General features: G+C 40.9%; 7 protein-coding genes and 1 pseudogene across 15 annotated transcripts; 5 read left to right on the top strand and 3 right to left on the bottom strand.

The window, feature by feature from the left end:
• Positions 1–3,655: 3,655 nt before the first annotated feature.
• Positions 3,656–4,743, top strand: LOC149751644 (zinc finger BED domain-containing protein RICESLEEPER 2-like). The gene is made up of 2 exons (XM_089926399.1): positions 3,656–4,661; positions 4,724–4,743. Exons 1-2 carry the CDS (start codon positions 3,656–3,658, stop codon positions 4,741–4,743), a joined length of 1,026 nt encoding a protein of 341 aa, XP_089782525.1.
• Positions 4,744–12,478: 7,735 nt separating this feature from the next.
• Positions 12,479–26,571, top strand: LOC103722382 (sodium/hydrogen exchanger 6-like). 6 transcript variants are annotated; one of them, XR_016397781.1, is made up of 23 exons: positions 12,482–12,947; positions 14,078–14,129; positions 14,236–14,295; positions 14,413–14,437; positions 14,525–14,610; positions 14,701–14,812; positions 15,830–15,892; positions 16,013–16,032; positions 16,110–16,207; positions 18,463–18,491; positions 19,564–19,595; positions 19,710–19,757; positions 19,854–19,914; positions 19,992–20,089; positions 20,205–20,280; positions 20,384–20,403; positions 21,287–21,384; positions 21,509–21,618; positions 23,904–24,045; positions 24,136–24,219; positions 24,831–24,954; positions 25,048–25,124; positions 26,171–26,571. XR_016397781.1 is itself a non-coding variant. In XM_039116846.3 (22 exons), the coding sequence occupies exons 1-22, from the start codon at positions 12,743–12,745 to the stop codon at positions 26,221–26,223; spliced, it is 1,605 nt and encodes a 534-aa protein (XP_038972774.3). In that variant the 5' UTR covers positions 12,485–12,742; the 3' UTR covers positions 26,224–26,571. The 6 variants fall into 6 exon arrangements, 2 of the variants coding, with proteins under 2 accessions (XP_088563285.2, XP_038972774.3); XR_015971283.2 differs by having other exon boundaries at positions 12,483–12,947; positions 24,857–24,954; XR_016397782.1 differs by lacking the exon at positions 23,904–24,045 and having other exon boundaries at positions 12,481–12,947.
• Positions 26,255–42,503, top strand: LOC103722383 (uncharacterized). The gene is made up of 7 exons (XM_039116845.3): positions 26,255–26,394; positions 27,247–28,950; positions 29,434–29,553; positions 40,964–41,080; positions 41,181–41,270; positions 41,646–41,753; positions 42,043–42,503. The coding sequence occupies exons 2-7, from the start codon at positions 27,631–27,633 to the stop codon at positions 42,124–42,126; spliced, it is 1,839 nt and encodes a 612-aa protein (XP_038972773.3). The 5' UTR covers positions 26,255–26,394; positions 27,247–27,630; the 3' UTR covers positions 42,127–42,503.
• On the bottom strand, positions 31,412–34,754 carry LOC148702699 (uncharacterized). The gene is made up of 4 exons (XM_088702913.2): positions 33,012–34,754; positions 32,794–32,927; positions 32,630–32,705; positions 31,412–32,537 (listed from the first exon to the last, which is right to left on the bottom strand). The coding sequence occupies exons 1-4, from the start codon at positions 34,750–34,752 to the stop codon at positions 31,513–31,515; spliced, it is 2,976 nt and encodes a 991-aa protein (XP_088559039.2). The 5' UTR covers positions 34,753–34,754; the 3' UTR covers positions 31,412–31,512.
• LOC148699612 (uncharacterized) lies at positions 36,234–39,583 on the top strand. The gene is made up of 4 exons (XM_089926064.1): positions 36,234–37,983; positions 38,068–38,201; positions 38,290–38,365; positions 38,458–39,583. The coding sequence occupies exons 1-4, from the start codon at positions 36,234–36,236 to the stop codon at positions 38,691–38,693; spliced, it is 2,196 nt and encodes a 731-aa protein (XP_089782190.1). The 3' UTR covers positions 38,694–39,583.
• Positions 42,504–45,883: 3,380 nt separating the features above from the next.
• LOC103722381 (heat shock protein 81-1-like) lies at positions 45,884–50,941 on the top strand. Its single transcript, XM_008812921.6, has 3 exons — positions 45,884–46,342; positions 46,433–46,855; positions 49,069–50,941. The coding sequence occupies exons 1-3, from the start codon at positions 46,217–46,219 to the stop codon at positions 50,620–50,622; spliced, it is 2,103 nt and encodes a 700-aa protein (XP_008811143.3). The 5' UTR covers positions 45,884–46,216; the 3' UTR covers positions 50,623–50,941.
• A 2,579-nt stretch (positions 50,942–53,520) lies between these two features.
• Positions 53,521–56,016, bottom strand: LOC103722380 (aspartyl protease family protein At5g10770-like). The gene is made up of 2 exons (XM_008812919.6): positions 55,796–56,016; positions 53,521–54,916 (listed from the first exon to the last, which is right to left on the bottom strand). Exons 1-2 carry the CDS (start codon positions 55,956–55,958, stop codon positions 53,682–53,684), a joined length of 1,398 nt encoding a protein of 465 aa, XP_008811141.3. The 5' UTR covers positions 55,959–56,016; the 3' UTR covers positions 53,521–53,681.
• Positions 56,017–63,201: 7,185 nt separating this feature from the next.
• Positions 63,202–67,899, bottom strand: LOC103722392 (pentatricopeptide repeat-containing protein At2g29760, chloroplastic pseudogene; annotated as a pseudogene). 3 transcript variants are annotated; one of them, XR_016397779.1, is made up of 3 exons: positions 64,664–67,899; positions 64,482–64,537; positions 63,202–63,863 (listed from the first exon to the last, which is right to left on the bottom strand). The product of XR_016397779.1 is annotated as a pentatricopeptide repeat-containing protein At2g29760, chloroplastic pseudogene, transcript variant X3 (transcript). The 3 variants fall into 3 exon arrangements; XR_016397778.1 differs by having other exon boundaries at positions 64,482–67,899; XR_015971275.2 differs by lacking the exon at positions 63,202–63,863 and adding an exon at positions 63,875–64,334 and having other exon boundaries at positions 64,482–67,899.
• Positions 67,900–69,355: the final 1,456 nt, after the last annotated feature.

The following is a 69,355-nucleotide window of genomic DNA, read 5'->3' as shown; positions in this document are numbered from 1 at the left end:
GTGAGCTTGCCCAATAAGCTTTATTTTAGCGAATCATTCTTTTCTATCGTCAGTCATTTCGTACCACTCAAAATAGTTATCCATGGCTGCTCTCCAATCAAGGTACACACTCGGCTCTAATTGACTAGCAAATGTGGAGGCATCTACTCGTACGGTACGAAGTAGTTGCTCATCAAGATCGCGCTGGTGATCAGGAGGAGGTTGGTTCCTAGGGGGATGGGAAAAAGCTACAGGTGGTGTGGTCAAACCAAGCTCGGGATAAGCTGCAATTGGGGTTGACGGTTCAGGAGTCCTAGGGTGTTGTACTAGAGCACGGATCTCTCGTTTGAATTCGTCTTGATCAGCTCGTAATGCAGCTAATTGTCCCAAAATATCTTATAGAACTCTGGGGTCCATGGTGGATAAAGGGGTCTGAGAGTCAGTGAGGAGGTACTCTCTATCACTACGGGTTGGCATGCAGGGACTACTCTTGTTGGTGATATGATATGCAATGCTACTAATGAACCCTAACTTACCAAATGCAATGCATGACAACCTACTAATGCAATATACTATGAATTCGGAAATCAACAAATTTTCACAAAGATAACTTAAAATTAAATATTACTAATTTGTACTTTGGTTATTTCAGAGTTAAAGTAGAAAATTAATCACTATAAGAAATTAGGTTGCAAGCACGTATTACAGTCGTTCTAATCCTAAAGTAATCTGATCGACGGATGTTGAGAATTATCCTGTTGCTAAAGTATGCTAATTTAATATTTAGATTTAAATGGTGGGTAGGATGGGTGTGGTAGTAAATGTTCTAGGTTTTGCAGTTTGACAGGAAAGTAATTTTTCAAAATAGGACCGTCATGCAAGAGAACTAGAACATAATTAGATAAACAAGCCCAAAAGAAAGAACAACCTGTTACCTGTGGTGGATACAATCAACCGGAAGTTCCGTTGTAGAGTCTCGAGCACGAAGTTGGCGCCGAGCGAAGCTAGTTGGAGCTGTGGTCCTGGATCTGCAGCACAAGGGGCTCCTGGGCTTCTGGAATGGACTGAAAAATCGCTGGATCGGGCCTGAGACAGGACCTGCAGCTGCTTGGGCCTGGGCCGCGCTCAAATGATGGCGGGCCTGGGTCAATACAGGAGCAAGAGCGACTGGGGTGGGCGACGCACTGCTTCCGTGGGTGGTACCTGCGGGCCCGTGGTTTGTGTGGGACGAACCGGGAGGAAAGAAAAAAAAAATGGCTGCAGTGGGAAGGATGGGGGGCCAAGGGGAAAATCAGAGTGGGAGAGAAGTGTGAGACGTCGGGGAATGGCGGCCGAAGTCGGGGAGGTAGATGGAGGAGGTTGTTGCAGCGGCGACGGTGGCGTAGTGGCGGCGAAGGGAGGGCGGAGCGCGAGGGTGGAAGCTTCGGCGGCGTTGATGGCGAAGGCCAAAGCCGGTGGCCGCAGTCAAGGAGGCGCTGCGGTCGGCCGGAGCGGCGGAGCAGAGGAAGCGGGAGGCGGGTGGCGGCGGAGCTGCTGTGACGGCGGAGGCGGAGCTGCTGCGACGGCGGAGGCGGAGCTCGAGGGAAGAAGTAAGAGGGGTTGGGCGGCGCGGTGGAGGCAGACACCGAAGAAAGAAGGGGATGGTGGCTTCGGCCGGTGGAGCGGAAGCGGCGAAGGGTGGGCGGCGCGTGGCGGCGGCACGGGTGGAGCGGCGCTCAAGGGCGGCGGCGCGGCGTGCGGCCGGAGAAGACGAATAGAGGTAGGTTTTTTTTTTCTTTTTTTTCCTTTTTTTCTTTTTTTTTTAAAACTCAGACTCGTTAGGATTCGGGTTAACGGGTTTGACTCGATCCAATACCCTTTACGGACCCGTCACGTGCGGGTCATGTGAAACTTTTTTTTTTGAAGCGGAACCGGGCTAACGGGTTGTGGGTTAACGGGCTCGGTACTTACTCGCTAGGGCTTTCTTCAACCTCCCTATGGTTACGGGAGGGCGTGCCGATAATCGTGGCGGCGGCTGCTGGCGGACGGAGGGCGCGGTAGCAGCTGCGAGCTTGCGGCGACCGACGGCGATTGACTGCGGGGCTCCATGGCGGCGGCCCCCTCTGCGGACACGACGCAGGCGGCCGATCTCAGGCTTCCGCGGGCGGCAATAGGGTGCCCGATGGTGGCGGAGCGCTCGAGGCGCGCGGCGACACTTCGGAGGGGGCGGCGCTCGGCTTGGCGGTGGCGTGATGCAGCGGCGGTGGAGCGTGGGAGTGGTGGCCGCGGGCTTGGCGGCCGGCGGGACGGGGCCGACGAACAGGGGTCTTCCCCTCTTTTTTTTGTCTCTGATGAGAACCGAGAGGGAGGGAGGGACCTTCTCTCTTTTTTTTTGTGTGCGTGTGTTCTTCTGGTGAGCACCGAGGGGAAGAGACAGAGATGATGTCTCGGGTGGGATTTTGGTGGAGTGAATGAATAGGGCCAGTGGACCGTAGGAGGTTGAGGAAGAAAATGCTCGATCGTGGCTTTGGCAACGGGGGCAAAGCCAGGGCTCTGATACCTAGGGCTGTTAATGAGCCGAGCTGCTCGGGCTCGGCTCGGGCTCGGCTCGGTAAAAGCCCGGCTCGGGCTCGGCTCGTTAGTCAAACGAGCCCGAGCCCGAGCCTAATATGAGGCTCGTTTACATCCGAGCTCGAGCCCGAGCTCGAGCCCGAGCAGCTCACGAGCCCAAACGAGCTTGGGCCTTTAGCTATTTGCTGAATGCTGATTGATTAGTCTCCCATGGCTATGGGCCCACCCGGCCAGCCCACTCTCCAGCCGGACCAGCCCCCACCGTCCATCGACCCAGATCGGGATCACCACCACTCACCAGATCCAGATGCTCATCAGCTCATGCGATTTCCTAGTCTCCTCCTGAGTCCTGTCTCCCTCTCGGCCGCCTCTCCCACTCGACAGTCGACTCCCAAGTCCCAGCCCTCCCCCGATTTCGGCCTCTCCCACTCGACTCCCAGCCCTCCCAGCCCTTCCGGCCTTCCCCTTCCGGCGACGACCGCCTTCCGGCGACGATCCCCTTCCGGCCTTCCCCTTCCGGTCGGCCTTCCCCTTCGAAGGCTTGAAGCTGAAGCCCCAGCCCCGCCGCGCTCCGCCTCCCTTCGCCCGCACGCCGCGCCGCCGAACCCCTCCGGCCCTCCTTCTCCTCCGAACCCCTCCGGCCCTCCTTCTCCTCCGAACCCCTCACCCCTTCCATCATCTGGACGACTGGACGGCTGGACCTCGACGAGACGACGACTCAATCAGTCGATCCCTCGACTTGCTCCTCCCGGATCTTCCCCGACTCTGAGTCTCCGACTTGCTGAGTTGCTGTAGCGCTGACCCCCGACCGGCGACCGGCCGACCCCGACTTGCTGGTGAGTTTCCTCTTCTCCCCTCCGAGTCTTTGCTCCTCAGTTCTCAGTCCTCAGTCCTCAACTCCTCAACCGTTCTGTTTCACTGTTTGATTTTATCTATTATTATTTCTTTATGAAAATTTGTTTGGGAGGAGGGCTGAATGTTATGCTTTCAAGTGTTTAAATGAATTGGCGTCTAGATTTGTTTGGTTTTGTTTTAGCCTTGAATAGGCTTTGTATAATTGTATGGCAGTATGGCATGCTTATGTACTAAATATGTAATTTGATTGGTTGTTTATATTTTTCAAGAAATGTCAGATGGCCAACATGAATTCGATCAACATGCCTCTACAGCTTATAGTGCAAATGAACTTGTTGAATTGGAAAATATTATTGATAAAGATGATGCAATGGATGAAATGGAAAAAATGGGTACAGGACAATCTTCGGATGACCCAAATAGGAGGAAGAGATCTGAGGTGTGGACTGAATTTGATATCGTAACAGTAGATGGCAACACAAAGGCAAAATGCAATTATTGCAGTGCTAAATTGGCATGGAAGAAGGGGGGTGCCACAACTCATCTCAAAAGACATTTAAATGCTTGCATGCCTCGAAAACTTTCTAAGTCTAGCGAAGACAAAGAGTTAAAACAAAGCTTATTGTCGTTTGATGTTACTCAAGGTCATGCAATGCTAGCAACTTACAAGTATGACAAAGACAAGATAAGAGAGATTCTTGCAAAGATGTTTATAGTGCATGAGTATCCTTTTAGGATGGTGGAACATCAGTTTTTTGTTTTATTCTGCAAAGCTCTTAACCCAAAATTTGAGCTAATAAAGCGGGTTACTTTGAGAAATGACTGCATGAAAATGTTTGCAATTGAGAAGCAAAAGTTGAGGTCAATGTTAAGAAATGTTGATAGAATTAGCATAACGACTGATCTATGGACCTCAAATCAAACAATAGGGTACATTTGTATCACTGGATATTTCTTAGATTCTGAATGGAAGTTGCAAAAGAGAATTTTAAATTTTTGTAGCTTGGCACCTCCCCACACGGGAATTGCTATTGCTGATTGTATTCTTCAGTGTCTAACTGAATGGGAGATTGAAGATAAGGTTTCCACTATTACGTTAGACAATGCATCTTCGAATGACACAGCAGTTAAAGTCTTGAGGGATAATTTTGCAATCAAAGGAAAGCTTTACTTCAGTGGAAAAATATTTCATGTTCGCTGTTGTGCACATGTTTTGAACCTAATGGTACAAGATGGTTTAGCAGAAATACGGGATGTAATTGAGAATATCCGCGAAAGTGTGAAATATCTGAAGATGTCTCCTTCACGACTTCATAAGTTTACTGAAATTGTTAAACAGTTGAAGTTGTCAACCTCTAAAATTCTTCAACTTGATGTGCCTACTCGATGGAACTCAACATATGAAATGCTAGAGTCGGCATTGGAGTTCAAATCGGTGTTTCCAATGTACAAGGAAAGAGACTCCAACTATAAATGGTTACCATCCGAGGAGGACTGGATACGAGCTACAGAGGTTTCAAAATTTTTGGAAATTTTTAATGAAGTCACAGAAGTGTTCTCAGGACGTCAATATCCAACTTCAAATTTGTTCCTTAATGAAATTTGGAGAGTGAAGGAGAAATTAAATGATATGTCCTTTGATACTAGAGATTTTGTGGTGCGCATGACTCGAAGAATGAATGAAAAATTTGAGAAGTATTGGGGAGACTGTAACTTACTAATGGCAATTGGAGCAGTTTTGGATCCTCGCTATAAAATGCAGCTCATTGTATTTTGTTTTCCACAAATTTATGGTGAGGATGTTTTTCAACGCCATATTGATGATGTTCATGAAGCTTTAGATATGCTCTACAAGGAATATATATCTTCAGATGGACAAATAGATGTTGATGCTAGCAATATCCCAAGTATCTCCTCCAAACTGCAAAAAAAAAGAAGGACTAATCATCGGTTTCATATGTGGGCTCAACAACATAGGAATGCTATTCCTTCAAACAAAACTGAGTTGGACATGTATCTAGAAGAAGATATTTTCAAGCCTAGTGATGAAGACTATGACAAGTTTGATGCTTTAAATTGGTGGAAAGCCAACACTTTAAAATTTCGCTATCTATCAAAAATGGCTCGGGACATACTATCCATTCCTATTACTACTGTTGCTTCAGAGGCTGCATTTAGTGCTGGAGGTAGAGTGCTTGATCAATATCGTAGCTCTTTGAAGCCTGAGACTGTACAAGCTTTGATTTGTACTGGAGATTGGTTGCGTCAAGAGCTTGGATTGGAGCAGTCTTCAAATGTAAGTATCATTTATAGTATTTAATATATCTTTTAGTAGTTAGTTTTTCAATTTATAATTTCTGGTTTCTTGTTTAATTTGCAGGTTGATGAAGAGTTTACGCAATGGAATACAGAGACTGGCCTAAACTAGACTACTCGAGAACTTGAGATTTATTATGTTTATTGTGCTTCTTGAACTCTTTTGTAGAACTTGATTTGTATCGGAAGTTTTTTAGTTTGTTGGGGTTTCACTTAGACCATTTAAATTCTCTTTGGTTATCATTGCCTTTGTGCTTGGATGTGGTTAATTCTTTTCTTTTTTGTTTGTGACCGAGCTTGCTGTCATTGCTTTTTTTTGTCTGTGACCATTTCAACAATTGCCTGCCCACTAGATGGATCAGCAGAAACAAGTTCAACCGCCTATGAGCATGAGGTACCTTATTGTTATTCTTCTACTCAAGGTAATGCTTCATTTGTCGTTGTTATCCTTACAATATCATATAAATTTACAGTTGTGGTCTGATATGAAGTGTCAGAATTCCTGGAGTTCCAGAGACAAAGATGATACTTGGTCAGACTCAGCCATATCATTGCTGTAAGATGTACATGACACTAAAGTTCTTGAACAGTCTGTGTATTCATGATTGTTATCACTGTATCTTCTTTTCTTTTGGCAGGTCAACCTGGACAATAATAGCTGGTCGTGGCGATAAAGACTCAAGACCATCATTGTCTGGGTCCAGTCTCTGTTGTTTTCTGTTTCATGGCTGCCATAGTCTCAGTTGCGCTTGCATTTGCAGTTGTACCCAGGCAAGTGATGCCATGGACGGGTTTGCTGCTAATGTACGAGTGGGCATTTACTTCTTTTTTCATAATATTTGGAAGTTATCTGCGCTTGTTTTACCATAGGGGAAAGGCAACATCAAATCAAGCAGGAACTATTTTCACATGTGTAGACTCCTCTGTCTATGTCATCTATGACTCAGGCAAAGGTTTTTTAAGATTCAAATTTGCTGTATCAGCTTATACATATCTTCATTAGCCTTTTCAGATGGTAATTGAGCTTTACTTATGATGCAGGTCATCAATGCCATACATCTAACTGCTAGTTTCCAGTATGCATCCGCTTCAAGGGCAAACAGTGTGAATATAATCCACCTGGTATATAAGAATAAGAAAACATATAAGCAGAGAGCACTTAACTGGCAACAAAGAATAAAAGTCAGAAAACATATTACCAGTATGCAGAGACAGATGTTGTAATTTAGGCGAAACACATCTTTGATATCTTATTCATATGAAAAATTCCAAATTTCCAAGGTCTTGGTAGGAGGCCTGATTTAATTTTGATTTGTATTTATATGATTTGCCATTTCGAAACATGTAAATTAGTTCCCTTTCTTTTTTTTAAGGAAACAAGCCCGAGCCCGAGCCCGATTACGAGCCTGGGCCCGAGCCCGAGCCCGAGCTCGGGCTCGTTCTGGAGCTCGTAATTGAAACGAGCTTTACGAGCTCAAGCCCGAGCTTTTGCTTTGCCAAGCAAGCCCGAGCTCGAGCTCAATACAAAGCTCGTTAACGAGCCCGAGCCCGAGCCCGAGCCCGAGCTATTGTGAAACGAGCCGAGCCGAGCTCTTCCAGGCTTGGGCTCGGCTCGGCTCGTTAACAGCCCTACTGATACCAAGTTGATGCCGAACCAGATCCGGGAAGGATGGTTGCGGTGGTGATGATGTACTTTCGATGAGATGAAAGAGGAAATGAAGAAGGAGAAGAGGAGGAAGAAGGAGAGAAGAAGGAGAAGGGAGGAGGAAGAAAGGAGAGGAAAACGTGGAGGAAAGAAATTCTTAATTTTTCATTAACCCTAATCAACATAAAAGTCTCATATAAATAGGGCCCAATAAGAACAATTAAAATAAAACCCCTTACACAAAATAATTTCCAATAAGCCCAAACTGCACAAATAAAGTCCAACAATAATAAAATTGCAAGCAAGCCCAGAAATAAAAGAAAATATAAAATGCAAATAAAATTGGAGACTAAACGACAGGGTGGTCAGCTCTGATGTCCCCATCAGAGTCCCACCAAGCATGCCAAAAAAAAAAAACTTATTAGCTTCGATCATCAAGAGGGGAAAGATAAATGTGCCAGAATGGTTCACTAGTGGGACAAATTTTGTAACTAGACTGTGGTAGATGCATGAGCAGCATTGAATTAGCCGAAAATATGATGGTCAAAGGATGATGGTGAAGTAGCATAGGTCCAAGTGCTTTGACCTTTAAGAACTTCTACTAATGTCATGCCACTCATTTAAAAGAAGGATATGATAGGATAGAGGTAGTCAGAGCTATAATCAAAGTATTCTACTACTGCTTATACAAGTAAATTCAAATTCTACTGGTAATCTAAGAGCAAAAATTTTAAAGATAAGTAAAGATAAGTAAAAAATAAAGATAAACCAATTCAGTGGTGGGTTGAAAGGTCCCTTTCTTAAAAATATAACCTGATATTTATAAGCAACTTCCCGTAAATGATAAGATGAGTGCCCTTACTTATCTTAGACACTTGTTATTATGTGCCACATGGCCTACTATTGCCATATATGATAGGTAGTGCTGCGCTTCATCTCACATCATGGGTAGTGAGAAGATAGATGTAACTACCGCACTCCCCTATATCATGGGTAGTGGGAAGATAGGTATAACTACTTCACTCCTTTTATGTATGAGTAATGGTAAGATAGGTGTAACTACCATCTTTGGACTTTGTTCTATTAGAGTCACATCATAGACTGATAGCTCTCGCTTTCTTAGATTTACACCACATTCATGCAATTTGTACCCTTGGTATTCCAGCTTGCACCTCTTTTAGTATTTTGGTCTTTAGATCACAATCGGTTTGGATGTGATGTAAATAATGCCTCTACATCCCATCAGTTGACAGTCTGGATGATGATGGGATGTATTTGACTCCTCACACATCATGAGTAAAAGGAAGATAAGATAGGTGTAACTATTCCACTTCTCCCATGTATAAGTAATGGTAAGATTGGTGTAACTACCATCCTTGAACTTCACTTCACTAAAACTATATCATAGACTAATAGCTCTTGCGTTTTTAGATTTACACTACATACATTCGATCTGCACCTTTGGTTTTTCAGCTTGCACCTCTCTTAATATTTCGGTCTTTGGATTATGATTTATCAGCATGCGATGTAAACAATGCCTCTACATCTTATCAGTCAACGGTTACGATGATGATGGGACGTATCTAACACCCTATCCATTAGTCTAATTTTTGTAATTGAATGTTATCCAACTTGGTTGAATTGAAAAGCATGAAGGATTTAGTAGAGGTAAAATCTATCGTCATGTTTACTTCCAAATTTGTGGATATGGCGGATACAATTAATTTGGAGGGAAAGACGCCTAATAATACGGTTGATACCTCCGAAATTATAGATTTGGCATGCACAACTGCTGATGAAAAAGAGATGGTTGCACCAACCCTTAAAACAAGGGTAGGCTATATAGCAAGCAAGCTAGTTGAACTATTGTCCTCCATCCGTTGCTATAGGGAGATGTCCGGCTCTAGTACATGGGTCCAAACTTGAGGCTATTCCACTAATATTTCTTCTAATAGCCATCTACAAATCATGATGGCTGAAGCCTGTCTCAAACTTGAATATCGGCCTAATATTGATCGAAGCATTATTGGTTACCTATTCAGTTTGATCTGCTCCTATATTCACCTATAAGATATTTTCTCATTGTCTTGGTCTATAGATTCCAAGGGTTCCATGAGATAAGGTTTGATCTCTTTCTTTCAACAAGTAGAAACTTGAAAGTCATGTTTCTTACAAACCCTAACAATTTCATGATGTAATAAATGATGAGCCGATTTATCTTCCATAAAGATAGAATCGACTGATTCCACCATAATGTGCACCAAAATATATTACAGCTTATAATGTCAACTTTTTATAATAGAAACAAGTCTCTTAACCTATTCCGCCATTGAAACCTCCATCAGTCTCCTTAGCATAGTGTCCACTTTACTCGCAACTGCTTTATTAACCTCCTTCCATAGTGGCAAGATGGTAGCTATACAAATATTCTACTTGGTATGCCAAAAAAAACTTGTTTGCTAACAAGTCCCACCAAACATGCTAAAAGAAACTTGTTGGTGCTGGCTCTTGCTTTGATCATTTTGGAGGGAGAAGATGGGCATGCTAAAAAACTAGCTCATTAGAGAAGAGTGATGACAATCTCATGACTAGGCTATGGCAGATATACAGGCATGCCATCCACATTAAATTAGCTGAAAATAGGATGATCAAAGAATGAAAATAAAAGTAGCATGAGCCCGGATGTCTTGGCCTTCAACAACACACTGCCTATTTGAATGAAGAATATAGCAAGATAGGAGGTAGTTGGAGCTATAATCAACGCATTTTACGGCTATTTCTATAGGTAAATTAGAGTCCTACTAGTAAAATAAGAGCAAGAATTTAAAAGTAAATAAAAATAATACAAAGATAAGCATAAGTGATTTCATTGATGGGTCGAAAGGTTCCATTCTCAACATTACAATGTAATATTTATAGGTGGTTTTTTGATAAATAGTAAAATAGATGATATTGCTCATATTAGAAGCTTGTCCTTGCTATTATGTGCCACATGGCCCACTATTGTCATATATGATAGATAGTGCTACCCATCTTCTCATGTCATCATAGGTAATAGAAAGATAGGTGTAACTATCTTACTCTTCCTACATTATGGATAGTGGAAAGATAGGCATAATTACCTTACTTCTTCGATGTTATGTGTAGTGGTAAGATGGCTATAACTATCATCCTTAGACTCCGCTCCACTAAGGCCTTGTGATAGGCTGATAGCTCTCGCTTCTTTGAGCCTACACTTGCTCATTTGACTTACATTTTTAGTGCATCAACTTGTACCTTCCTTGGTGTATTGGCCTTTAGATTATAATATGTTTGTAGGTAGTATAAATAGTAGGCTTGTCATCAAAATGAGCCCGAGTTATTCTCGAATATATTAGTTTATTTATAGCATTGTTTTTAGGATCAACTAGAAGATTGTATAATAAATCTCATGGAAAACAAAACTTCATTTTTGTTTTCTACTGCATAATGCCAACTCTTGTAATGTGCCTATACATGAGATAACCCTAACCGTCCACTCATTTCCCCACCCTGTCATTATCTCATCCACATTTTCTGCATAATATTTTTGCTAATCCTATCTAGGTAATTTTATAAAACATGGCTTTCAACCACAAGGTTGAAGATTCAAGTCCTTCTTATATTTTTTATCATTTTATTTGAATATTTTTATTTTAAATTTTTAGAAATAAAAATCATATCTCACTATGCCTATTGTACTTAATTAAAAAAACATATGCATCATCCATGCCGCACTCTACTTTCTATTGATGGATGGAATGGAGAAGAAGATAGGCTTGCAAATTGTTGTAGAGGGAGTTATTACGTTCACATGTTTTGTTTCTTGACCTAGCATAATGTCACATGACGATGCTTTACACACCTAGAGAAGAGCTCCAAAATGGGCCTCCCATCACTATAGAATGTTGAGGAATATGGCTAAGTGGATCATTTATGAAACAATTTTAACAGTAGAGTTGATATGTCATGCCGTTCGCATTAGAATTATTTTTCTGGGAGTTTGGAACTGCACCTAGTAACATGGCAATGCTTTGCACGCCTATAGGAGAGCTCCAAAACGAACTTCACATCATTAAAGGATGTGGAGGAATACTTGTGAGTGGATCATTTATGAAACATTTTTATTGAGAGATGCAAGAACCCACAATTGGATATCAAATCATTGAAGGCAAAGAACCAAACATTTAAGGCAAAAACTAGTTAGCTATTGGTTGAAAAATAATAACTACCTTTCTCCTTTTTTGTCCTAGCATCCTCAAAGAAAGAGAACCATAGAGTGCCGTGTAACATTTGATCATCATTATCACGAAATGGACAACTATCAACAGTGACAATTTTGTTTGATAGCCATCCATCTCTTGATGATGGTAATAAAGTACTGAATAGTATTTTGTGGTGCAATATCTATGTACCATAGAGTACCTATACCTCAAAGAGAGAAAAAAATTATTATTATTATTATTTTTACATCCAATGACCAAGCTCTGCTAGAGCTAAAGAACAATAGCGTGAAAACAGAATAACATGATGATTCGAGACCATGCCATGGACTCCGTCATTCGAACTCTTATCACATGCATCACCATCATCATACATCATTGCAACATAAAAGCATATCGCATGAATTAGCATGGATCATTCCGAGGTCAAAGCTAATGAAACCAGACACTTTTGTGGCGCTTTCGGCTGCCATAAAAATTTCTCTCCTAAGATGTCCTATCCTAGGATATGTAATACAATAGGAAAGTTAAAAATATAGAGAAGAATAAACAATACAAATCAAGGATATCATGGAACATATCCCTTCTGACCCATTCGGTATTCTTACCTTCCCATTTCTGATTTCTGAAACATCTCTCCATCCCCCGCCCATTGAAATCCATATGGATCGTAGCTGGTCGCACCTACGGTGACCATAAGAGCAGATAAAAGCGGCGTGAGACCGTAATTTGCGCGAAAGCCGGTGTCCAAACGGCGATCCGGCCACGGAAGTGGCATTGGAGGACCAACTAACTAACTTCTCCCAGTAGATGCTAACCACGTGGATCAGGATTCAGGAAATATCAAACCCTCTAGAAGGCCGCATATAATTTCCTATGCGAAGTCAAATAAACCGCCCGTTGCATCCGTGGACTCATCTCGTCAGCTCCTTCAAGACTTCCCGCCCGGGCGAAAGTAACGAGCGAATACGCGACCGCATATAACCACCAGCACGGGAGCTAGCCATTTTCCGCGGATCGCCTCGGTTGACGATTTTAAACGTCTCTCGCCCAGGCTTTAGGAGAAGAAGAAGAAGACTAAAGAAGAAAGCCAAAGGGTTAGAGAGAGAGAGAGAGAGAGAGAGGGTTGGGTTTCGCCGGCCGACGATCACCGGCGATGCTGGAGCTGAACACGACGAGGCAACCGGGTGGGCCGCCTCCGCCTCTCCCGGCGCCGACGCCGCCGGGGACGGAGCAGCAGGCGGAGGGGGCAGGGATCCTGCTGCAGATCTCGATGCTGGTGCTGGCGTTCGTCCTTGGCCATGTTCTCCGCCGCCACAAGATTTACTACCTCCCGGAGGCCAGCGCCTCCCTTCTCATCGGTAACCCAACCTTCCCCTTCTCTCTATTTGATCGATTCTTAGACGAATAGAGTGGTGGATATATAGATTGTTAGGTTTTAATCCATCTTGATGCTGTTTTTTAGGTTGGTTTTCTATAATATTGGTTGCTCGATTGATGGTTTCCTACTTAAATGAGGAGGGTGACGTTCTTTATTGGACGATTGCGGCTTGAATATGATGGCGGAATAGTTGGTTGTGGATGAAATAAATTTCAAGCACATTTTGGTTTCTTGCTTTTCTAGATGGTTTGAAGCAAAACCATAAAAATATTCCAATCTAGAGAGATGAATATAATTGAAACGGAGAGGTGAAGGAATGAGCTAGGGATGACTGGAAATGGTCTTAAGGAACAAAACTACCCATCAAATTATTTGAGTACTGGATGGAGCGAACTCAGTCTATATTACAAAACAGAGAGCGATGGAATCATTAGAAGTTGATCAGTCGCAGCCAAGAGACTCGAAATGAACAACCCAGAGGACATAAAGTTCAATATAAACTGTGAATGACCAGTAATGTTAAGTAATTATGGCTTGGAATAGTCTTGCCATACGAAACATGCCTAAATGACGTGAAATATAATCTTCATCCGAAGTATGCTAACAAATAAGCCCAAAGTAAAGAAACATATGGAAGCAATGAGTGAATCAGCTTTATGAAAGAAAATCGTACAGCAAACTGAATACAAAAAGTAGTAAAAAAAGCCTTCACACAACCCGAAGGGATTAATATAGTATGAGAAAATGCACAACAAAAATCTGAAGAGGCTCAAGTAAATAGAGATACTTTAATTTATGTGAAGATTTAGGAAGAGGGCGAAATTTAAGTTAACATGAAAGGGAGTTTTGAGAAGGGATTTCGGAGAGCTTGAAGTAATAGTGGAGGTAGTCTTTAATAGAAATGTTTGGAGAAGTAATTGTGATTCCTATATGCATGAGTTGCACACTTATTCAATGTATGCACGATGTTTCTTGTTGAAGGCCTTCTGATCTGCATCCCCATACAAATGGATGTTCTCAAAGGAAAGCAAACATGCAGCTTTTCTATTCAAATGTGAAAGTGGTTTGGTGGCAAAACAGACTCATTAATTTTATTCTGGATTATGACAGGTTTAATTGTTGGAGGACTGGCTAACATATCAAATAAAGAAACCAGCATTCGGTTTGTATTTTGTTTGTTCTTTTGTTATTGTTTCCTAAATACTGAACCTGGCAAATAGAGTGTCCGTTATCATGATACTAAACAATATATTTTGTTTTTTCCACAGGGGGTGGTTCAATTTCCATGAGGAATTCTTCTTCCTATTCCTGCTACCTCCAATTATATTATATCCTAACATTATCATTCAAATCTTTATATGGAGGATTTTGTTTTATATTTTTAAACATAATTAAAAACACATTTGAAGCCTTAAATTGTTTATTTTTGCCTTGACTTATTCTACTCAGTCAGGTTTTAGCTTAGCACCGGTAAGTGTTGAAAAAGCTGCTCTATACTATAGATGCTGGTCTTGCAAATAATTTTGTCTGATTTATCCACTGTATTTGCCTTGACAGAAACCTTTCTTTTCAAATTTTGGAGCTATCATCACATTTGCTCTTTTGGGAACTTTAATTGCCTCAATTGTTACAGGTGTTTTAGTGTAAGAATTTCTATTTAACCATAACAATCTTTTTGGTAAGTTAAGCTTTCGTGTTGGGGAACCTTTATTGTATTATCTTGTCTTGTGCAGATACCTTGGTGGGTTAACATATCTCATGTATAGACTACCTCTGGGCGAAAGCCTAATGTTTGGTGCTCTTATATCAGCAACTGATCCTGTCACCGTGCTATCTATATTTCAGGTGTCTCTGTGCTTTCATTTTTAGCATTTTCTGTCCTGTTAATTTCATGGCTTTAGCTATTTTCCTTCAAGGAAAAATCCTGGCATCAGTTTTCTGGAGGCCATGATTGTTGACTTGTTTGATTTCAGCCTTTAAGGCTTCTCAAGATTGATTCTTGTTGCCTTGCCTAAAGGCCTTGAATCTTGACAATGATGAAGTCAGATCAGAAAAGAACTATTAGAATATGCCTACATTTCTTATGCTCTGTTCCACATTGCAACACCAATATAATCACATATAGATTGCTACTTGGGAATTTGGCTTTAAGTCCTTTCTTCACCATTTATTTTCATAACTCTTAAGTTAAGACATTTTTCAGATAATCACCAAAGATATGATGCTTAAATTGGCTTGGCAAGTGATTCCTCATGTAATGTGCTGGGATTTATAGAGGAAAGGAAGAGCATTGGTGCGAATCGTCTCTGGGTCATGATAGTATATGCCCTTGAGTTACATGGGACTCCCAATTCTTTGTCAAAGTGGGTTTTCAACAATGCTAAGAGATTACATTTGAGACAGTATTCCGTGCATTTTGTTTTTAAACAATTTTTTCCACATCACATTAATAAGGGCCGAGGACTCCTCATTCTATCCCCTTCTATAGATCTTAATATTACACTCAGAGAATTTGAAGTGTAAAATTAAATTTTTCTTAATGACAAATTATGTTTTAGATTCCGGGAATAATTTCTTGTCTTCCCCAAACTACTCCTTACTTGAGAACTGAGATCTCAAAATGTGTGTTTGCTTTTAAAATATAGCTTTCATCCTTTGAGCAGTTGACATGCCAATTCTGCCATCAATATGAAGAGCCATCGGCTGTAAGCATAAATAAATTTTAATGTTGGTTGAACGCTGCCATTTTCTAAAAGGGAAAAAAAAACAGTAGCATTCAAGTGTATATTTGATTGTAGTTTACAATCTTTGTCTTGTTTTTTTATTTTTTCTTTATACATGTTTGTTTTTTTGTGTACACAGGAACTTGGAACTGACATGAACCTCTATGCCTTGGTTTTTGGAGAATCTGTTCTAAATGATGCAGTACGTATATATCTTAGTTATCTAGAAAGCAGTTGCTTCTTTCTGTTGCATGGTTATATACATGAATTGATATTGTATGTTTCTTGTCTCTTCTCCTAATCTATGGTGGTATTGTTGAAGGTGGCAATTTCCTTGTACAGGTATGCGTCACTAATTGAGATTGCTCTGAGCACTGCACCTTATCTTTTGTTTTTAACTCAATTGCTTTGTTCTCCAGGACAATGGCATCTGTAAGAAGTAATGATTCATCAGGACAAAACTTATTGTTGGTTATTCTGAGTTTTCTTGAGACATTTGTTGGCTCATTGTCTTCAGGTTAATGTTGACTATTAGTCTTCACTATTTTCTGATCTTAATTCATTTTTACTTTTCTGAGTACTAAGACACCACCTTCCCCCCAGCATAAGAAAATATGCACACCTAGTGGGTCATGGTTCTGCTTTGTGTTTTCAAGTGAGATGCCTCATGAGTTCTCAATTTACTTTCTTCCTAATAACTGCAATAATCTAGTTAAAATTTCATCTTATGAACTAGAAGCAACATTTAATGTTTGTAAGGGGTATATCAAAGTTAGAGTTTTTGGAAATGGATGCATAAAAGGTTTACAAGTTTTGTTGAAATAGTTTATATGATCTAGTTCATTACTAGAGCTTCATTTAACTGCATATTATGTCCATTCATCTATGGACCTTCTGCTTCCTGCATCGTGCTTGAGTATCTAGAACTGTGAAAATATAATAATGTTGGCCTGTGAGAACATTGACTCAATGGACCACTCTATCAGGCTACTTGACTGATCAACTTAGTCTTAGTTGGATGTGATATATTATGGATTATAGGGCTAAGGTTAGGGGAAGGTGCGGACACACCCTGGCACGATATACAGGAGTAACATTTTCTCATGCAAACAACCAGATATTGAGTTTTCTTGCAATGGGAGTCAGCGCCAATAATGAGTTGGAATTGAAATTTGAATACATCCATGTATTGTATTTCACAATCAGTAAAAGATGGTTCACACTATTCCAAGATTTTAGGGCCAAGTACGCGGTACCGACTGTACCGACGTACCGGTGGGCATCAATACCGGTAAGGTACCGAACCAAACCGAGCCGAACCGGTACTGTACCGATGGGGCTAAAAACCAAAAAAAATTTGGAGCCGGTACGGACTGGTCGGTTCGGGCCGGTACCGGTTTGGTACGGGCCGGTACTAAGTCGGTATGGGTCGGTACCAGTCGGTACCGGTCGGTACGGGCTGGTACGTATCGGTACCGGTCGGTACGGGCCGGTACGTATCGGTACCGGCCGGTACGGGCCGGTACGGTTCGATACCGAAATATGTAGCTGTACCGTACCGGGAGGGTCCGGTACCGACCCGTACCAACCGGTACAGCAGACCATGTTTAGGGCAAATAGTTTTGCTTGCTTCTCCAGTCTTTCTCAACCACTCTCTTTGATCCACAATCTGCTTTCTTAGATGCATTGAAGACATCCTTCTATCTAAGGGTTACCTCAAGTATATTGTGATGCAGCGCCCAGACTCCTACCAAAATTTGGATGCACTGGTTTGTTATTAGAGGCAATTTGTTTCTGGCAGCTTAGGAACAACAGAGATGAATAAATAGTGCATTCAACATGAAAATGTGTGCATATGTGTGTGCAGACACGAGCATGAGGGGACAGCTTGGCATGAATCTGGCAATCAGATTTTGTAAGAGCAAGATGTTAGGATAGGGGTACTAGTCCTTAATGCAAAGAACTTTGCTGCTTGTTTTCTAGTTTCTAATTAACTCTTTCATTATTTTTCGAGCATTTACAATAATTTTTTCCCGGTAGAACTTATTTTACATGCCAAAAGTAACTAAATAGTTAATCATGAACTAGAAAACGATCATGAAGATCTTTGCATGATGTCCGCTCCTAATTATGGATGAGTCCATGGATCCTGATATCTGCTCTTGCTGAATCAGATTGACAGACTCATGTTTTAACTTCCTTCTGTGCCCATGTCAATATAACCTTGGTGGTAGATGAGAAAAGGAATACTGCCAAATCAGGAGGGGGCTGCTAATGCGGGTGTGCAAGTATTAATTCGGGGAGTCACCAAGATCATTTCATATTTCACTGATGTGATGATGTTGCTGCTATCCTCCTCCTATTTGCTTAGTTTCATTATCTCTTACATTTTGTGACAAAACTAACTGTTCATCCATAAGAGTATTATGAGAAAGTTGAGGAATTTGTCTGGACTTCTGAAAATTTTGTTAATGTTTGTATCATGACCAGGCTGTTGTTTATGATTGCTTGCAATAAGTAACTATAAAGGATAAGGACACACATGGTATAGCATAATTGGCTCCCAGACTAAATAAGAAATTTACACTTCCTTGGTAAAATATGGACTTGTTTTCATTGATAATGTCTGCAAGATCTCTCTTCCAATTTTCATGTTGTCATGATAAGTTGTCCTTAAGTCTAACTTTTCTGGTCTTCAGTTTGCTTCAACTATTTCTGGACTTATTCCCACTGTCATCTTTCAATGATTCTAACAGATATCTGGTTTTACAGGGGTCGGAGTTGGATTCATTTCTGCTCTTATATCCTTTTCTCAAAACAGATGTCTGCAAAATTGTTTAAATTTTTATCTTTCATGAATATTTTGTTCTTATGTATTGTTTTTGTTTTCACCTTCTCTCTTGTTTTGTGTGAATGACACATGATTCTTAGTTCATTCTACATATTAGTGGTCATACTTGGTTGACTAGTTGACCCTTGAAAGGAGGTATAATAATATTCTGAAGAAATTTGGCAGCATTTCAGTGCTATGGTTAATGCATCATTTACACATAACACTTATCATATGAAGGTTTTGGATATTAAAGGTTTTCCAAAAGACGAAGCAGGATGTAGATCGTGATGGAGCTCCAAAAAATCCAACCTATCAAAGAGAAATGATGATAAAAATACAACTACGGAGGGCTATGAGAGAATCTTGGCAAATGATCTTATTATAATTGTTTTCTGGAGCGATAAATTGAATCATGGCTTAACAACCTTCTTGGCTGTCTACGAGCGACGACTAGAGCAAAGATTCAGGAGAGGATTTATTTACTTAACTGAACTGTAGGATCAGCCAGTGATCCTGTTATTTACCTGGTGCTAAACACAATTTTACTTGGAAAAATCTTGTAGAGGTAGGGTAACCATCAAATAAGGGTAAGAATATTGTGTAAGTAGGTCTATAATTTATGGAAAATAATATGATCATGAACTTATAGTCGAGTAGGAACCCATATACAAGGTACAGTATACTAGTCAATCTGTTAGTAGTTATTTACTCAGAGAATATTCTTTGGCCTGAAGTCAATGAAGGCTTTTCTTTCTTCTTCAAGTTTCCATTGTGGAGGCATGTCTTCTAGAACATAACATGCTCTTTATGTATGTGTCAGACTTCTTCATCATGCTATATAGTCCAGCATAAACTTGCTGCTCATCTTAGGGTAGCCAATGTTGAATTTCTACAATTACCTAGTAAATATTAAATATCACCCAGTTCTTTTTCATGAAACTTGGGATGAAAATTGATGAAGCATTCAGCCTTATTCATATTTTTTTTTTTTTTTTTTGTGATGGAACAAAATATGTTGAGAAACCTTAACTACTCAGTACCTCTTTAAGTATGCTGGGCTGAATGTTGAAAAGTTAGTACGACAGTCTTTATCTTTCTATTTTGTAAATATTTTCTATTGACTGATATCAGTAACATAATGTTAGAGGAAACTGATTTCCATGTCCAAATTGTTTGCTATTTCCAGTCTTCATAATTTGGAGAGCTGTCTCTTTGTCCTTTTCCCTTACTTTTCGTAAGTCATTCCTGGACCATTAATTTTTGCTTTCAGTTGCATCTGAAGGTTATGGATTTATTATGATTTTATCTGATTTTGGACTATTACTTACAGGTACATGCTAGCTGAAGGTCTTGGCTTGTCCGGTATAGTTTCAATACTGTTCACTGGAATTGTAAGTAATATTTGGTGCTTTTTGGTTCCCCAAGAATTGGTCTGCAATAAATTTAAGATTTTTGTCCTGTTTATCAGGTCATGAAGCGCTATACATTCTCAAATTTGTCAGAAAAATCTCAACATTTTGCTTCTGCTTTTTTCCATTTGCTTTCATCTTTAGCAGAAGCTTTTGTGTAAGGGAAATTACAAATTAAATTATTAAAATTTTATTGGTTTTATTGATGTGTTTTTAAAACTCAAATGTTAATCATATTGCCGTATTTTCTCGTTGGTTAATTTTACCTCCAGATTCATATACATGGGCTTTGACATTGCGATGGAACAACAAAGCTGGTCCCACATTGGGTTCATCTTTTTCTCAATTGTATCCTTTCAAACATTCAGTATGCAGATAAGACTGATATTAAGAATTTATTCCACAGCATTATTTCATCACTCCTTAACTTTTCACCTAATGAATGACCCAGCTGTTTATAGGTGTTGCAAGGTATTAACTCACAAATCTATTACAAATCATTTAAATATGCTGTATTTCTCTTTATCATTAAGCAACTTTTGTGTGCCTTACCCTTCATCACACAACTCGTGTTGCTTGCTAGTGATTTTGACTTGAATATAGCCGACTTTGCTTTGCTTCTATGTTACAGTTTTCTGTTTTGGGGCCAAATTATCTTCTTCTTCTTCTTCTTCTTCTTCTTCTTTTGAGTCTGCTTGGCAAGATAATGATTTATGATATTGAAGACACATGAAAGATGAAATTCTAGCTGTCATTTGAATTTTGTAAATAAAATGTTTCTCTACCAAAAGGTCTGCAATCTGCCCTTAGATTTGCAGAATTTTATGCATGTTACAGCACTTAATAGCAACAGAAGATGGAGAAACTTCATGAATCTGGCCCCAAGTAGATGAGAATAAATTTTGTCAGTTATAAATTGATTTTGTTGTATATAGCATATGCCTGCATTAAATGGTAGATTTTACTAAGAAAAATTCATTATAAGCATAGAATCTGGTATCTCCATTTTGTCTTTCCAAACTGCCTACTTGCCTTGTATGATTTTTAGTACTTTGACTTGTATATTATCAAGTCTCAAATTGATTAAGTGTTATTTGTTGGAAGGTAATAAATTGATATCGTGAATCATGCATTTACAGTGCTTTGATTTCAATACATTTTCCTTTGGTAGCATGCCCATGCTCATTTAATTTTAACTTATAACAAAATGGTTTTTGGCTGTTTCAAACCATATGAAGAACTGTCTTTAGTCATTGTCTGCTTTATAAGGACGAACTCCAATTTATATTGATTCAATTTGAACATTCTTCGATAAAATCATGTCAAATGACTCTTATATTCTTTGTTTTGAAAGAGCTACAAATGTCTTTTCTTGTGCTTACCTGGTCAACTTGGTGAGACCAGCAAATCGGCAAATACCTATGCAACATCAGAAGGCACTTTGGTATAGTGGTAAGTTGATATGCTGTTATTATAGGTTCAGTTAGTCTCTACAGAGATATTTGATGAAAAAGGTATCATAGGTTTGGAATTTTTCGGTTTCTTCTCGATGATTAGTGATTTTATGGACAACCAGGACTTCGAGGGGCAATGGCTTTTGCCCTTGCTCTGCAAGCAGTCCATGATCTCCCTGATGGACATGGCCAGACAATCTTCACTGCTACCACTGCTATTGTTGTTTTAACAGTAAGCATTTTTGCTGGCAAGTTTTTACTCGAGCTGGAAAAGATTATACACTGAAAATATATCTCTAAACTTTTTCGTTGCATGAGAAAAATTCTCGAGGCTGAATAATACTTCATTTTTTCTTTTCTTGTGAAACAACTAATAGAATAGTTTTAATGTCGAGTATAGCTAAGGTATGCTGCAACGAAGTTGCAGGGTCTGATTTGTGGTAAAGCTAGGAGACTCAAAATAATAATGACTTATGGAGTCCATTATTAGAAGGTTAAGAGGTGCACCGACAAACATATATTGAGTGAAAAGTAATCAAGATGTTTTGGACATAAGAGTGGGTCCATCTTGGGTATATGTTGAAGGATTGGAGGAGAGGGAGCGAACTGAGAAAACTGATGCTTGGATGGGCGGTGGGAATGATCTTAATTCTTAAGGAACTTATAATTTTGAATGCTAGACCTGTATAGGAACAAACGGTGAAGCAGGATTCATGTAACCAACATGAATTGATGGCTTTTCAAATACAATCAAATCTCTCCCTTGCACAATACAATTGATATTTTCATTTCCATCTGCACCAGATTTGCTTAGCTGGTGAAATAGTTTTCACATCATTACTATAAAAATAAGCAGAGATACACTTGACATAGAAAAAAAATGGTAACTCATTTTCCTGACCTGAATTTGGTTGCTGGACAGCGGAATGCGACCAGCAGACTGGACTAAATCTGGGAAATGGTTCGATTAACCATTAGCCTGTAAACATGGTTCCAGGACCCATCACATCAAAATTAACAGCATCCAAGGAGTGAAAATCTCAGTACATGCCCCCATGAACTAAGTAACTATTAGTCTTGGTTGGTCCGAGAGAGTTTTAATTGTGGGATTCAGGTTTGGAAAGAATGCTAATACATTTGGACATGCTCTTTTCACAACAATAATGTGGATTGATGAAGATATCTTTATTTTTACAGAAGATACTCTACATAGGATGCCTCTCCTTTTTTACTTACTGTTTTTGTCCCTGTTTTCTCTATCTTCTTCCAAACGGTAGACATATGTATATGCTTATATATAGATAGTTTGAGATGCATGTGCATACCATGTGCATATACAGATACATATAGGCAGACACTGAATTAAGTGTGGCAGTGGTTGGATCGTGTTCTGATCAACCTCCAAAAGTAATCGGTAAACCAATTTTGTGCAAAACCAATTGACAGGTTGACGTTGATAAAAGTGCGTCGGACTCGCCTCACCCAGAGAAAGATAAAAGATACATTTGAGCATTCAAAGAGGCTAGGACTTAGTTGCCACTTGCCAGAATCAGGAACGAGTGTGGGAGTGAGTGGTGTGGGTACAGGGAAGCAAACATTTTAAAAACTCTTTAAATAAGGAAGCGCCTAGGAAGCAGATGCTGGTTAAAGTTTTTGGGGAGCTTCCAAAGCAGGTAATTTACTCTTAAGTGAAAGTTTCCTGCTGCTAACGGCTAGAATGAGGGAGATGATGTCAAGAATAATCTGGCTAAGATTGCATTTTGTTTGTTTGTTTGTTTGTTTGTTTTTAGTTTTTAGTGGTGCATATGAGTTCATAGTAGAAGGAAGGGTGTAGAGAGCCAATAGAAGTTGTGAGGACACAATAAGAAAGGTTCTTGAGTACTTTCTGTGACCTTGCTATTCATATCTACCCTTGAGAGAGTTACTCCAGGTCTGATAAGATTGTCAGGGAGAGGAATCCAAGGTTTCATATTTTGCTATTAAGCATGTGATCAAGTTTTGGACCAATATTTTTCAATGTCTTACTTTTTGTTTTGGATATGTCAGACCAATTCAATACAAAACTAGACAACTAATCTTTAAAAATTTAAAACAAGAAAAAGAATATTACTAATAAAACATGAAAATTTATTCCAAAAATAATTTTACTATTAGACTATGTTATGAAGATATATGATACTCTAAATTTTTAGGACATCCTGGTAGTGCTTTTATGAAATAATAGTGGTATGCAGAAGACAACATCAATGTAAATTTTGATTGAAACCATGTGTCCGGCCAAATGCCAACTGGTTTTGTTTGTAAATTTTGGTTGAAACCATGTGTCCGACCAAATACCAACTGGTTTTGTTTGGAAACAAGTGAAACCTGACTTGAATTTTGCCAAGTGCAATGCAATAGGAGTCTCCATGAATTTTCCCACTATATTGTCTTTTGAGGGGCACTCCTGTAATTTTCTTAGCCGATCCTCATTAAAGTGATGATGTGGAACTTAAATTTCTGTTCTATATGCTGCAGCAAGCCTGTGTGTGGAAAAAGGTGGTGTTGGAAGTAGCAATTGCAGCAAACATCTGTACAGCCTGTCTATTTGGCTTACCCCCAACTGAAAATAAGAGCTCACAAAATAATTTATTATGGTCATCCACATTTTGCTTTCAAGGTTTAGTAGCTTTTTACTAGGATGATATACCCTAGCTCATCCTTTCTTCCATCGTCAAGACCAAGTACTTTAACCTCTTGGGCAATGCAGGTGCTTTTGATTGGAGGCTCAACAGGCACAATGCTTGAAGCTTTAAAAGTTGTTGGTGATGGTCACAATGGTCGATTAGGAGATGTAAGTTTCTGGAAGTGTATAATTAATGCTACTCCGTTTCTTTATGCTTATTCAATATGTGTAATGTTCCAATATATTTTGGAGTGTATGACTACCCTAACAATTTGCCAAAACCAATGTTCCTTGATGTGAAAAAAATTGTAACATGAATGCTTCTCGGATTCCTTATGCTTATTTGATATGCTGGTTCTTGTTTTTCTTAATCTTTCAATATATTTTCAAGCGTATACTCTGTCAATTTGCCAAAACCACTGTTCCTTGCCACACAGAATTTTATGACCTTCACAGCTACTAGAAGATGCCTTTTGTTTACAATAATGAATGCACCTTCTAGTTCACTTGCAGATTTAGGATGGATTCTCTCCATTCATTAACTTCTTTTAGCACCTAGGATGCTTTTAATCTATTTAAACAAATTCTTATCATATTTCTTGTTGAAAATCTCACAGAAACTCAAGATTGCTTCCCTCAATTTATTTATTGCCTGTTGAGAAATATACTGCAAAATCATGGTTTTCTGTTTTTGTGCTGCGCTGTTCCTGCACTTAATCTCATCAACCTTCCTTTTTGATGAAATTATTAGCATATGAGTTTGTTTATGTCTTCTCCAGGTTTAATGATTTTTTTCAACCTTTAGGAGAGCTTTGTGGGGACAGATGGCTCCACTGGACCATCATATGATGAGGGAACTTCATCCGGAAGCAAGCTGCAGATGACACTTAAAGAGTTTCACAGGTATCTTTACAAGTTACCAGTTCTTAGATTTTTCCTTCTTCATATGCTTGTTATCCACTTGTTGACCAATATTATTTCTAAATTTCTCTGCAGCACTGCCTCTTTGACTGCATTAGATAGACATTATCTTACGCCATTTTTCACATCCCAAAATGATGACGAGAATCCTGGTATGATATAATTTTGCTTATTTCTTTCTGCAAGGTAAAGCAGTGTGATGTAGTCACTAGAATATGATTTTTCTTTTATTTTTTTGCTAACATTAGATTATGGATGCGAGCAAAATCAAATTAATAAAAGGTTGTTGAGGAGTTGATACCTCTAGTGCGCTCCATATGTGTGCATCTGTTGGGTTTTCTTGGACAAATCAAACCTGATTCAGAGAAACATATAAAACAATCATTAGATCTGAAACTTAGCCTCATGGGATTTCTTTGAGAATGACGTTCAGTAGCCTTCCAGCCATCGGCCTATCCCCGCTCCAGTACATATGCCTGTAAAACCTTTTTCGTCTTCAAAGACAAGGCATAGCCAAAAGGGCTAGCCTATTTATCAATCTAGGCATAAAAGTAATGCATTTATAAGCTAGGTTTGGGTAGTCTTTTCACCCGCGATTGGATATGCTCTTTACAGACATACTAATTAAAACCTTTCCATCCATTAGATATTCCCCTTCACAGGCATACTGATTAAAACTGTTGCAGCTGCCAAAACAACTTGACATTAACTTTTCTAAGGGCCTGTTTGGGTATTCTTACAAGATTGGGCTGAAAATCCTATAAGATTCATGGATTAGGCCATCCATTTAAGCATTGCCCTATATCAACCAATTACCACCCAACCCAAATCTTGTGGGAAGAAAATAAAGACCCTATATGTTCTTTTCTTCTTCCTGTAGCCTAAAGGCTAGGATCTGGGCTAGGTTTGGACAATCTCTTAGAAAATGCAAGATAGATGGACCAACAAGCTCCATTCCTATAGGATTTTCAGCCCAATGCTGTGGGAATATCCAAACAGGCCCTAAGACATAGCATATACTTTACTGCTTTACAGCAAAGTCATCATCATAGGAAGCATGGAAGGCATGCTGAAAGCTTTCCCGCCTTTGGGAATTGGTTCATAATTCAGTTGTTTCATGATACTGTATTCTACTGGATTTTTATTTTGTCACCTCTTAATTTGGGTTTAAAAATTTGTCTTTTGATGCAAAAAACAGATGAGGCAACCCAAAATTCTAGAAGAATAACAGAACTTGAAGGCCACGAGTGAAATCATGGTCTTCTTCTCAGCATGCCAAAAGAAGCAGCTTTTATTGTGCTTAATGGAGCTCTCTAAAATACACAGCTGAGCATTTTTGCGAGTAGATGCAGATATTTGTTAACTGCACATGCATTGTCCTGCATATTGATGTGATAGAGAAAAATATCACATAACAGCACGGTATGATCTCTCTAAATGACGAGAAGTTTCAGTTAGCTTGATATGTATACATCTACTTATGATACAGAAAAGCAATTGATAGCAGTACTGTTCATGAATGTCCATTTGGGTTTCTATTCAAACTGTAATTCGTTCAACTGTGCTGCATATCCAGATTATGATCTTTCATCATGGTTACTGTAAAATCATCGTGGTTTTGAAATGTAGAGAGTGCTCTGAAAAAGCAGTGTAAGAACAACTCCACAACTGATTCGATTCTGCTGCTTTTTAACAGCAAGTATATTTTTTGAATGGAAGTTGTAGTAATACATTGAGTGATTTTAACTGGGAGATTTGGTTGCAGTTGGGGTTTATTAAGGTATTGCTTCTATTAATCACCGTTCGCAGGGTTTTAGGGGAAAAAAAAATTGATTTAGAGAAACCATTGCATCCTAGCCTCCAACATTATTGTGGTTGGTTTGTTCTTGTTTAAGTCGGCCTATTGGCCTAATACTGTAGGCTTGTGGAAGGGGCTCGCCTTCCAGTTATTACCTAAAATAATGACGTTTGCTCTTAATTTATGACCATTCAGCAGTTGCTTAGGCCCTATTATGATTCAGGTGATACTTGTAAGGTCATTGGCTCATAGCTGAATCTTTCCCCTTTTGTTCACTCTTTCTTCTAGTTAATAAGCGAACTTAATTCTAGATGAGATGCCACTACGATGACAATGCGTTGGATTAGGTTTTAAATTAGGTCAAATAAATTTGCCTTGCATCAAAAATCCCTCGGTGCAGAACTTGTCTCTGAATCGTACTAATTTTCTCGTCCCACGTGGCATGCCAGCTAATTCAGAATTATTCTTGATTCCAGGGTTGGCCTGGTCGGAGAAATTCAAATCCAACAGGCACCCATAAGCGATGTTTTTTGAACGGGCTACAAATTGGCGACGGTGTCCGCTATCCCGGATCCGAGTCTGCCGACCGTTGCCATCTCCCGTAGATTCACAGAACCTATCCCAGATCTTCATTCCCTCTCCATCCTTCCAAAAATAAAAACCGAATCTTTTGATTTCCAACACTAGTAGACCCACCCTTCGCTGAACCGTTGCGTGTCCCTCCAATCTCACTGTAGCGAGTCTGTTTCCCTCTTTGTTTCGATCTTTTCTTCTCTGACGCCGAGTCTGTTTCGGTGTCTCGCTCCGCCCCTCCTTGATCCAATCTCTCTTGGAATTGATCGAGAAAACCAGCGACCCTCATGGAACCCTTCTCCAAACCCCCTTCCTCTCAAGAACCCCCCTCCATCCCCCCTCCTCCCACCCAAGAGGACCACCTCCAGCTAATGCCCAAACCGGCGGCGACCGAGAAGCGAGCCCGGCGGCGGCGGAGGGAGATCAGCTCCAGATACTTATCATCGACACCGTCCAATTCTTCATCTTCCACTCCCATCCCTTCCTCTCTTTCCTTTCTTCTCTCTTCTGGAGACCCCTCTTTCCCCCTCCTCAGGAAGCATCATCACCAAGAGAAGCATCGCCGGGACCCCGGAGTCCCTCCGTCTACCATCGCCGATGCTGGTGATCTGGAATCGCAGCCCTCTTCATATGTTGCCGACGAGAACCGGCCCGGGATGACGGCGGCGGCGGAGGAAAAACTAGACTTGGTGACTCCTCTGCCGCTCGGGATCCAGAGCAAGGCCGTTGGAACGGAGAGGAAACGGGTTGTAAGGCTATTTGGTGAAAATGGGGTCGAAGAGCATCATCAGCAGCAGCAGAAGACTGTGAAGCGGGTGAAGCTCGTGGACGGGAAGCTTCAGTCAGGGAAGCCGAGGCCTGGCACTCCCATGGTATGTGCTGGTGATCAGGGTAGTGTTGGTGCTAATTGTACCCCAAAGCAGTCATCTTTGAGCCAAAACCTTCTGAGATCAATGAATTTTGGGGCGGCTTCTTTAAAGAGGATTGTAGCTCAGGGGAGCAAAGCTGCGATTGCCACCCCAGCTCGAGGGAGCCCTTTCCCTTTAGAGGAACATAGCAGCAGTTTGCCAGTCGAAACATCATCAGAGAGTTCTTCGACTGATCCCTCTGAAGCTGAATTGTGTGCTGCCAGTGGTCAGGGTGAGTTCTGCGAGAGCCCTCGGCTCCTCGGTCAGAAGAATTCCAGAATCCAGGTTGAGTTGGATCACCTGCTAAACATGTCGGCAAGGCAGTCGTCAGAGGATGGGGGCTTGGGTAGGCATAACCCCGAGGATTCTTCTCGAAGGGTGTCATCCTCTCCCTTCCACCACTCGCTCGGTTTGACTGTGTCAAATTGTCAACAGCCGCCCTTCAATCCAACCAAGTCTGCCTGTAGACCTCTTGTTCTGCTGGAATCTCTAGCTAGCACAGCAAGACCAGTGGCACTCGGACTGCCTCCACGACCACCGAGCAGTAAGCTAGGGATGGACTTGAAGAAGGGTAAGAAGGCATTGAACCATCAGGAAGACATTCATTCGCTCCGCCTACTGCATAACTGTAATCTTCAGTGGAGATTCATCAATGCAAAAGCACAGGCAGCAGTTAACGCTCGGACCATTGCAGCAGAGGTTGGTTAATTTCTATCAATTTTAGGGTAATTTGCATGCATTGAACTTCTTGAAGATTGTGCAATAGTGGCTATGAGATTTGTTGGTATAACTTCATGAGAACCACAATGAAGGAATATACCAGTATGGCCTTTACGGTTGGAACACCCCTAGATTCCTTGTTTGATTTAGTAGTCTAATTTTAAATTATTTCGCATGAGAACAGTAATATGGATTGATAATGGCGCTAAAAGTTGGCATTCTGCTGTACTATAGTTTAACTGTCAGAATAACTATTCGGTATTATAGTTCCTTTACCATAAAAAAAGTGTGCTTCTAGGTTTTATCGTTGTTTTAGTGGTCTACTACTTTACCTGATTGGCAAGTTTGGAAAAGAAACTTTATTTGATTATTCCTTTGACTATGGTTTTGTTCCAATGATTTTTTGCTCGCTTTCTTTATGTGCAACTACGGATTGAATTGACCAACTTTTGTTTTCTGCAGATATCACTTTATAGCCATGAAGCTAAGTTATCAGAACTGCGAGATTCTGTTGCGGTGAAGAGGATTGAACTTGAAAAGCTTAAAAGAGAAAGAAATTTGCAAGCTATTGTTGAAGATCAAGTAAGGCCAAACGATTTATTGATTAAACTTTGATATTCCTTGCATTTTACCATTGCGTCACATGATTTCTTGGAATTTTTGATAGCATAGTATGTAACACTTACAAGGGACAAGTCCATGAAAAATGCAAGTTTATCATCGTTTTGTCCAACATACTGAATGCCATAGAGGATATATTCACGTTCAGCTAGATAGCATCAAGCAGTTTTTTTGTAATTGGAACTATCAAATATAGTTTACTATAACAGATCAAATATCTCATCAAATGATTAGTTGATAGGTGAAGTTAACCTTTTTCATCGTTTTAATAACTCAAATCACATGAGTCATAAAATTAATAACTCAAATCACATGAGTCATAAAATTAAAATACTCGGTCTTGATGTCTCCACTAGACTAGGGTGCAAATAAGCCGAGTAGCTCGCGAATTGCTCGAGCTTAACTTGTATCCAAGCTCGACTCGACTCGACTATTACCGAGCTTGAGTAGCTCGAACAGTTTTTCGAGTTAAGCTTGAATAGCAAAATACTCGGCTCAAAGACTCATGAGCCTAGTCAAGTGTATATATTTTTTATAATATTATATTTATATATATATATTATTAATTTAATATTTAAAATATAATATTTTGTTTTATTTTGTTTTAACCATATTTTTTAATTATGACCGAGGCTCAAATTTCAGCTTGAACTCGAGCTCGAGTATGGCTTGGTTCATTTTCAAGTCAAGTCGAGTTGATCTCGATTTTTTTTTTTTTTTTGATCGAATCGAGTTTGAGCTTGGATATTAAGACTCAATTAATCTTGAGTCGAGTTTCAAGCTTGAGTATTTTGAATAGAGTCGATCTCGAGCCTCTAGTTACTCGACTTGGCTTGGCTTGGCTCAATTGCACCCCTATAGTAGACCAGCCTAAAGGTAACAATAACCAAATGATCATGTAGTAATGTCTTTTCAACTGTACCATTGGAGGCATTGGCCTTGTCATCGTAGGACAAATCTAAAATTGTTTTTAAAATTATATGAAATGTCAATAATGTCTTTGTTAGCATCCGTGAGATGACACAACTAGTTAACTATTAACACCTCTAACCTGTCAGAGATGGTAGCTCTTGTGTCCTAAGGTCATAAGCTTTATTTCCTTTTTGTTTTGATCCTCTGCCTAAAGAGGATGGCTGGGATGAAAGAGGACATCTTTATGCATATTCTTTTTAATAACATCTCCAAAGTGCGGGCTTTAGGTTTTGATGGAGCAACTATAAAAGAATAATTACAAGAATTTTGTTCAGCTGGTTCGTTCAGATAGGCTTGTTTGGTCTAGGATGATGCTATTGATTCAACATATAGATGTCCTGTTTGCTTCAGCTGTCCTCTCCCAATAGGGGACTAAGAGCAATTTTATACATCTCCTGATCACCATTAACTTGCCGAAGGAAGGGCTTTCCTTTTTGAGTACACAAGTTTTACTTGATCTTTTAACAGATTGTAGGCTTCAAAAAGGGAGAACTGTTTAAGAAAGTGAAAAGGAAGATGAACAGTTTTGAAAGATGATGAGAAAACTACATTTAAGCTTGTTAGTTTTTAATTATTAACCACTGTTCCACGATGGTGGTAAAAAAGTGAAAAAGGAGAGGAACCAAGGTCCGGCGTACCGGTCCGGCTCGGCGTACCGGTGGCCGGCCGGACCGGTACGGTACCGGCCGGGCTCCGCGAGCCAGACTTTTTTTTTTTTAATGCTGTCTCTGTTGGATCTTAAATTAAGTGAAAATTGATGTTTTTTTATTACTTTTTTCATGATTTTTGATATTTTCATATTTAAATTTAGGGTTGAAATTTGAAACATATATGATGCATTATTGCATGTTATGTTTTCCTCCCGTTCCAAATGATAAAATCATACACATAAAATATCTTCAAATTAAGATACAATCATTTACATACATTTAAAGTACTCTAGGATATCTAAAATCGGGACGAGTGCCGATGGCTCTCGTAGATATCTGGATCATAAGTATAATCAGGAGGAGGCAAATCAACCCAATCAGAAGGAACGCGCGCCAGGTTATAAGAACTGTCGGATCTCTCGCTCACGCTCTGGCTCTGAGAGGTGTCCTCTGATTGTGTAGGGGCCCATCCAAATATGGCGGAAGCAAAATCCAATGCACCATATCCGTATTCGTCAGGCTGAGGCTGTGGATAATAGAATCCGTATCCGTATGTTGTCGGATCTGCAGTCGTATCCTGTCTTCCTGAACGACCTCGAGGAGCCCGTCTTCTATATCCAATAATATCCTCACGATCTCTATCAGGTGGTCGACCGTGGTCCGTATCCTGTGTAGCACCCATAAATTGGGACTCACCGGTGAAATAAAGACCATCCTCCGGCTGTGTCTCATGAGTACCATACTGTCCTCCGCTCCCTCCATGGCTAGAAGATCCATCACCACCAGAACCTTCATCGCTGCTAGTCCAAGTCTCTTCCTCGACACTCTCCATTGGGATTCTTTGTTTTCCTTTCCTGGCCCTCTCTGTCTGGCTCCCCTGTGCCTGCGGCTGATCAGCTCTGGGAGTGCGTGGAATATTGCGCTCAGCCCATTGCTCTGGATCGACCCCAGCTTCGGTGGCTATGAAGGTAGCTGGTCGTGGAGGCGATCCTGGCTCGTCAAGCTCGGGCTCCTGCTGCTGGCCTACAAGCCAGCCGAGTAGTGGATCATCGTCATCAGCGGTGAAGGACCCGTAAATCGGATCTGTATACTTGAGCTCCACTTCCTCCTGGATGCACTTTAGCCTCAACCGCAAATTGTAATGCACATAAACAAGGTCGTTGAGGCGCTTTCGCGTCAAACGGTTTCTTTGTTTGCTGTGGATAAGGGCGAAGGTGGACCAATTGCGCTCACATCCACTAGAGGAGACTGTTTGGGAGAGGATCCGAATAGCTATCCACTTTAGATTTCTCGCGGATCCGCCAAAATGCACCCACCATTCAGCTGCAAAAATATTTATGCAAATTACATATATGATAGTTCCATAATAGTAACTAAGTAACACCAGGTGAATGTTTTCCTAATGTGTCACGTACCTGGATTCATATTGTGTTTGCTGACGACAGCCGCTCGTTGGCCAAAACTATAGCTGCCCTCTCTAAATAATTTGCTCTGTGAAAAATAAGCATAAGAAAACCATGTTAATAATTGAAGATGCTGATATACTTACACATGCTGGTAATTACTAAATCATAATTACCTCTTCAAGACATAGGGCCGCTTTTTCTGGATCTGCCTCCATCTTGTAAATCACATTACGCAAAGCATCCAGAAGTGTTTCATCCATACCAATTCCATCTATGCTGTACTGAAACCGGGGGTTTAGGTAGTATGCTGCACATATACGAGACTATCTTAGCATAATTATATAATTATATCCATCACTATAATTGTCACTATAATTATATCTTAGTTTACCTGCTAGATGTAATTCCGTACCCATTTGCGCTCCCCACCGTTGCTCAATGATGTTGATGTATGACCGGCCATGTGCTGGATCTGCCTCCATAATCTGATCCTTTGCCTTAACCATCATGTGATACAAAAATCCCATCTGGGGGTAGATCTCGCTATCTACGGCCCGCAGCACTTCATATAATGGTTTGATAGCCTTGACTATTGTAGTAGCCCGCTGCCAGAATGGCTGTCTCGTCACCAAGTCTTCTATCTTGCTCCCTTCAGTGCCGGCATAAGAATATCTACTATCATACCACTCGGGACTGGCAAACATCTGACGTAGGGCTCCTCTCTTCTCGAGTATGCTATCAAGTGCGATGAAGTTGGTAGCAAACTGTGTGACTCCTGGTCTCAGAATCTCTCCCCCTGTATACTTTCTCATCAATGAAAGAACCCAGTTATGGTTATAAATATACCTCGTAATGCGTTGGGCTGTCTCCACCGTTTGTTGCACCCTACGGATCTTTCCAATGTCCATCAACATAAGATCGATACAATGTGCAGCACATGGGGTCCAGAAAATATGTGGCCGCCGCTCCATCAAGACCTGCCCGGCAGCCTTATATTGCGGCCCATTATCAGTGACGACCTGCACGACATTCTCCTCTCCTACCAGATCAATCACATCCTCCATAAGTTTCAGCATGTACGAGGTGTTGTGCACATAAGCCGAAGCATCAATCGACTTATGGAAGAAGGTCTTAGCATCACAGTATGTCAGGAAGTTGATGATGCTCCGCCTGGTCGGACCGGTCCAACCATCGCACATGATGGTTAGTCCATATATGGGCCACTTGCTCTTGTAGGAGTCAATCCAATTCTCCAGCTCCTCCTTATTGTTGTCAAGAAGCTCACCGTATATATCCTTCGGGCCTGGAGGAGCTACACCGGGACCGGCAGCTTGTATGGCGGCAATGGCAGACCTGTAGTATGTATTGTCTGCCACATTCGCTGGGATGTGGCTGAAGTGAAACCAGGATCCAATAGCTCGCCACATAGTTTTCTTCTTATCTTTCATCCACATTGTGTCTACCCTCTGCTGCCTTGAATCTCTACTGGGGAGAGCATGCGGATCTACATCATGAATTGTCGCTCCTTCTGGAACTCCTCTAGATGACTTCTTTCGGCTACCAAAACTACCCAGCATAGATGCAATCCGGCCACGTTCTTTGCCGACGCCCTCCCTTACTGAAGTTGTCCTCAAGAACTCTGGATCTTGTCTAGTGCTTCGAGAACCGCCGCCCGACTCGTATGCAGAGGGCCCAAATCGAGCCCTATGCCTGGCCACCTCCTCCTGCTGCCACTGATCATCCAGGCTTGCATGCATGGCCGCCTGAATATCTGCCTCCTCCTCATCTAGATCCTCGACCTCCTCTGGCTCCCTAGAGTGATAGGAAGGTGGCTCTGCCGCTTGGCGATCGACCTCCGCCCTCTTCTTGGAAGCCATCTCCTTCGCTTCTTTGGCCTCAGCAAGATTCTGCCTCATCAGCACACGAATCTCGTTAGGACAATTTCGGCACGTAGCAACCTCACCGGAATTTCCGGCTAAGTGTTGCTTCAACCTACTTACCCCTCCTCCCTTGAAAATCTTGTCGCAAAACTTGCATTGAAACTGGTGTCGTTGCCCCTCACTTCCAAGTCTTCGCCCATAAGACCAGCCAATATCACGCTTTGCAGGGTTCGTTTTTCTTGATGGCTCCATTTCTATCATAAAAGGACAACTTATCAAAAAATTAAGCTAATAAAGTAAATTTTTGCATTATCTTATTATTTAAGTAATTTATAAACTATTTTTTTTAAGTAAATTATTAACAAAATTAATGAAATAATATAGGATAAAAAAACCGCACCTTAAATAGTCTCCGCTGGATTTTTTGGGCAGGACCTCCTCCTCGCTATCTCTCAAATCTTTCCGTCTCCGCACCTTAAATAGTCTCCGCTGGATTTTTTGGGCAGGACCTCCTCCTCGCTATCTCTCAAATCTTTTCGTCTCCGCACCTTAAATAGAACCTCTCAACCTCAAATTGTTTGGGAAAGAAGTGAGCCTCGTTCGGTTTTTATAACCGAACGAGAGGCTTAAGATCGTGCTGTTAATCCCAGATTAACAGAAAAGAAGTGGCCTTTCGGCCACTTCTTTCGTTGATTTGATGGGAAAGAAGTGTCCGGAGGCCACTTCCTTGTTTTTTAATGGGAAGGAGTGGCCGGAGGCCACTTCCTTTCCCATTAAAAAAGAAAAAGAAGCTGTGGCCTGTCGGCCACAGCAATTTTTTTTTTTTTGAAAGAAGTGGCCCGTTGGCCACTTCCTTCTTAAAACCACGCGCGGCGCGTGGTTTTTGAAACCACGCGCCACGCGGTGGTTTTAGGAACCACAGCGCCTCGCTGTGGTTCCCAAAAAAAAAAAAAAAACTTTTTTTTTTGGAAAGAAGTGGCCCGTGGGCCACTTCTCCCTTAAAAAAAACCCGTACCACTTCTTTCCAAAAAAAAAGTTTTTTTTTTTTTTTTTGGGAACCACAGCGAGGCGCTGTGGTTCCTAAAACCACCGCGTGGCGCGTGGTTTCAAAAACCACGCGCCGCGCGTGGTTTTAAGAAGGAAGTGGCCAACGGGCCACTTCTTTCAAAAAAAAAAAAAATTGCTGTGGCCGACAGGCCACAGCTTCTTTTTCTTTTTTAATGGGAAAGGAAGTGGCCTCCGGCCACTCCTTCCCATTAAAAAACAAGGAAGTGGCCTCCGGCCACTTCTTTCCCATCAAATCAACGAAAGAAGTGGCCGAAACGGCCACTTCTTTTCTGTTAATCTGGGATGAACAGCACGATCTTAAGCCTCTCGTTCGGTTATATAACCGAACGAGGCTCACTTCTTTCCCAAACAATTTGAAGTTGAGAGGTTCTATTTAAGGTGCGGAGACGGAAAGATTTGAGAGATAGCGAGGAGGAGGTCCTGCCCAAAAAATCCAGCGGAGACTATTTAAGGTGCGGAGACGGAAAGATTTGAGAGATAGCGAGGAGGAGGTCCTGCCCAAAAAATCCAGCGGAGACTATTTAAGGTGCGGTTTTTTTATCCTATATTATTTCATTAATTTTGTTAATAATTTACTTAAAAAAAATAGTTTATAAATTACTTAAATAATAAGATAATGCAAAAATTTACTTTATTAGCTTAATTTTTTGATAAGTTGTCCTTTTATGATAGAAATGGAGCCATCAAGAAAAACAAACCCTGCAAAGCGTGATATTGGCTGGTCTTATGGGCGAAGACTTGGAAGTGAGGGGCAACGACACCAGTTTCAATGCAAGTTTTGCGATAAGGTTTTCAAGGGAGGAGGGGTAACTAGGTTGAAGCAACACTTAGCCGGAAATTCCGGTGAGGTTGCTACGTGCCGAAATTGTCCTAACGAGATTCGTGTGCTGATGAGGCAGAATCTTGCTGAGGCCAAAGAAGCGAAGGAGATGGCTTCCAAGAAGAGGGCGGAGGTCGATCGCCAAGCGGCAGAGCCACCTTCCTATCACTCTAGGGAGCCAGAGGAGGTCGAGGATCTAGATGAGGAGGAGGCAGATATTCAGGCGGCCATGCATGCAAGCCTGGATGATCAGTGGCAGCAGGAGGAGGTGGCCAGGCATAGGGCTCGATTTGGGCCCTCTGCATACGAGTCGGGCGGCGGTTCTCGAAGCACTAGACAAGATCCAGAGTTCTTGAGGACAACTTCAGTAAGGGAGGGCGTCGGCAAAGAACGTGGCCGGATTGCATCTATGCTGGGTAGTTTTGGTAGCCGAAAGAAGTCATCTAGAGGAGTTCCAGAAGGAGCGACAATTCATGATGTAGATCCGCATGCTCTCCCCAGTAGAGATTCAAGGCAGCAGAGGGTAGACACAATGTGGATGAAGGATAAGAAGAAAACTATGTGGCGAGCTATTGGATCCTGGTTTCACTTCAGCCACATCCCAACAAATGTGGCAGACAATACATACTACAGGTCTGCCATTGCCGCCATACAAGCTGCCGGTCCCGGTGTAGCTCCTCCAGGCCCGAAGGATATATACGGTGAGCTTCTTGACAACAATAAGGAAGAGCTGGAGAATTGGATTGACTCCTACAAGAGCAAGTGGCCCATATATGGACTAACCATCATGTGCGATGGTTGGACCGGTCCGACCAGGCGGAGCATCATCAACTTTCTGACATACTGTGATGCTAAGACCTTCTTCCACAAGTCGATTGATGCTTCGGCTTATGTGCACAACACCTCGTACATGCTGAAACTTATGGAGGATGTGATTGATCTGGTAGGAGAGGAGAATGTCGTGCAGGTCGTCACTGATAATGGGCCGCAATATAAGGCTGCCGGGCAGGTCTTGATGGAGCGGCGGCCACATATTTTCTGGACCCCATGTGCTGCACATTGTATCGATCTTATGTTGATGGACATTGGAAAGATCCGTAGGGTGCAACAAACGGTGGAGACAGCCCAACGCATTACGAGGTATATTTATAACCATAACTGGGTTCTTTCATTGATGAGAAAGTATGCAGGGGGAGAGATTCTGAGACCAGGAGTCACACAGTTTGCTACCAACTTCATCGCACTTGATAGCATACTCGAGAAGAGAGGAGCCCTACGTCAGATGTTTGCCAGTCCCGAGTGGTATGATAGTAGATATTCTTATGCTGGCACTGAAGGAAGCAAGATAGAAGACTTGGTGACGAGACAGCCATTCTGGCAGCGGGCTACTACAATAGTCAAGGCTATCAAACCATTATATGAAGTGCTGCGGGCCGTAGATAGCGAGATCTACCCCCAGATGGGGTTTTTGTATCACATGATGGTTAAGGCAAAGGATCAGATTATGGAGGCAGATCCAGCACATGGCCGGTCATACATCAACATCATTGAGCAACGGTGGGGAGCGCAAATGGGTACGGAATTACATCTAGCAGGTAAACTAAGATATAATTATAGTGACAATTATAGTGATGGATATAATTATATAATTATGCTAAGATAGTCTCGTATATGTGCAGCATACTACCTAAACCCCCGGTTTCAGTACAGCATAGATGGAATTGGTATGGATGAAACACTTCTGGATGCTTTGCGTAATGTGATTTACAAGATGGAGGCAGATCCAGAAAAAGCGGCCCTATGTCTTGAAGAGGTAATTATGATTTAGTAATTACCAGCATGTGTAAGTATATCAGCATCTTCAATTATTAACATGGTTTTCTTATGCTTATTTTTCACAGAGCAAATTATTTAGAGAGGGCAGCTACAGTTTTGGCCAACGAGCGGCTGTCGTCAGCAAACACAATATGAATCCAGGTACGTGACACATCAGGAAAACATTCACCTGGTGTTACTTAGTTACTATTATGGAACTATCATATATGTAATTTTCATAAATATTTTTGCAGCTGAATGGTGGGTGCATTTTGGCGGATCCGCGAGAAATCTAAAGCGGATAGCTATCCGGATCCTCTCCCAAACAGTCTCCTCTAGTGGATGTGAGCGCAATTGGTCCATCTTCGCCCTTATCCACAGCAAACAAAGAAACCGTTTGACGCAAAAGCGCCTCAACGACCTTGTTTATGTGCATTACAATTTGCGGTTGAGGCTAAAGTGCATCCAGGAGGAAGTGGAGCTCAAGTAGACAGATCCGATTTACGGGTCCTTCACCGCTGATGACGATGATCCACTACTCGGCTGGCTTGTAGGCCAGCAGCAGGAGCCCGAGCTTGACGAGCCAGGATCGCCTCCACGACCAGCTACCTTCATAGCCACCGAAGCTGGGGTCGATCCAGAGCAATGGGCTGAGCGCAATATTCCACGCACTCCCAGAGCTGATCAGCCGCAGGCACAGGGGAGCCAGACAGAGAGGGCCAGGAAAGGAAAACAAAGAATCCCAATGGAGAGTGTCGAGGAAGAGACTTGGACTAGCAGCGATGAAGGTTCTGGTGGTGATGGATCTTCTAGCCATGGAGGGAGCGGAGGACAGTATGGTACTCATGAGACACAGCCGGAGGGTGGTCTTTATTTCACCGGTGAGTCCCAATTTATGGGTGCTACACAGGATACGGACCACGGTCGACCACCTGATAGAGATCGTGAGGATATTATTGGATATAGAAGACGGGCTCCTCGAGGTCGTTCAGGAAGACAGGATACGACTGCAGATCCGACAACATACGGATACGGATTCTATTATCCACGGCCTCAGCCTGACGAATACGGATATGGTGCATTGGATTTTGCTTCCGCCATATTTGGATGGGCCCCTACACAATCAGAGGACACCTCTCAGAGCCAGAGCGTGAGCGAGAAATCCGACAGTTCTTATAACCTGGCGCGCGTTCCTTCTGATTGGGTTGATTTGCCTCCTCCTGATTATACTTATGATCCAGATATCTACGAGAGCCATCGGCACTCGTCCCGATTTTAGATATCCTAGAGTACTTTAAATGTATGTAAATGATTGTATCTTAATTTGAAGATATTTTATGTGTATGATTTTATCATTTGGAACGGGAGGAAAACATAACATGCAATAATGCATCATATATGTTTCAAATTTCAACCCTAAATTTAAATATGAAAATATCAAAAATCATGAAAAAAGTAATAAAAAAACATCAATTTTCACTTAATTTAAGATCCAACAGAGACAGCATTAAAAAAAAAAAAAGTCTGGCTCGCGGAGCCCGGCCGGTACCGTACCGGTCCGGACCGGTACCGTACCGGTCCGGCCGGCCACCGATACGCCGAGCCGGACCGGTACGCCGGACCTTGCTTGTTAGTCTTTAAGTATTAACATCTATTCCGCAATGGTGGTATTTCCTAGAAAAAATATTATTTGGTTTCAGTTTATTGGAAATCAATATGGATGTGGTGGCTAGCATCTATCAATATATCAATGATAAAATCAATTTACTATTTACAAAAGAGAGGTTTAAATTATTTTTCTGTATGATATGAAGTATAACAAATAAAACAATCAAAACCATGGGCAGGTTTGCATGAATTTCACTAGCTATTAAAAGCGGTAACTATTAAAATCTATCCTTTGGGTGCTAAACAATCTAGGTTATGTAGAAACCATGCATTCCAAGCATCAGTTTTTCCTTGCTTTCTGGACACTCCAGAATATCACAAAGTTAGGCCTCGAAGTTGTTGGGCATTGTTGAGAATCTTAGAAGGCAAATTTGTGGGGCCTTTGCAAGTCACATAGTCTAATAAATGATTTTCAAATTAATACTGAGCTTCCTATCATTTTTTGATCTTCTTATGACATCATTATACAAGCTTTTACAGCAGTAGTATTTTATAGACAAGCAGATGAACTGCTTGCTGAATGTGCAATGTTTTTTCATGAATAAAGTGCTAATTATGCATTTGTTATGATTTCATGCGTCATACCAGTTCCAATGATAATTTTACATCCTCATTTCTGTTTTCCTTTCATGATATTCTTTTAGTGGGTGTTCCCTTTTTTTTTCTTTTCCATCTTCCTTGGCAATTGTATATTGTTATATTGATCGGTCCTTAATACCCAACAGAGAAATATTCCTAAGGATGCTTTTCAGTTGCTGTTTCCTGAAAATAGGTGAGAATTTCGGTTTGCAAGTAGATTAGTTACCTAAAGCTATGAAGGAATGAGAGCTGGTGGAATAGCAAGGTCTAGAGTGCAAGTTCCACATAAGTAAACTTCATAGCGTTTATAATGATATTAGGTACTTCCAGTGTTAATATTTTCTTTGTTAAATATTTTATATTTTTCAAGGGAATGAAATGCATCTCTTCAGTCTTACATACTTTTAATGAGTTGATGTAAAGCAAGGTTTAGTTTAAGGAAAAAAAAAAAAGTGGTCTACCACCTTAAAATCCAATAAGCTGATTAATTTTTCTTTTATTTTTTCTATTTAGATGCCATATTTGGATCAATGGACTGGTCTTGAAGGAGATCATTCAAGTTCTCTTTCAGGGGCGATAAAGGTTCTGCAGGATGCTTCACTTCGACTTCCTGTCATCGGGGATGTGAAGGTATATTATCCATAGGCTTTTTCTTCATTTTCTACTCCTTGTCATCGGTTTCTGTTTTTACACTATGCTTATTGTAAACTTTGGACTGTCAAATTTGCAGGCAGATATCAGTGAGCTTGTTGAAGTTCTGAAATCTGTGTTGGATATACTGGAGGAATCATCTTCTTGTGTCGGGAGGTTTCTACCACAGGTGTGTATGAGAAAAATTTCTTTGAATCCATCTTGATTTCAGTTTGACTAGGCATGTAGAAGAGTAACTTGGATGTGATTGATAAATTTTAAGATACTTAATCTCCAAGGAGTGAGTTGGTGATGGATCCCTGGGAAGAATTTTGTAGGGTATGCATATGAAAATGTTATAGATTAGGCACGTATAAATTGTTCCACTCAGGAACATGAGAATTAGATGAATAACTCTGAATGTAGCTTTTATGGTTTTAATTTTAAGTTGCAAGATTAAAGTAAATGATGTCTTTCAAATCCTTGGTTTCAGTTGGCAAGTATTTTGCCTCCATAATTCTATCTTCCTTTTCTGTGTGCATTTATACGTTTGGAATGTGTATAGGTGGAAGGGGTGGAAGATATAATCTCAGACCTGGCAATGGTAGTAAGCAGAGAAAGAGCATTGTTTGAAGAGTTCAGATATCTCATATCCATGGTACATGAGTTGCAGGTGTGTCTCCATGCTATTTTCCTATAAGCTAGTGCGTACTGTTAAAGCATCCATTTGGTTTTTTCTCTCTTTTTCTTAATGCACTTACTAAGGCAAACATCAGTTTGTGTTCCACATACCTATATGTACACAAATTTCCCTTTTGCAATCTTAAACTAACAAATATCTGTATAGGTTTGTAGTTGTTTTTTCCCCTCTAATTAATGGATGCATTTATGCTATAAGTTCATTAGTAACAAAATTAAGGAGATTAACAGTATCAAAAGATTTACTGTTACTTGTCATCCAGGTGAAGGAGTGCAGCTTAAGAAGCCATCTAATTCAACAGAAGCAAAACTGTGTAAAGTCAGGCAAGACAAGTGGTGATACTTGATTGTACTACAGGAAACTGTTTCTACGCAACTACATTTCTTCCAAGTCTATTCAGCATACACCATAGTGAGAAGACAATTTTTTTCTTCTTCCATATCTTATCTAAATAAAGAGAAACCAAAAGCAGGAAGGGTTTCTTGTATAGAGTCGGTCTGTTCTTTCAATTGTTAGAGGGCCTGGTGAGTTCAATAATGGTTAAGATTTGGGCAAAACAGGTTCTTGTCTGAACCTTATTCCTTCCATTATCTGGCAGAAGATATTTTCAATTATCACAATACATGGTGAGATCTTTTCAGCAAGAACTGATGAGTCCAAAAATGGAATGTATGGGAGTTAAAATTTCATTTGTAAATGTTATTCTTTTCAAGGCTTTCCCAATGCTTGTCCAAATAGCAGTTCTAGCTTCGGTTCTTTATTATACTCGTACTGTTGCTTGAATTCAAAGGTAATGTGCAAACTAAAATATATCCAACTAGTAGAGAGGAGGCTACCAAAACAATGAAAGAAATCAAGTACTATCATTTGTTGGAAAATTTGATGTTTCAATAGCAGCTGAATATAGATGGCATCTTTCATTTTTCTCTGACACTCCTTTAGATACCAAGTTTAGTCTTTTATTTGTTTTGATGAGAAATTGTATCTCAAAAGGGTGATAGGTGGGTTTTTGCAATTCTTGGGTTGCAGTCTGTATTGAATATTATATTGCAATTTGCAAATCCACTGGAGACACGGTGTGGCAGGTTTGAGATGCTATTGCTCCCGGCTTGTATTTCTGAAACTTATTTGAAACCCAAACAAGTTGCTTTCTTGTCTCATGATGCTCTAGCCCAGGCCTTGACTGGAAGCGTCATGACTCATGAACTGATCTCAGAGCATGGGCTGGCTTGATGTCCTTCTTTGGTGATTTGATAACAGAGCATCGGTTAGTGCATGAAACAGAAAACAGGCTGCCCAACCTGATTGGCATTACTCTATCTATCTTTGATCAGGTTTCCACCATCTTATTTTCAGAGTTATATTATTGCTTGCTAGTTAACTGCTGAAATCATATTTGGCTTCAGGTTGGTGTGATCATCGACATGAAATAACTTTTCTTTTTGTCACTGGATTTTAGGAGAACAATGCTGCAAGTGCCACCATTTATTTCAGAGAAATGATGCAAGGCTTATCAGTGCTAAATACTTGGGGGAAACATTGCAGGTTTGAACACCAAACCTTTCCCATTTGGAGGTTGCTACGGAATCCCAAGAGGCTTGAAGATGAAACCCTCCATGATTGTCATGTTGGTGGACAAAAGAGCTGGCGATAATTACATGAGAGGAAGCATGAATGGGTGCAAACTTTCTATTGATTGGTTTTCTAATTGTGGAAGGGATGAGGCTGCCGATTGAGAGTGCCGTCTCACCTGAATTTGCTAGTCTTTTGTGTTTTGATGATACGTCTGCAGCTAATATTGATTTATTTGAAAGAAAGGGAGGGAGAGTCCACCTGCACTATTGTTATCCAAGTCCAAATACTTGGGAATGTGTCAAACGATACTCATTTCTAGATTTTTTGGTTGTTAAGCAGAGGGATGCGACTCCTAGGATAAGCTCCAATTCACTGTAGATGCCTCTCATAGTAGTTGAAATTCTCTTTTTATTTTTTAAAAAAAATCTATTGATCAAAGTTTCTCACTATCATTTAGCTTGATTAATGCTTTCCCTACTTCTGGCTGGTAAACCTTCTAAACCAAGAGAAATGCATTTATAAAATAATAGAGTATTTATTAAGGGACAATCAGATGAAGGCATAGATGGAGTTGAAATTTCTGTTATTGTTTCCTATTTATTTTCTTCCATAAGGTGATTCCTTATTCCTTCTGTGCTATTTTTCTTTTTCCATTTTTCTTTTCTCTATGTCATGTATTGCTGTTGCATGAGTTCAATGGTTGGATGGTAGTGGTGTGTATAGAGTTGTGAAATCTTTAGTGGTGGAAATGATCATCTAGTGTTTGCATTATCCGGCTAGAGAAAAAATTATGTTTTTAAACATACTTTATGTATATATATTATGGAATGAAAGGAGCTTTTTGAGCTATTAGTCATAATACACATGCAAATCTATGTGACTGCTAGGAGTTTTAAAATATTAAAAAATATAAGATTTTTATTATACATAGAATCATAAAAATTTTAGAGTAAATTACAAAAACTATTCTGAGATTAGGAGTAGATTACACTTACACCCAATAGTATGAAAAGTCTACACTTACCTCCCTAAGGTTTATTTTTTTTTAAATCTTCAACTCATAACTTAATAAAATGTTAGTCAAATTATTGACTTTTAATAAGACTCAAATGCCATGTTAGAAAATTTTTTAAAAATAACCAAAATAACCTTATAAAAACCTTCTTGAGATTTATGTTTATTATACTTACACCCAATATTTTGTAAATACCTACACTTACACTCATTTAAATTGACAGCATTAGTAAAACCATTTATCTATTATAAAACGTCAAAATTACCTCTATAAGAAAATAAGGCTCTTCTTTTACTTTTTCGACTTTCGTAACTCTTCGAAGTATTATATCTTCAAAAGTCTTCTTCTCTTTAAGATTAAGCAGCTAGCAATTCTTTTCCGCTTCACCACCCCACCACGAGCGTCCCTTCTCGACAAGCGTTCTTTTTTGACGAGCAACCTACAATAAATTTTCTTTCTAACTAACATCTGACGACGAGCATCCTTTTGGACCAACCTTCATCCTTTTCGATCAGGTTTTGTTCTCGCTTCCCCGCGCACCATGTCATAGAGATCGGAGATGCTAGTATATTATTTGCTGATTTTGAGTTCTACTTATCTATTATTGTAGACATTATTCCTTAACATTGTCGTTGTGAACGAGGATTCCTATATCTGCATATGGAGCTATAATAACTCTAGGATTTTATTATCAAAAGGATCCAAATTAGTACAAACTCTTCTTTTTGGAGGGTGTATCAGTTGTGGTTCCATAGCTTAGCTTAAACCACGGATAGGTATGACTTAAGCGACAAAACTCTTAATGTTAGTTTCCTACTTTCCTGCAACAGAAAAATTTAGAGGCATCTACTTGCTTTAGAGATCTATATTATTTTTTTTGGTACATGACTAATTTTTGATAATTCATCAAGATGAAGCTCAGATCTATGGTGCCTCACGGCTGTTCTCCTTCTTAGGTGGTTGTTATATTACTTAAGGCTAGTTTAGTCTTTTTCTAAAATTTTCTGACATGGCATTTAGTCACATTTAAGTTAATGGTTTGGTTAACGTTCTGTTAATCTATGAGTTAAAGTATCGGATAAAAACAAACTTCAGATAAGTATAGATTTTTTAAATTATTGAATGCAAGTATAATTTACTTCTAATTTTACGGGCTTTTTGTAATTTACTCATCACTCAAGATCAATTTTGACTTTTCGTATAAGTTAATTTAGTTCAATTTTTTTGTTATATAATTTACTCAAAATTTTAACTTAGAAGGGAGAATCATTAAAATTTCCACTTGAAAAGAGTTTGTCTTTGGACCCCTCAAAGTCTTGCGATGTTGGATCCCCCTTCCACATAAGTTCAGCAAGGTTATTTGTCAAGTCTTTCTTTCTCTTTAATATTCATTTTGATTGTGAAAATCCAAGTACTTACATAATTTAGGCTTTACTTGAAAGCTTATTTAAACTCTACATGACATAATGAGAGGAAACTATATATCTAATGTTCCTGGTAGCTACCATGCATACATATATGCATACATGGTAGCTACTATACATACATACCTGGTATGCCTGACAACTACCATACATACATACATACATACCCGAGTCCATGTAAATGAAATATCTTCCACGCCGCCCTCCCTACCATTCGGAGACCTGGTCAACCTCCCTCCTCCGGCTTTGTGGCTTCAGAACAATCTAGAAGCACGCGCCTCTTCTCTATATAGACTCGTTCTCTCCGTAAACCCTAGATCTCCCGTAGCGGCTCCCAATTGTCGAGCCCTAGCCCTCTCTCGCTCTTCTCTTCCAAGCCAAATCTCTTCAACTTTCTCTCTCTTCGACCTCGCTCCTCAGCCATGGCGGGTGAGACGGAGACCTTCGCCTTCCAGGCCGAGATCAACCAGCTCCTCAGCCTCATCATCAACACCTTCTACTCCAACAAGGAGATCTTCCTTCGCGAGCTCATCAGCAACGCCTCCGATGTGAGTCCGTCCCTCGCTCGATCCCTAACTCAAGGATCTCTTTTCTTTCTTCTTTGATTTATTCTTGTTGCTGATCTGAAACCCTAACAGGCGCTGGACAAGATCCGGTTTGAGAGCCTCACGGACAAGAGCAAGCTCGACGCCCAGCCGGAGCTCTTCATCCACATCATCCCCGACAAGGCCTCCAACAGCCTCTCCATCATTGATAGCGGTATTGGTATGACTAAGTCCGATCTGGTCAACAATCTTGGTACTATTGCTAGGTCCGGGACCAAGGAGTTCATGGAGGCGCTCGCGGCCGGGGCCGATGTTAGCATGATTGGCCAGTTCGGAGTAGGGTTCTACTCTGCCTACCTTGTAGCTGAGAAGGTGGTGGTGACCACAAAGAACAATGATGATGAGCAGTACGTGTGGGAGTCCCAGGCCGGTGGGTCGTTCACTGTGACGAGGGATACCTCTGGGGAGAACCTCGGACGGGGCACCAAGATCACTCTTTTCCTCAAGGAGGATCAGGTATTGAAACAGTAACCCTTATACTAGCTTATCTTCAAATAAATTTCTCGCTCTCTTCTTTCTATTTTCGAATTGATGAATATTTAGTAGTTTGCGTAGGTGTCGAAAATCCCATTCTGGCGTTTGTTCAATGGGTTGTTTGATTATTTGTGTTAGTGGCCCGACAAATTAATGTTGTTAAAGTTATTTTAATGTTTTCTCTGTGCTTAATGTTTGTATAGGAATTTGATTATTCTGATTTGCACTTAAATTTTGGCCTGAGATTGGTTTTAAGTGGTTGTGGATTGCTAGCAGATGAAGAAAATGTGGAAGTGCAATGGCTTTGCTGTTGGATTCAATTAGATGTCTTGAACGTTGAAATGATGTTGAATTGTAATAAAAAGGTGGACTATTTTTCTAGGCAATTTATGGGACATGTTGAGATTGCTTATTGGGTGAGGAATTGTTTTGGAGCAGTTGATTGGTTACGTAAATATTTTGTGGAGATGACCTTAGGAAGTCGGCCTAAAGATAATGTTGAGGACTGCTTCTAACACGGCACTTGCAGATGTAAACAGGAAAATCGTTAGGATCAACCATGAGCTACGAGCACAAGGCCATGTTTGGCATGTTTATGTGGCTTTCACCTACACATGCACATCTGTATTTAAGCGAGGTGTATGTGTGTAGGTGATTTTCACCTATGTATGTGGTGGTTTTCACCTATGCATGCATGTATATAAACACTGGCAGGACCCAGGTTTTCTGACTTGTGCTATAGTTATCTCATTGGCGGCATTATCTGCTTGAACTTTGGATTTTCTTTTTTGAAAGATAGAAAATAAGAGAAGCAAAAAATGGCTTTTGAGAAAAGGAAATATAAATTTGTATATGTTCTGGGATTTTACATGTTACCTGGTCCTATTATATGTTGATGTCAAAGCAAGAATACACTATGCAGCATGTGACATAAAGTTTAATGAACTCTAGAACGCTATTAGCTTAAGAGCTAGAAGAAGAAATTGGCTTCTTGTGTTTATTTGCTGTCAGAATGCTTGATGGCGATCCTAATATATTTCAAAAAAAAATGTCATGTTTGCATCAATTTCTTAATGTTCTATTGATAATTTGTTGACTAGACAACTTTCTTTTTGTTGACTCTTCTGAAGTGAGCAGTGCAATTTTTTGTTTAAAGACTTCAGATACACTAGATCTGTATGCTGATTGACAAACTCAGGCATGTAATGCTTTCATTTTCATGTAGACGAATATCTCTATGGTTTAAGGGTCATTGAAGTTAGTTCTGGAAGATGTTGCATTCATGCATCATTTGATTGTTTCTCTACAGTGTTAGGGTTGTAATCGCATGAGATTTGGTATTTATGGCCATAGCCTCAAAATTTTATGGGCTATTGTTACGCTATAACAGGCCGTTATCTAATAATTGATTTTGAAATTTTACTTTTAAAGTGAAAAAATTGTTTTCAACTCCAATTTTTCTGCTATTCTTCTGGTAAAAAACCAATGTGATTGCTTCTCATGGTGATGTTAACACCATTCATCAATACTATCAATGTTGCTTGCAACACAAGCTTTATGCCATCCATTTATGGTTGACTACATGGATATAATTATGATGCATCAGTGTTTGAGGTTTTCTGTGGCCAACTCTCATTCGTAAACTAAGTGATATGTCATAATGATCATTATGATTGTTGCATGATGGCCAATGTTTTAGTTATATACTATGTGTAACAGCTCGTAATATTTATCAATAACATCATGACGTTAGTCATTAATATACTTAGTAAAAACTGTCTTTGTTATATGTATTTGAAGGCTACCATTGTCTTACCTGCATGCTCCTTTTTTTGTTTTTTGTGGCCGATAGGTATGACTTTTATTGCTATTTTTTCAAGATGCTCTTTTTTGTTTTTCATTGTTGATTGGTATAACTTTTATTGATATTTTTCACATTACAAGATGAGTGTACAGCTTTATGATCTGTTAGAAATTAATGTGATGTGCAGATGTTCATTGTTATGCTTTACTAGATACTGACAGTGGAAGACTTGTCTAGCTTTAACCCTATAAATGGGGGCTTTCTGTTGCCTTGTCATCATGGCCACTCTTTGACTTTTCGTATTTTCCTTTTCTTCTCTACAAACATGTGCTTATCCTTTTTCATACTGTGAATTACCTTCCTGCTATGTTTTGGTTTGGTTTGATTGCAGTTGGAGTACCTTGAGGAGCGCCGCTTGAAGGATCTGGTCAAGAAGCATTCTGAGTTTATTAGCTATCCTATCTCCCTGTGGACTGAGAAGACCACCGAGAAGGAAATTTCTGATGATGAGGATGAGGAGGAGAAGAAAGATGCTGAGGAGGGCAAGGTCGAAGATGTTGATGAAGAGAAAGAAGAGAAGGAGAAGAAGAAGAAGAAGATCAAGGAGGTGTCACATGAGTGGTCTTTGGTCAACAAGCAGAAGCCAATCTGGATGAGAAAGCCTGAAGAGATCACCAAGGAAGAGTATGCTGCTTTCTACAAGAGTCTAACAAATGACTGGGAGGAGCACTTGGCTGTGAAGCATTTCTCTGTGGAGGGCCAGCTGGAGTTCAAGGCCGTGCTTTTTGTGCCCAAGAGAGCTCCTTTTGACCTCTTTGATACCAGGAAGAAGCTTAACAACATCAAGCTTTATGTTCGTCGTGTCTTCATCATGGACAACTGTGAAGAACTAATTCCAGAGTACTTGAGCTTTGTCAAGGGGATTGTCGACTCTGAGGACCTTCCCCTCAACATCTCTAGGGAGACGCTTCAGCAGAACAAGATCCTCAAGGTCATCCGCAAGAACCTGGTCAAGAAGTGCGTTGAGCTCTTCTTTGAGATTGCTGAGAACAAGGAGGACTACAACAAGTTCTACGAAGCATTCTCGAAGAATCTCAAGCTTGGCATCCATGAGGACTCCGCGAACAGGACCAAGTTGGCCGAATTGCTTAGGTACCACTCAACCAAGAGTGGGGATGAGATGACAAGCCTCAAGGACTATGTTACAAGGATGAAGGAGGGCCAGACCGAAATTTACTACATCACTGGTGAGAGCAAAAAGGCTGTTGAGAACTCCCCATTCCTGGAGAAGCTGAAGAAGAAGGGCTATGAGGTGCTGTTTATGGTTGATGCAATTGATGAGTATGCTGTGGGTCAGTTAAAGGAGTTTGAGGGAAAAAAGTTGGTTTCTGCAACAAAGGAGGGATTGAAGCTTGATGAGAGTGAGGATGAGAAGAAGAAGAAGGAATCCCTCAAGGAGAAATTTGAGGGGTTGTGCAAAGTCGTCAAGGAAGTGTTAGGCGACAAGGTGGAGAAGGTCGTGGTATCTGATCGAGTGGTCGACTCTCCCTGCTGTCTGGTCACTGGTGAATACGGTTGGACTGCCAACATGGAGAGGATCATGAAGGCACAAGCCCTGAGGGATTCGAACATGGCGGGCTACATGTCCAGCAAGAAGACAATGGAGATCAACCCAGAGAACCCCATCATGGAGGAGTTGAGGAAGCGGGCAGATGCAGACAAGAATGACAAATCGGTCAAGGACCTCGTGCTGCTGCTATTTGATACAGCCCTTCTCACCTCTGGCTTCAGCCTCGACGACCCCAACACCTTCGGCAACAGGATCCACCGCATGCTGAAGTTGGGTCTCAGTATTGACGAGGGCGAGACGGTCGACGCAGATGCCGACATGCCTTCACTGGAGGATGCTGATGCCGAGGGCAGCAAGATGGAGGAGGTCGACTGAACTATATTTCTAGGATACGTTCCCTGGTATTTCCTATCGAGTTTAAGAACTCAGTCAGCTCATCTAGATTATAACAAACTTGTGGCATGTTTAGCCTTATCTTGCTATGCTTGGTGGCATTACTTGTTTGCTGGTGCTAGCGGCCTTTGTTTTATTTCCAAATAATATTAGTATAGCTGTTTCCTACGCCGTTAATTTTGCTTGTTTTTCATGTCAATGCTGGTTATTCAGCTCAGATGTAAGGTTAGCAAATGCCCAAATTCTGTGCTATCAGAGGGACTGCCTCTGGCTTATTTTATTGCATTCTGAAATTTAGATAGAGACCCCTTTTTCTTCTGGTGATTTATCTTCTATGTTGCTTGAAGTCTTAACTGACATTTCCTGGTTCTTCCCATGGCTCCTTTCCTTTTAGCTTGTTGATAAGTAGGCTTTAAATAATGCTTATCTTGGACAGCAAATAATGCTTTCTAGCTGGGTCTACATATTTAACCATATTTAAATGTGCTGCGAGCAAGAATTCTTGCAAATAATGTTTTTTAGTCAGGTATATACGTTAATTCTTCCAATTTGGAACGGATTTTAAAATTAACATTCTCTTCAAATTAAATAGGTAACTGAAAAGTAATGGACAGAATAATTCAATACTTAGGCTAATGTAAACAATGATATCAACTGGTGCCGCCCAGACATATTACTTCCGAGCCTATGGCGAGACATGTAATTGATCAACCTGTCAATTGCACACCTTACTGTGTTTCTTCCCGGTTGATGAGTGTTGGGAGGCACAGACCTGGTCAAAGGCCAGGCTGCCCTGAGCCGCAACTAGGTTCAATGGTTAACAAGCTGGGTCAATTTCGGGCGAAGTTTTCCAGTTTTAGCCCAGCCCAGTGTAGTGTTAATTCCTCAGATCTGGGCCTCCTGTCAGGGCAGCCTTTGTCTACATGGGCATGTGTGTCTAGAGCTGCTGCTGCTGCTTCTTCTTCTTCTTGTTTTTTATTATTATTTTTTTAAAGAATATCTAAAGGTGGAGGCGGAATGGTGCAGGAGGATATGGTTATGATATGCCTAAGCTAGATACGTGGAACTCGTTTTGGTGGTATAAAGATGTCCCTAATTGGGTGGATTATGTCCTTGGTTTCCACGAGCAGGTGGGGGAACGTCATCCAAGTTGGATTCTGTTCCTAATTGGGTGGATTATGTCCTTAACGCTTGGCTCGCGTGCTGTCGGCCCCATGCGCTCCTTCTTGAGCCAACTTGTATTGTCATTAGATTTGCTCTAACTGGCCTAGTAGTATGCGAATGAGCCAGACATATCAGGATGGTCATGGTGCGATTTATGTGGTATGTAGGTAGACTAGTGTTGATTAATTATTTGATAGACTGGGTATTTATTTGGAACTTTAACTGACTCAGAACTTATCCAAAAAGACTAGCCAGCATATATTATTGGGTTAATTTGATTGACTTATTCCAGGGGCCACCTGGTAAACGTCCGAAGAGGAACGGCTGAACTTGTTTTCCAGGTACAAGCTTGTCATTAGATCTCCTGCTGCCATATCTCATGACAGAGTCGGACTTTCTGGTTGTTCCTCAACAGGCCGCAGCCAAGCCCAAACAGGAGAGAGCCAGGCTTCAGTAAGGCTTGTTTGGGCAAGGCCAGAACGGGCTGAAGTACAGCGGTTCTTCTCCCTTCGATGATCATCCAAGCTTATTATGCAGCTTAGCTAGACGAATCGTTATTTTGTTTTTTTATTTTCCGGGAGAAAATAGATTAATAATTGTGTGAGGCAATAAGTTCTACCTGTCTTTCTAACCAAATGAATTAAACCCGCCACAAACATATATCTTTCTTTTATCTCATCACAATTTCTTCATTATTATAGGACGATTTCTTAGCTTTTTATGTGCGGAAGAAAACATACTACCACTTAAGTAGACAATGGATTGTTAAACGAGTGAGTTTAAGACGTGGATGGAATATAATCAAATAGAGTTATTTTGATAATAGCTATGAAATGAGGCATGTGAAGAAGTTTCAAGACTTATGTTGTTCACGGGTTGAGACTGTGGCACCAACGACTCCTTCAGTTCACTTTGGTTCTTCAATGACATCGCACTTCATAATAGATGAGCAAACTGCATTTATGCATCTTAGTGTCTAACCTATGTTTAATTTGACTTATAAATATATATCTTATTCAAAAGCGAGCAATTGAACTTGTTTTTAATGTATATTGCAAGGTTATAATTCTAGAACAAAAGAAAGGCATGATCCTTTGGATAATTTTGGAGTTTTTGCTTTTGGGAATGCTTTTGGATTTTAGATTGATCGGCTACAATTAGATGGAGAAAACAAGCAATTTGGAAGCAGTTCAATGTTAAAAAAAAAGGGAAAGAAACCGATGTAAAGAAAGTGAGTACCTGGTTTTGGTAATCAAGCACTACTTTAGGTCAAAATTCCTTTCTTGAGCAGAATTATTTCAGATTAGAATTATAGGAACTTTCCTACTGCCAAAATTGAGCTTGGACTGTTCATTGTCCTATTGCCGATATCGTCCTCAGAATTTCTTGTACCAAGGATTATTATAATCCGAGGTCTTTCCATGCTCATCTTAGTGATGTCTTACCTAACATTGACACCAAAGATTAAAGTCTGTTAATATGAGCTTAAAACTGCTAAAATTTTATCATGCAGTTTAGGGAAAAAAAAACACATTAAGACGATCACATTCCATGCTCATCTTAGTGATGTCTTACCTAACATTGTCACCAGTGGTTAAAGGCGGTTAAAATGAGCTTAAAACTGCTAAAATTTTATCATGCAGATTAGGAAAAAGAGAAGCACGCGAACACGATCACATTATTTTCCTACACAAGCAGCCGGCCAAGTTGGGCAAATTGGTCAACCAAACATCATCCAATTGCTGTTTTTTTTTCTTTGTTCCAACATTTCTTGATTTCTTCTATCAATTCTTTATTTTCTTAGAAAAAATTCTTTTCTATTTGCTTGATTCGATTCATCAATCACGTTCCATGCTCCAATGTCTTCGATCCCTTAACTAACAACTTTTTGCACCGAATCCAATTTGCCTTTTGGGGATATCATAGACCACATTGACCCGCCTCTGCTGCACGTTGCCGATGATCGTCACGTCACTCACGTCGCCGTTGCCGGCGAACGCCAGGCATGCCTGCGACACTTTGGCCACGTACAGTATGCCGGCGAAGTCGAGGTTAATGCTTGTCCCGCCGCCGAACACGAGCTCCACCGTCGGCACCGACACCGTTTCGTACCCGGTGAAGTCATAGCAAGTGTCCAGTATCGACAACGCCGGCGCCGTCTTGTACTTCCTCATCTGCTGCCGGAACCTCGACCGAAGGGCGACGTAGGCCGACGGCGGCAATCTAGTAATCACCGTGCCCGAGTCGAGCAGCGTCCCAGGGGTCGAAAACACCGTCGGAGATATCGGAAGTTGCTCTCCCCCGACTCTGATCGCCACGAGACTCAGGAAGTAGAATGATGGCATGTCGGAGAACGTCAGCATCGGCGTGAACTTGACGTTCGACGGTGCGCCGCCGCCAAATGTCAGGTATCCTGCCGAGCTCGACGACGACGGGAGGCAGTACGAGAAGACTCCGCCATACTTCCGTGCCTGCGATACCAACGACACCTTTCCCCGTCCCAGGCCGAGCAATCCGGCCGCCGTGCCGAAGAGCCCGCTGTTCTCATCGCCGCAGCCGAACATGAAGCTCGGTACCAGCTCGGAGGACGTCAACGTTAAGGTGTCGTGGCTGAAGTAGCCGCTGGATTGGGAGTTATCGCCGTACTCGATGTCGTAGCGGCACGGCGACGACGCCGAGCAGGTGGAAGAGTCGAGCAACGAGCATTCGGGGGAGCTGCAGGAGATGTTGGAGTAGGTGGAGGATTGGGATGGGTCAAACAGTGGCTGCTGTTGGGGGTAGCAGCTGCCGCTGCTGCATGGCTTGCATTGGATCCAGGTGAGGTCGCTGCCGGTGTCGAAGACCACCGTGAGGTCGCTCTTGGGGGTGCCAAAGCCCACGGTCACGATGTAGTTGCCGGTGCCGAGCGAGCCGCCGGTGGAGGCCGGGATCGTTGCGGCGAGCGAGCTGCGAGTGCTCTCTCGGCTGGAGGCGGTGGAGATGCGGTGGTGGAGCGAGTCGACTCGGGCTTGGTCCCGGTTGAGAAGCTTGGCGTGGGAGGGCTCCCGGCCGGTGCCGATCGGCGAACATGGGCCATGCGGGTGGACTACCTTCAGCCTCGATGTGTTCAAATCTGTGGAGATAGAATTATTGCGAACAAATTTAGAGAAAAAATGTCGAACAATTTGGCTTATCGGAGCTCCTTATTATGTTCAAAATCTTGATTCGAGCTCATATCAAATTGCACAAGAAAGGAGATGACCTTAAATTCTTAAGATTTTCTTTTACCTGAAAAATTTGTTCTGATGGCCTACAAAAGCTCTATGATTACTTGCATCATGGTTGGTTGATTGAACCTACCATAAGATGAAGGTTTTCTATGTATAATATATGTATAGATATCATAAAACATATCTTAGAATGGGTCAGAATGGGCGGCTTGACATGGTGGGTCAAGAACCCCAACAACTTCTTTTATATATGCTTATCCTACTATACTGCCGAGTAGGCATCAAAACCAGTTAAAGATGCACCTGACGGCGCATGCAAACATCCTTCATGCAAGTTTTTTTAATTTTTTGTCAATTTACAAATATTAGGGCTTTACAAACACCTATTATGCACATAATTATGTACATAACCAGCAAGTTATTTATCCATTTTATTATGTAAACGAGCCAATAGTCCATTGGTTGTATCTATTTTGGAGAATGTTCCATAATCAAATCTAGAGGTGTTTCCCTATATTTTTTTGACAGGGTAATTCTTCAAAATACTTATATGTTACTACTTCTAAGAACGTGGCTCAATGGGTTTTTTTTTTTTTGTTGTTGAGAAAAGAAGGTGGTAGCAGTGAACTATCTAAATAAGCAATTTTCAGACTTCTCAAAAAAAAAAAATTCAAATATTACCAACTGATGAGCAACAACTAGATGCCTCGATATTTTTTCTATATCAAGGGGTATCAAACAAAAGATCATCAATAGGGGTGTAATTAAGAACGTCATCAAACCTTTCGGCAAGGAGCAAGCTGATGAGCTTGGCAGCAAAGAGTGAACACTAACCACATGCCGGCTTTCTATCTCCCTTCCATGAACTTGTGGAGTGTGGATAAGAGTAGAAGCTAGAACAACGAAGGCAAAGCAAGAGAAGACAGAGGAATGAAGGAAAGCCATGATATGAGGCTATGAGCACAAACCCTTGGTTGTGTGCTTGGAAGGAAGACTATGGGAGTGCATTATATATAGACATTTCCCTCAAGCGTTTACAAGCTTGATGGAGTCTCCCTTGGGCCAAGTCTTTCCGTGTGGGAGATTAGGTATGGGCCACTAAGGAACAAAACAAGGGTTCGGTCACTATTGGACCCGCCATTATCATACGTCGGCTTCTACGCAAGGGCGACAATTAAGAAGCAACTTCACGCGCTGAAAGCATTTCCGAGTCCATATCGCATCGCACAGTCTCTCTCTCTCTCTCTCTCTCTCTCTCTCTCTCTCTCACACACACACACACACACACTCTCTCTCTCTCTCTCTCTCTCCCTCTCTCCCTCCCTCCCTTTATTTTTTTTATTTTTAACCAAAACGGATGATTCATACCGTTCTAATACGGATACATTCAAAAAAGTCAGAAAACAACAAATCACAAAGCGCTTTAGGCAAATCTCTCCGCAGGATACTTATGGAATAACTAGCTAGGTACGAGGCTACCCAATCTATGACTCTATTAGCTTCTCTGAACACGTGTTTGTCCCTATTATCACATAGTCTCTTAGCTCTCCGGTCTTAGACCTCCATATTGTGGACAACCAACCATTGTGTTGTGCCCACCAACCCATTAGCTTTTGTTAGTTTTGAATGGAAAAGGAAGAAGTAAGCGATCACTTGTTAAATCAAGCGGTTAAGTGTTCTCAAAGCTAACTTGCAACTATTGGACAATGAATATTATCCTTCAAATTAATAAACCCATAAATCACTTGTGTGATGTATCAAGAATGATTCTAATACATTTTTATACAACAATAAGAGGCCTTGTACAATTATCTATGGGATGATATGTCCAAGTCCAACATAAGGTATGTCAAGCCACAGTACAATAATCAATTAATTGAATATATGATATATAACCCTTGACCTTGTGCATGTTATTTCGACGCGGCTGCATATAATTTTCATCTATTATTGGGTGATTTTGTAAAGGTGCCATGCTTGATGGTCTTTCTAATAAGGTTGGAGAAGATGCAGCAGGAATTGGCAAACAGTATATGAAGTAGATGTCACTAAGTGGGGATGGCCAGGAGTGTGGTCCCATGCATTTCAGAAAGTGGACGGATGGACCGCACCATGCATATATTTCAATTAGCTCGGACACTTGCCTTTGTGGTGGGCCAGGTTTCAGCAAAATCTAGTAGAAACGAAGCTAGAATATTAGGGCTAACACAAGGTGGCTCTTTGATGGAATCTGATCCTGCTGCGATGAGTAATTCTCACTAATATTGAAATGTGACATGCTTCGGTGGTTCGGTTTATACCTAACTAGTTGCTACCTTCAAATATCCATTGAAAGTAGGCACCGAGATTAGCGATAGAAGATATCAAAATCATATTGATGCCGGACCAATTTTAAAATGAAAGCAGGAGAAGAGGAGAGGAGAAGGAGGAAGAAGAAGAGGAGAAGGAGAAGGAAGGAGAAGAGAAGAAGAGGGAAACGTGGGGAAAGAAATTCTTTAATTCTGCATTAAAATCCTAATCAGCTTACAAGTTCCCTTTAAATAGGGCCCCATAAGAACAATTAAAATAAACCCCTTACATAAAATAATTCCCCACAAATAAGCCCTAAAATGAAAATAAGCCCAGAATAAAATAAACCACAAATAAATCCCTAAACACAAATAAACCCAGAAATAACAATAAGCAAATATGTAAATAAAATGGGGACCTAGCTGATGTCCCCATCAACTCCTCCCGGGTGAGAAAAACTCGACCCCGTCGAGTGTAAATCGGGGCGGCTGTCGTACTGCTCCAGAAGATCCGGGTCAAGGCGCTGCAACTCAGCTCGCGAAATCCACGATACATCTGATTCGGGTCGACCTTTCCACCGAACAAGGTAACGTTGGTAGCTTCCTCTCCTGGTAGATATAACCTGCTCATCTAATATATGTTCTATATGTTCTCTGCGTGCATGAAACTGTGGAAGTGGAGGCTCACTAGCAGGTGCTAGAGCAGGGTGATCAACAACAGTGGATGTATCCACAAAAGGGTCAGAAGGAATGAATGTTGATTTCTTGTATGGGACTAAATCTTCAATATTAAATGTCGCACTAATCCCATAGTCTTCAGGAAGATCTACAACATACGCATTCGAACTGATTTTCTTTAGGACTTTGAATGGTCCCGCACTACGAGATTGCAACTTTTTGAACGTCCCCAAAGGAAGTCGTTCAGGTCTAATTCTTACCATGATTGAATCACCTACATTTAATTCTTTATAACGGCGGTGCAAATCAGCAAAGGATTTATATTTTAAGTTATTAGAGTGAATAAGTTTGCTGATCTCCTGATGCAATGAATGCAGGTGTGAAGCAAATGATTGTGCAGACTCAGAGACTCTATGTTGATGAGACATGGGGATCAAGTCTATGGGTTGCCTAGGTTTATAACCATTCACCACTTCAAAAGGACTCATGCCTATGGTCCTATTGACCGAACTATTATATGCAAACTCAGCAGTTGGTAACACGAGATCCCAAGTCCTAGTATGCTCACCTACCAGACATCTGAGAAGACTCCCTAGACTTCGGTTGACAACTTCGGTCTGGCCATCAGTTTGGGGATGATAGGCAGAGGAAAATTTTAATTTGGTACCCATCATGTGCCAAAGAGTTTTCCAAAAATAGCTCATAAATTTAACATCCCTATCGGACACAATAGATTTAGGGAGACCATGGAGTCTAACGACTTCGTCAAAATAGAGTTTCGCAATCCTAGAAGCATCAGAAGTCTTAGAACATGGTAGAAAATGAGCCATTTTAGAGAACCGGTCCACTACTACAAAAATGGAATCATGTTTGGTCGAGGTACGTGGAAGCCCTAACACAAAATCCATGCTAACATCTTGCCACGGACAATCAGGAACTGGTAGTGGAGTGTAAAGCCCAGTGTTCTATTTACGTTGTTTGGCTAATTGACATGTGCGGCACTGAGCGACGATCTTGGCCACGTCTCTCTTGAGACTCGGCCAGAAGAAACGTCTTTCCACCATCTCAATGGTTTTGTCTCTCCCGAAATGCCCGGACAGTCCTCCAGCGTGTACTTCCCATACTAGAAAATCTCTCAAAGAAGTTCGAGGAATACACAATCGGTCGGAGCGAAAGAGATAATCATCGTGTAAAAAGAAATCATCGTGCTCTCTCTCTACTCCATCTCGTAAGGTCAGGTATACATTACTAAAATCGGGACAGGTGGTATATTGTTCCCTGATCCTTTCAAAACCAATTACTTCAGTGCTCATTATGGATAGGAGGAAGATCCGTCGACTGAGCGCATCAGCAGCCTTATTCTCAACTCCAGCTTTATGTTTCAGCACAAAAGTATAGGCTTGTAGAAACTCAATCCATCGGCCATGTCGAAAGTTTAATTTCTTTTGAGAATTGAGATACTTTAAAGCCTCATGGTCTGAATACAGGACAAATTCTTGCGGTAGCAAATAGTGTCGCCAATGTCGCAAAGTTTGCACTACCGCATAGAATTCCTTATCATAGGTGGAATAACGCAACCTGCCGTCACTTAACTTTTTACTAAAGAACGCGACAGGGTGACCGTCTTGACTTAACACACCACCTATGCCAACTCCAGAGGCATCACATGCGACCTCGAATACCTTAGTGAAATCAGGGAGGCGCAAGACAGGTGCTTCGGTCATCCTATGCTTAATATCTTTAAATGCTTGGGATGCCGACTTAGTCCAGATAAAGTCTCCTTTCTTCATGCAATCTGTGATGGGAGACATTATCGAACTAAAATTCCTAATGAAGCGACGATAGAAAGTAGCCAGACCATGAAAACTGCGTACTTCGGCTAAGGTCTTGGGCTCAGGCCAATCGACTATCGCGCTTACTTTTTCTGGATCAGCAGAGACACCCTTGGAAGATACTATGAACCCTAAGAAAGTGACGTGATCAGTCAGGAAGGCACACTTCTTAGGGTTTGCAAAGAAGCTTTCTCTCTGCAGGACTTCACAAACCTGCCTTAGGTGTGAAAGATGGAGCTCTTGAGTTTGACTATAAATGAGGATGTCATCAAATAGGTCTTGGCATTACATTGGGACGCAATATGGCCAAACTTCTGGCACCTGAAACACTGGGTTTGGTTTCTTAAGGGCGGGTTGGACCCTAATATGCCTTTTTCTTTATCAGTTGATGTACTTTGAGCAGGCACCGGGAACGTCCTAGTCGGTGTTTGGCTAGAACCGGGCTGGGAAGGATGGTTGGAGAGTGGTCTGGGTTGTGGGAGATGGCTTTGATTAGGTCGGGCTCCTGGGGGTAAGAACCGAGAGTCGGTACGTCTCACCACAGGGACTCGTAAAAAACTATCCACGTCTTGAGCCAATTGGTATGCCTGGCCAAGGGTAGTAATCTCTCGGAGGATCAATTCTTTCTGGATCTCCTCACGGAGTCCTGCTCGAAACCTAGAAAGAGTAACAGTCTCCTCTTCGATTACACCACACCTCATGTGAAACTCCTCAAATTGTGCAATGTAATCGGCAACAGTTGAAGTTCCTTGAGTTAGTTTCTGCCACCTATCCATAAGGCGTTGTCGGTAAGAGAATGGCAGATACTTCTCATTCAGTTTCTCCCATCACATATTATTGAAGCGGTTTGCCCTCTGCCCTCTTCCGGTGACAAGAAAGCCTATAAAGATCATTGTATAATACTTTGTTGTTTTCTGATTTTGTTGGCCGCATCTACACTTACAGGGTATGAACCGCCGTTGTACAAAAAAAAAAATAAAAATCATGGCATAATTAATTGTTGGAAGAGGTCTCGACCAAGATATGATTCCAATTTTCAAATTCTATTTCTAATACCCAATCCCTCCTCTCAATTTCTATTCCTAATGATGCTGCAACCTTGTTCCTTTTTTCCTTACAATTTTTTTTTAAAAAAATCCCATGCTATATGGCATGATGATATTGGTGCAACATGATGGAACTGAATTTATTTTTTCAGAAGGGCTGTTCCACAAGCATTTTTCTCCCTTTAATACAAGATGATAGTTTGTTGACTTGGCATCTCATGAACGGCCTTACCATGTCAAGCCGGAATGATTTTCATAATAAATTAAGATTGCTACATTGTAATATTTTAAACACTAATTAGTACCTGTATTCTACCATCTATTTTTTTTTTAAAAAAACATACCATGAGAACAAAGACAAGAATTTATGTTGCCCAATTCTATTCACCTATCTTTGTCATCCTTTCGTAGCCCCTTCAATGACGCTATGATTCCGTCCATCATCAACCACCTCCTCACGAAGCCAGGTCTGCTTAATCCTATCTATACCTACCTTAATCTTTGGCTGTCCTCAAACTCAAAACCCAGTCAGAGATGGTAATAGGTCAAGTAGATCATTATCTACAACCGTCTCATACTTATCTCAGGACGGAGGAGAGGGCAAAGCAGGTAGAGTTATAGTTAGAAAAATTAATTTCTTTTGACCTCGAAGAGAGGATTTGTAAATATATACATATATCTAAGCTGAGTTTGGAGCAAGTTTTATCGTTACCTATCTTGTTAGAATAAGTGGCTCATATTAAGTGGTATTCTTATTTGAGTGGGATACTGATATTCTAACGGAGCGGAGCGAAGCGACGAGATATGTTTATCTTTGGGATAATTATATAGTATTTTATTTTACCAGAAATGCTGGTAGGGATTGAAACTCTAGAGCTAGGATTTATCTATAAATATCTTGTAAACTTTGTTATTTTGAAATAGTGAAAATTACGGCCGTTTCGCTTCCGTGGACGTAGGCACATTGCCGAACAACGTAAAATCTCTATGTTCAATTCCTTTTCCTCCTCCTCTCTCAATTGCGTGCATTGTTCAATTCGCCGTTTGGATCCTGTGTTTTATGCAACATATTTGTCCTGGATCTATTGCGGGTCGGATAAAATCCATCCTATTCGGAACGGTTACCGTCTCTAAATTCAGTCCATCCGGTTCTTCTTCGGCCACCATCTCGGCCAGATCACCTTCTTACATATGAACCAACCTTCCCCTCCTTTCTCGACTTTTTCCTTCTTTTTTTTTTTTTCCGAGCATGTGAGCCTGATGGATGGTCCAATCATAGGTAAAGCGTGGAAGGAGGCCCTTAGGCCGGTGCCAACTGAGGCCACGCAAGGCATCTTCCATCCCCGTGACAATTTCTTGTCCTGTTACGAACGAAACGTTCTTTTCTCCATGAACGAGACTCGAGCTGATTCTCTCACTCTGAGGGAAATTATTATGTGTGCGGATACTCCAAGTTGTCGACGCCCCGACTGCAGGAACCGCAAAGGAACAGGGATGCACATTGAGCCGCGGAACAGGAAAAGTAATCAAGCCCACATTTTAATGAACTGGATTATATCCTCGTATAAGCTTTTGCTTAGCATGGGTGACAAATTTCCAGCTTTTATGATGCATGGTGACCTGATAGCCTAATCTAAAAAAAACTTGACTGAACACTTAAAATTGCATGATGCGTATTGGTTATATGGGTCACTTATTGCTTGAATCTTGCACTAGATCTAAGTCACTTGAGCTATTTTTAGAGTGAAGAGAGGTATGGGAGAATAGAAATGATGATGGTTAAGATTACGACATATCATACCGTACCGAATAGAATGGTGCGAAACTACGATACCATGCTCGTTTGGTATCTGTATATGATATAGGATATATGCCGATATTCGGTACGCGAAACCTGCTTTCATATCGAAGGTAGTCATATAGAAACAGAGTGGCACCGATATGGAGTCTGATGCCAAAATGGCATATCTTGGTTGAGATAGTTATCTCTCGTGTAATCTTAATTGTGTTCCTCCTTCCACTGAATGGGCTTAATGGACCGTTTTGAGAATGAACCGACCTCAGTTGAGACCAAGCTCACTTTCAGCCCATTAGGTTGAGTTTGGGCCACGCAGCTAAGTTTGTGACCAAACCAAACATTATTGCCCGTCCAACCCACCCAAGATGCATACCTGTTGGGGCATATGGCTGTGCATGGAGTCGACCCAAACTGCTAGTCTGGCATGACTTGGATAACCCAACATATGATCAACGTTTAGAATTTGGACTCAAAGTGAACATTTTCTGTCATGTATAAGGCTGAGTTTTTGATTCACTTGTGTGCTAGGTTTAGTAATCAAGCCTGATACCTTACATGATTTAGCTGTTCTATAAATAATTTTCATGATTTATTTTTCAGGCAAATAATTTTCATAATTTCTGTTTGATCTAGTTTCCAGTGAATTTAATAAGTAGATTTCAGTTCATTGTTTGGCCCCTTCAATCCCAGTACTTAATGTGGTTGCCTGCCATTATGATGCAATATAAAGCATTGATGCTGCTACTGTTTCTGCGATCAAACATATTATTTCCGACTCCATCAAACTGTTGTTTTGATTGATAATGAGAATGATCACTTTAGCAGTGTGATCATTCAAGTGCTTTGCAGCTATAGAACCCTTACTCCGTATACTATTGTCACTCAGGCAAACTTTTACATCACCTTTTTTGTTACCCCCTGCCTGTAATCAGCTTCTCCATCCATGTATTTGTTCATTGTTTGGATCTGTTAAATGATAAAGATGGGCGACATGTTCGAGCAAAGTGATATTGGACGAGGAATTGTGATTGACCCTGCATGGTTGGGCTGAGGGTGCAAGGAAAAAAAAGAGGTCAGATATTTCTTCATTTCTGAGCAAGTTTGGCTCCAAAAGCAAGAAACAACGCAAGTCTGGCAGTGAGGTCCAGATGCAGAAGATAGCCTCTGAAGCCTCTGCAAGTTCTTACAATGCTCGCCAACCGGCTGCTCTGGAAAGAAACGTTGCATCAGTGATTTAGAATTCAGATATACAAGCAACCTAGAAATGACTTCATTTCTGAAAAGAGCTTGTAGCATCATTTGTCACTAAATGCCAGAAAGTTAGCAGTCGCACGACAAAGATGTTTCGTGGTGAGCTCATTCCTTTTTTTTCTCTCTCTCTTCAACAGCATGTAAATTAAACTAAGTTACTAGTAGAGACATGACACTGCCAGTATGTTTTTCCATTTTGTTCTTTGAAAAAATCAGTGGTTCCTACAGTATTATTAAGCTCTCACATTTCCAGCTACCTTCTTCCCTGGCCCCATGTAATTGTTGATGAGTTTTTCCTTTCCATTCTGATAATGCATCACATGGAACTTGCTAGACAGCATACCGAACTTTTGAGTCAGCTTGTTGCCAAGCTAAATGGCTTCAGGGATGCAGATGATCTCCTCGTGATTGGGAACAGCCTCCTAATTCTGGTTTATATGATTTGGCGGTTTCTCTTATTGTGTATTAAAGAGGCTAATGAAGAAACATGGAAAGTCATATGGACACTGTAAACCAAAATATGCTGAATTGTGAAATATGTTAATAAAATGAAAGGATATAAGATAAATACATACCACAACTTTTGAAATGTCAGTACTTTCGTCTTTTATCCTTCAGGTGGAGAACATTTCTTCAGGTGACGAGAATATACAAGAAAAGAAATGAATATTAGACAATGTGAAAGATCTGATTTCATCTTCCGGCGGTAATAGAAAAATGATTGCCATATCAACCCAGTTATGAGTGAAACCATCACCTTAAGATGTCGAGCTACAAATATCAGGGACTTCCACAAATATTAGCAAGTAAAAATTATTGAATCTCCCTTCATCACAATTCCCTTCGAATCCTCATTAATGTTCTCCCAGTCTTGTCGCATGGATATTTCAGCAATGGGAAAAGCAGCCTTGCTGAACACAAGAAATTACAATATTCACACCATCCTAGAGATCAGGCCTCAAAATCTAGTTGCCTGGGGATACTTGTCGAGATTGATATTATTGCTTTCCGTAAAGATGCAGCATTTGTCAAGATTTATATTATAACTTTTGCTAAAGATGCAGCATCTCTTATATCTTCACAGCTTCAAATAACTTACAGATAGGGATAGGCTCAACTTCTGATCACATTTTATGACCGAACAACAGACCTCATTTTGCTATAAAAGAAACCTGGTGTTTTTTGTTTGGAATGATCCAAACAGTATCTCAAAAACAATCAACAGTGGAGGTATTATTCAACATTTAAACTTTCCTCCCGACACCAATAGCAATTTGCTTAGCCACTCGCAGATTTACAAACGAGAGATCAGGTTATCAGCCAACAAAAAAGAACACATACTGGAGGCTGAGGGGCTCGCAACTTTGAAAGCCATTCATCAGTATCAGCATCCACATTTAATGGGAGGTTTAGCTGACAAAGGATAACGCCATCAAGAGTATTACCTTAAAACCATGAGCAACTTGCACACTCTTCCTGAGACCTATTGTTCAGCCTCTTCTCAAGAACCATAAATCTCTTAAAAACCTCTTAAAGATGCTAACAGCTTTCTTGTCATGGGTACCAAATAAAATCTCTCAGCTGTCCTAGCTTATCATCCTTGACTGTAGTACACTCATTGATTAAAGATCAGCAGAAGGCATCGAATGCTTTGCCACTTGGTGAAAGCAGTCATACAGCCAGGACTCTTCCTCAGTCTAAAAGAGCAAGTGAAACTTTGAAGCACACAAGTAGAATGCAGTCATCCAGCTGCAATTGGCGTCAACAAGTATATTTCTTGAAATTTATTTCAACCCATGCGACAAAATATGAGTTTCAGCAATATTTTGACATCACCAGTAATCCTTGCATGAACAAAGGCCACCCTTGAAATGGTGGAAGCGGATTCTATCTCTCACAAGAATTTGCTGTGGGTATAATTTGGACACGTGCTTTATAAATAAATGGCAGTCCCCACATATCCGTAGATTCTTTACGATTCTAATTGTTGATTGAGATGTAGCTCTTAGCAAGGCAAATGCTAAAGCAAGCTTCTCACTGTGCCTCAAGAGACAGGTCTCTTTATCTTCTTCATCTAAATCTAACAGAACATCTTCAGTCACTGGTAAATACCCTAGAGATCTTAGCTTCCTCCCCATTTCATCTAGCCAGGAATATATTGTGCTGGCCTCTGGATGAGAACAACCTCCTGCAACAAACTCATAAACAACACCATCTAATTCAACTGAACTAGACCCTGGCTCTTTCCTGATGCCACTCTGCTTCAATAAACTCCTCATCTCTGAGGCATCATCCCATCTACCGGCAGCAGCATAGATATTAGACAGTATAACATGGCAACCAGATCGCTGAGGCTTCAGATTGAGAACTTGACTCCTTATCATATCTGCAACTCTGATGTCTCTGTGAATCCTACAAGCACCAAGCAAAGCACCCAATACCATCACATCTGGCTTCATTGGCATGCTTCTGATGATCCCTTCTGCCTCTTCCAAGAACCCTGCTCGGCCCAATAAATCAACTATGCAACCATAATGCTTCATCTCAGGCTGAACCCCATAAACCTTTAACATGTTCTCAAAGTACTGGCGCCCTTCATCCACCAACCCACCATGAGTACATGCAGTTAACACACCCAACAAAGTGATGTCATTAGGCTTTGGCCCTGATCTCTTCATCCACTCAAAGGCTTCAAGAGACTCACGAGCTGTCCCATTGATTGCTAACCCTGTGATCAGAGCATTCCAGCTAGAAACGTTCTTCCTATCCAATGCATGGAAGAGTTCAACTGCCGTCTCCATGCTTCCACACTTGGCATACATATCGATCAATGCAGCACCTAGATTATAGTCATCATCCAAAGCCATGTGGTTTTTGTCAATGTAAGCATGAACCCACTTTCCCTGATCCAAGGCGGCTAGGTGTGCACAAGCTGAGAGCACACTAACCATTGTAACTTCGTTGGGCTTTACACTGCTCTCAAGTTGCATCTTTTTAAAGACCTGCAGTGCCTCCATATACTGGTTAACCTGTGCATAGCCCGAAATCATGCAGCTCCAAGAAACTACATCTCTTTCCGGCATTAGATCAAACAACTCCCTCGCCAAGTCCATCTCCCCATTCATAGCATACCCTGAAACCATTGAATTCCACGACACAACATTCCTCACTGGCATCTCATCAAACAGCTTCCTTGCCAGCGGGAGCAACCCATGCCTTGCAAACCCGGATATCATTGAGTTCCAAGTCACGATGTTCCTCCCGACCGGCATTCTATCAAACAAGAATTGAGCTATCTCCAGCTCACCCTTCCCAGCGTAACCAGAAATGATCGCGCTCCAAGATACCTCATTTCTCACCGGCATGTCATCAAAAAGCCGCCTTGCGACCTCCATTGCCCCAGATTTCACGTACCCATCAATTATCGTGTTCCACGAGACTACATCCAACACCACAGGACTCGAATCAAAGAGCTTCTGAGCCGAAGCCATGACCCCAAAAGAAGCATACATGCTGAGAAAAGTATTTACAACATAGACATCAGATTGGAATCCACGTTTCAGCACTTGAGAGTGGGCCTGCTGCCCTTCGAAGGGGGAATTGAGATTGGAGATGGCCTTGACGAGGAAGGGGAAGGTGAACCGATCGGGGAAGGAGCGGCCGCCGTGGCGGAGGAGGGAGGAGAAGGCGATAAGGGACTCGGCGGGATAGCGGCGGCTTCGGGAGAAGGCGCGGATGAGGAGGTTGTAGAGGGAGGTGGTGGAGGCGGGGGCAAGGCGGAAGTAGAGGCGGGAGAGAGGGCGGGCGAGCAGGGGGGCGGCGGGGTGGTCGGCGGCAACGGAGAGGAGCTCGACGAGGCGGCGGAGGGCAAGGGGGTGGCGCACGAGGCCGGCGACGATGAGGCGCGCGAGGAGGGGGCGGAGGTGGTGGGCGGCGCAGCAGGAGCGGAGGAGGGTCTCGAGGTGACGGGGGAAAGGCGGGGTCGGGGGCATCGCGTTTGGAACTTTGGTGTGGCGGGAGGAGGTTGGGTATAATTAACATCCGGTAAACTCATGACGTAGGATCCGATTACTTATCGGATCAGGTTAGAATCTAGATATAATTATGAGATCCGAAAAGCATAACTTATTAATCTAGCTCGTTGCATATATCATAACTATAATATATATTTATTGATGTACTATATGATAGATTTTTTTAAAATAAAAAGAGCTCGTAGAGAGAGGACTAGCCGTTCTTCAATATCCCAAATCCTCCAAAATCCTACTCTATTATGTATCATTGGGCACAATATTATAAAAAAGTTTGCATACCATATTTTCTTATTGAAACTAGTAATGAACATTCGATCTTACTATAAAAAAAAATGAAAGAAAAGATGACCTGATCATGTACAAAATGTCTAAAAAAGCATTATGGAGGTTATTTTATTCAAAAAATACATGGATGAGAGATCAGAGCTCGAAGAAAGTTAAGTTTTATTGCTATCATTATTATTTACATTCATCTCAAGCTATAGTTTGGAATTTGATTTCATTAATTGGAGCAAAAGGGTAAAGGTCTTATTTTCCATAAAAAATATAGAATTTGCAAGAAGTCCACTAAACTTTGTACAGTCTATACAATTATTACTTATGATTGCCACATCATTAGTTTTATTGCCGCATCCAATTTCTAATAAGCATTCAAATCATTATAGAATATCCATGAAAATTGAGATAGCTGTGGTATATGATAAAATTATTTTCTATTCGTAAAAAAGTTCCAAGCATCCGTTATTCCATTAAGATCAATATGTAACATGTATAATTAATAACTATCAATTTTTTTGGTAAGAAAAACTAAATATAGAAAATTGAATAATAGCCATCTCAAATAATAATCAAGCAATTCACATGAATGAGAGGAAATAGGCCACTTCAAACCCATTATCTCAAGGCCATATGAGAAAGGTTATGCAAAACCCATATGAGAAAGGTTATACAAAACCAAGGTAGCTGAATCTAATGATATTGTAGGCGACAGATTTCCACATTTTTGAGATTTATATGTTCCTATACAGTGCCAAATACTTTATATTAGAGCATCCCATATGAGTTATGATGTATATCATGTAACAACTGCAAAAATATAAAAAACAACGACCAGAAAAAAAAAACAAATAGTACCAATGTTACCATTAAGTAGCCCTATATGGAAATTCATTTATAAAATAATTATAAATATATCTGTTTGCATAAAATCTGAAAAGTAGAAACCTCTTTTTCTAAAATTAGTGATTATACGAAATTTTCTATCTTTTTTGATCATCGAGCACGCAAAGCTACTAAATTACATATGCACCTCAAACTGTATGAGGGATATAAATAACAATAATGGTCAAATATGTATTTCTTTCTTGGTTTAAATCATTTCTTCTATTACCATCTTTAAATATAAAATTTAATAA

Source organism: Phoenix dactylifera, chromosome 11, assembly GCF_051530095.1.
Source record: "Phoenix dactylifera cultivar Ajwa chromosome 11, Ajwa_hap1_PhDact_Kaust_v1.1, whole genome shotgun sequence".
Lineage (NCBI taxonomy): Eukaryota > Viridiplantae > Streptophyta > Magnoliopsida > Arecales > Arecaceae > Phoenix > Phoenix dactylifera.
Note: the sequence above shows the minus strand (reverse complement) of the source record. Positions and strands in the feature narration are given on the sequence as shown.

Coding starts and splice junctions, on each gene's coding strand:
- LOC148702699 (XM_088702913.2), bottom strand. CDS start 34,752: ATGGAGCCATCAAGAAAAACGAACCCTGCAAAGCGTGATATTGGCTGG. Junction 32,928..33,011: donor TACGGAATTACATCTAGCAG/GTAAACTAAGAT, acceptor GTATATGTGCAG/CATACTACCTAAACCCCCGG. Junction 32,538..32,629: donor CAAACACAATATGAATCCAG/GTACGTGACACA, acceptor ATATTTTTGCAG/CTGAATGGTGGGTGCATTTT.
- LOC149751644 (XM_089926399.1), top strand. CDS start 3,656: ATGTCAGATGGCCAACATGAATTCGATCAACATGCCTCTACAGCTTAT. Junction 4,662..4,723: donor AATTGAGAATATCCGCGAAA/GTGTGAAATATC, acceptor ATTGTTAAACAG/TTGAAGTTGTCAACCTCTAA.
- LOC103722382 (XM_039116846.3), top strand. CDS start 12,743: ATGCTGGAGCTGAACACGACGAGGCAACCGGGTGGGCCGCCTCCGCCT. Junction 18,492..19,563: donor TTGGATTCATTTCTGCTCTT/ATATCCTTTTCT, acceptor ACTACTCAGTAC/CTCTTTAAGTATGCTGGGCT. Junction 20,281..20,383: donor GGTTCATCTTTTTCTCAATT/GTATCCTTTCAA, acceptor TGAATGACCCAG/CTGTTTATAGGTGTTGCAAG.
- LOC148699612 (XM_089926064.1), top strand. CDS start 36,234: ATGATAGAAATGGAGCCATCAAGAAAAACAAACCCTGCAAAGCGTGAT. Junction 37,984..38,067: donor TACGGAATTACATCTAGCAG/GTAAACTAAGAT, acceptor GTATATGTGCAG/CATACTACCTAAACCCCCGG. Junction 38,366..38,457: donor CAAACACAATATGAATCCAG/GTACGTGACACA, acceptor ATATTTTTGCAG/CTGAATGGTGGGTGCATTTT.
- LOC103722380 (XM_008812919.6), bottom strand. CDS start 55,958: ATGGCTTTCCTTCATTCCTCTGTCTTCTCTTGCTTTGCCTTCGTTGTT. Junction 54,917..55,795: donor AGCTTGCTCCTTGCCGAAAG/GTTTGATGACGT, acceptor CTATCTCCACAG/ATTTGAACACATCGAGGCTG.
- LOC103722381 (XM_008812921.6), top strand. CDS start 46,217: ATGGCGGGTGAGACGGAGACCTTCGCCTTCCAGGCCGAGATCAACCAG. Junction 46,343..46,432: donor TCATCAGCAACGCCTCCGAT/GTGAGTCCGTCC, acceptor AAACCCTAACAG/GCGCTGGACAAGATCCGGTT. Junction 46,856..49,068: donor TTTTCCTCAAGGAGGATCAG/GTATTGAAACAG, acceptor GTTTGATTGCAG/TTGGAGTACCTTGAGGAGCG.
- LOC103722383 (XM_039116845.3), top strand. CDS start 27,631: ATGGAACCCTTCTCCAAACCCCCTTCCTCTCAAGAACCCCCCTCCATC. Junction 41,271..41,645: donor TCGGGAGGTTTCTACCACAG/GTGTGTATGAGA, acceptor GAATGTGTATAG/GTGGAAGGGGTGGAAGATAT. Junction 41,754..42,042: donor CCATGGTACATGAGTTGCAG/GTGTGTCTCCAT, acceptor CTTGTCATCCAG/GTGAAGGAGTGCAGCTTAAG.